We start from the raw sequence: 72089 nt of genomic DNA, 5'->3' as shown, positions 1-72089 counted from the left end.
TCAAGGAGAACTACAAACCACTGGTCAATGAAATAAAAGAGGACACAAACAAATGGAAGAACATACCATGCTCACAGATAGGAAGAATCAATGTTATGAAAATGGCCATACTGCCCAAGGGAATTTATAGATTCAATGCCATCCCCATTAAGCTACCAATGATTTTCTTCACAGAATTGGAAAAAACTCCTTTAAAGTTCATATGGAACCAAAAAAGAGCCCATATAGCCAAGACAATCCTAAGTCAAAAGAACAAAGCTGGAGGCATTACGCTACCTGACTTCAAACCATACTACAAGGCTACAGTAACCAAAATAGCATGGTACTGGTACCAAAACAGAGACCAATGGAATAGAACAATAGAACAGACCCCTCAGAAATAATACCACACATCTACAACCATCTGATCTTTGACAAACCTGACAAAAACAAGAAATGGGGAAAGGATTCCCTATTTAATAAATGGTGCTGGGAAAACTGGCTAGCCATATGTAGAAAACTGAAAATGGATCCCTTCCTTACACCTTATACACAAATTAAATCAAGACGGATTAGAGACTTAAATATTAGACCTAAAACCATAAAAACCCTAGAAGAAAACCTAGGCAATACCATTCAGGACATAGGCATGGGCAAGGACTTCACGTCTAAAACACTAAAAGCAATGGCAACAAAAGTCAAAATTGACAAATGAGATCTAATTAAACTAAAGAGCTTCTGCACAGCAAAAGAAACTACCATCAGAGTGAGCAGGCAACCCATAGAATAGGAGAAAATTTTTGCAATCTACTCATCTGACAAATGGCTAATATCCAGAACCTACAAAGAACTCAAACGAATTTACAAGAAAAAAACAACCCCATCAAAAAGTGGGCAAAGGATATGTACACACACTTCTCAAAAGAAGACATTTATGCAGCCAACAGACACATGAAAAAATGCTCATCATCACTGGCCATCAGAGAAATGCAAATCAAAACCACAATGAGATACCATCTCACACCAGTTAGAATGGCAATCATTAAAAAGTCAGGAAACAACAGGTGGTGGAGAGGATGTGCAGAAATAGGAACACTTTTACACTGTTGGTGGGACTGTAAACTAGTTCAACCATTGTGGAAGACAGTGTGGCAATTCCTCAAGGATCTAGAACTAGAAATATCATTTGACCCAGCCATCCCATTACTGGGTATATACCCAAAGGATTATAAATCATGCTGCTCTAAAGACACATGCACATGTATGTTTATTGCGGCCCTATTCACAATAGAAAAGACCTGGAACCAACCCAAATGTCCATCAATGATAGACTGCATTAAGAAAATGTGGCACATATACACCATGGAATACTATGCAGCCATAAAAAAGGATGAGTTCATGTCCTTTGTAGGAACACGGATGCAGCTGGAAACCATCACTCTCAGCAAACTATCCCAAGAACAGAAAACCAAACACTGCGTGTTCTCACTCATAGGTGGGAATTGAACAATGAGAACATTTGGACACAGGAAGGGGAACATCACACACTGGGGCCTGTCTTGGAGTGGGGGGAGTGGGGAGGGATAGCATTAGGAGGTATACTTAATGTAAATGATGAGTTAATGGGTGCAGCACACCAACATAGCACATGTATACATATGTAACAAACTTGCATGTTGTGCACATGTACCCTAGAACTTAAAGCATAACAAAAAATTAAAAATTAAAAAAAAGAAATACCACATTCCAGGTAACCTTAATATGGCTTTCAGCAGATTGCTGACAGATACCCTACAGGCCAGGAGAAAGTAGGAGTATGATATATTAAAAGTGCTGAAGGAGGTAATTGACAAATGGGATCTAATTAAACTAAAAAGCATCTGTACTGCAAATGAAACTATCATCAGAGTGAACAGGCAACCTACAGAATGAGAGAAAATTTTTGCAATCTATCCATCTGACAAAGGACTAATATCCAGAATCTACAAAGAACTTGAACAAATTTACAAGAAAAAAACAACTCCATCAAAAGTGGGTGAAGGATTTGAACAGACACTTCTCAAAAGAAGACACTTATGCAACCAATGAACATATGAAAAAAAGCTCATCATCACTGGTTATTAGAGAAATGCCAAAAAAAACCCACAATGAGATACCATCTCACACCAGTTAGAATGACGATCATTAAAAAGTTAGGAAACAACAGATGCTGGAGAAAATGTGGAGAAATATGAATGCTTTTACACTGCTGGTGGGAGGGTAAATTAGTTCCACCATTGTGGAAGACAGTGTGGCGATTCCTCGAGGATCTAGAACCAGGAATATCATTTGACCCAGCAATCCCATTACTGGGTATATGCCCAAAGGATTATAAATCATTCTACTATAAAGACACATGCACGCATTTATTTATTGCAGCACTCCTCACAATAGCAAAGACTTGGAACCAACCCAAATGACCATTAATGATAGACTGGATTAAGAAAGTGTGGCACATATGCATAATGGAATATGATGCAGCCATAAAGAAGGGTGAGTTTTCATGTCTTTTGCAGGGACAGGGATGAAGCTGGAAACCATTATTCTCAGCAAACTAACACAGGAACAGAAAACCAAATACTACATGTTCTTACTCATAAGTGGGAGCTGAACAATGAGAACACATGGACACAGGGAGGGGAATATCACACACCAGGGCCTGTCAGGGGACTGGGGGATAGGGGAGGGACAGCATTAGGAGAAATACCTAATGTAGATGATGGGTTGATGGGTGCAGCAAACCACCATGGCACGTGTATACCTATGTAACACACCTGCACATTCTGTACATGTATCCCAGAACTTAAAGTATATTTTTAAAAAGTGCTGAAGGAAAATAACATGCCAACAAGAATTTTTTTACTCAGAAAAGCTGTCCTTCAGAAATGACAGGGAATTAAAATTTCCCAGAAAACCACAACAACAACAAAAATTAAGAGAGTTAATCACAATTAGCCCTGCTTTACAGGATTTTTAAAGGGAGTTCTTTAGTTTTTTAAACTGAAATGAAAATCTGCTAATTAATAACAAAAAACATATAAAGTAAAAGAAAACCTCTATGGTATAAGTAATACATAGCCATACTCAGAATTATCTTATTCTGTAAGAATGTGTGTAAAACAATTTTATCCCTACTAGGAGGTTTAAAAGACAGAAGTATTAAAAACAACTGTTGCTACCACAAATTGTAAAGGAGTGCAAATTACAAAAACAAATGTATATTTTGACATCAAAATCATAAAAGTAGGGAAGGGTGAAAGTGTTAAGAGTTTTTTATTGTTATTAAAGGCAAGTAGTAGTCAATTGAAATTAGCTTGCTTTAAGGATAAGATATTTTAGGTAAGCCTTGTAGTAACCACAAAGCAAAATCTATAGTAGTTACACAAAATAGAAAAGGAAAGGATCCAAAGCACATCGACATAGAAAATCATCATACCACACAGGAAGATAGCAACAGAGGAAGAAAAAAACAATCTACAACACAATGAGAAAACAAATTACAAAATGGCAGTAGTATGTTCTTACTTATCAATAATTACCTTGAATGAAATTAGATTAAATTTTCTAATAAAAAGACCAAATGGCTAAATAGATTTTTTTTTTAAATCCAGCCATATGCTGTCTACAAAAGACCTACTTTACTAGTAAGAACACAGACTGAAAGTAAAGAGATGGAAAATCATATTCCACACAAATAGAAACCAAAAAAGAGTAAGGGGAGTGATACTTATATCAAGTAGAGTTTAAGTAAGAAACCATAAAAAGAGGCAAAAAAGGTTATTACACATAATGAAGGTGTTAGTTGACCATGAACACATAACAATTGTAAATACATAGGCAACCAACATCACAGCACATAAATATATAAAGCAACTATTGAATGATCTGAAGGGAAAGATAGATTTCAATACCATAAGAGTAGGGGGCCTTGATATCCTAGTTTCAAAAATGGACAGATCATCCTGACAGAAAATCAGAAAAGAAGATTGGACTTGAGCTGCACTTTAGATCAAAAAGACCTAATATACATACACAGAACATTCCATGCAACAGCAGCAAAACACACATTTTTCTCAAGTGCACATGGAACATTCTCCAGGATAGGTCATATGCTAGTCCACAAAACAAATCTGAACAAATATAACAAATATAATATGATTTAAATCATACTAAATATCTTTTTTGATCACAATGACATAAAACTAGAAATCAATAACAGGAGAAATCTTGGAAGATACACAAATATGTGGAAATTAAACAACACACTCATAACAAACAATAGGTCACAGAACAAATAAAAAATGAAATCAATATTACCTTGAGACAAACTAAATTGGAAACACAACATACCAAAACATTTGAGATGGAGCAAAAGCATTTCTAAGAGAGAAATATTTGGTGATAAACATCTATACCAAAAAGAGTAGGGCCCAGGCACAGCGGCTCACATCTATAATCCCAGCACTTTGAAAGGCCAAGGCTGGTGGATTGCTTGAGCCCAGGAGTTTGAGACTAGCCTGGGCAACATGGCAAAACCCCACCTCTATCAAAAATACAAAAATTACCTGAATATGATGGCATGTTCCTGTAGTCCCAGCTACTTGGGAGGCTGAGGTGAAAGGATCACTTGAACCTGGGAGCTTGAGGTTGCAATGAGTGAAAATTGTGCTCCAGCCTGGGCAACAGAGTGGGGGAAAGGAAAGGAAAGGAAAGGAGAGGAGAGGAGAGGAGAGGAGAGGAGAGGAGGGGGGAGGGGAGGGGAGGGGAGGGGAGGGGAGGGGAGGGGAGGGGAGGGAAGGGGAGGGAAGGAAGGAAGGAAGGAAAGGAAAAAAAGAAAGAAAGAAAAGGAAGGAAAGAAGAAAGAAAAGGAAGGGAGGGAGAGAGAAAGAGAGAAAGAAAAGAAAAGAAGAGAAAGAAAAGAGAGAGAGAGGGAGGGAGGAAGGAAGGAAGGAAGGAAGGAAGGAAGGAAGGAAGGAAGGAAGGAAGGAAGGAAGGAAAGGAGAGGAGAGGAGAGGAGAGGAGAGGAGAGGAGAGGAGAGGAGAGGAGAGGAGGGGGGAGGGGAGGGAAGGGGAGGGAAGGGGAGGGAAGGAAGGAAGGAAGGAAAGGAAAAAAAGAAAGAAAGAAAAGGAAGGAAAGAAGAAAGAAAAGGAAGGGAGGGAGAGAGAAAGAGAGAAAGAAAAGAAAAGAAGAGAAAGAAAAGAGAGAGAGAGGGAGGGAGGAAGGAAGGAAGGAAGGAAGGAAGGAAGGAAGGAAGGAAGGAGGAAGGAAGGAAGGAAGGGAGAGAGAGAGAGAGAGAAAGAGAAAGAGAAAGAAAAAGAAAGAAAGAAGAAAGGAAGGAAGGAAGGAAAGAAAGGAAGGAAGGAAGGAAGGAAGGAAGGAAGAAAGAAAGAAAGAAAGAAAGAGAAAAGAAAGGAAGGAAGGAAGGAAGGAAGGAAGGAAGGAAGGAGAGAAAGATCACAAAGAAACTATCTTAGATTTAACATTACACCTCAAGGAACTAGGAAAAGGAAGAAGGAACTAACCCCAAAATTAGCGTAAGGACGGAAATAACCAAGATCAGAGAAGAAATAAATAAAATAGAGATCAGGAAAACAATAGAAAAAAAATTAATGAAGCTAAGAGTTAGAGGTGTTTTTTTTTTTTTTTTGGAAAAGATAAACAAAATTGACAAACCTCTAGCTATACTAACTAGGAAGTTAAGATAGGATCCTCAAATATAATTAGAAATGAAAGAGGAGACATTACAACTGATACCACCAAAATATAAATGATCATAAGAAACTACCATGAATAATTATATACTAACAAATATTATACCCTAGAAGAAGCAGATAAATACTTAGATACATACAAGCTACCACAACTGAGTCATGAGAAAATAGAAAGTCTGAACAGACCACCAAACACACACAAAGAAAGACAATAAAAAATGGGCAAAAGATGTGAACACGCATTTCTCAAAAGAAGACTTAAAAACGGTCAATAAGTGCATGAGAAAATGCTCAGCATTACTCCTCATTAGGCAAATGCAAATAAGAATCACCCTACACCTGTTAGAATGGCTTTTATCAAAAAGATAAGAGATACACACTGAAGAGGGTGCAGAGAAACAGAAACTTTTAAACATTATTGGTGAGAAATGTAAATTAGTACAGTTATTGTGGAAAATAGTATCAACGTTTCTCTAAAAACTAAAAATAGAACTACTATATTGTCCATGATCCCATGTGTGGGTATATAGCCAAAGAACTGAAATCAGTATGTCAAGGGGATATTTGCACTACTCCATGTTCATTGCAGCACTATTCAGAAAAGCCCAATTATGGAAACAACCTAAGTGTCTATCAACAGATGACTGGATAAAGAAAACGTGATATAGATAGATAGATAGATAGATAGATATTCACACACACACAATGAGACATTATTCAGCCTTAAAAAGGAAGGAAATCATGTAATTTTCAACAACATAGATGAATCTGTAGGACATTTTGCTAAGTGAAACAAGTCAGGACAGAAAGACAAATACCACACGATCTCCCATATATGTGAAATTTAATACACTTGAACTCACAGAATTGGAGAGTAGAAGGATGGTTACCAAAGGCTGGGGGTGGGAAAAGAGGGAATAGGAAGTTGTTGATTAAAGGGTACAAAGTTTCAGATAGGAGAAATATATTTTGAGATTTATTGCACAGCAGGGTGACTATAGTCAATAGTAATATACATTTCAAAATAACTAGGAGAGTCCATTTCAGATGTCTCACTATAAAAAATGACAGGTAAGTGAGGTGATGGATAAGCTAATCAGTTTGACTTAATCATATCACATTATATAGATATATCAAAACATCACATTATACCTCATAAATGTATATGATTATGATTTATCAATCAAAAAGCATTTTTTAAAACAGTAATAAACAAAGTTGAGCCAAGATTAGAAGAGCAATCTCTTCAGAGGGCTGTGCTGTGACTGTATAGCCCCAAAGGGAAGGGTGCAAGGGCTAACCCTCCAAACCTAGAGAGACAGGAGGACCAAAATTAAGGATGGGAGATCTGCTCTCCCTATGCAAGGTAAGTGAGGTGGGCTAAGTAAAGAACTTCTAAACACGTTTACATGCTAATCTTCACAACCTATAAATATACCTTACATGGTAAAAAAGTCTCTGCAGAGGTGATGAAGCATCTTTAAACACAGAGATTATCCTAGGTTATCCAGATGGACTGGATATAATCACAAAGGTTTTTATAAGAGGGAGGCAGGGGGTCAGAGTGAGAGAAGCAATATGCCAATGGATGTAAAGGTGAGAGAGTCCCAGAGAGATTTGAAGATCCCATACTCCTGGCTGCAAAGATGAATGACAGGGCCACACACTAGGAATGCTGGTAGGCTTTAGAAGCTATAACTGGCAAGAAAATAGATTCTTTCCTAGAGCCTCCAGAAGGAAGGCAGCTCTGCCAACACCTTGATTTTACCCCAGTGTATTAGTCTGTTTTCACACTGCTATTAAAAACTGCCTGAGACTGGGTAAATTATCAAGGATAGAGGTTTAAGTGACTCACAGTCCAGCATGGCTGGGGAGGCTTCAGGAACTTACAATCATGGCAGAAGGCAAAGGGGAAGCAAGGTGCCTTCTTCACAGGCGGGAGGAAGAAGTGCTGAGTGAAGAGGCAAGAACCCCTTGTAAAACCATCAGATCTCATGAGAACTCCCTCACTATCACAAGAACAGCATGGGGGAGATAGCCCCTATGGCTCAATTACCTCCACTCATTCTCTCCCTTGACACGTGGGCATTATGGGGATTACAATTCAAGATGAGATTCTGGTGGGGACAAAAAGCCTAACCCTATCACCCAGTGACAGTCATCTCAGACTTCTGACCTCCAAAACTGTACAACAGTAGATTTGCATTGTGCTAAGTCACAAGATTTGTGGTAATTTGTCATAGTGGCATAGAAAACTAATACAAGAGAAAAGGTTTTAGAAAGCCCGCTAGGACTTCTTACTATATTTCTTCTAAATCCCAGTGAACACTGGGTACTGCTATCTGACTCTCCTCTGAAAAGTCCAAGGGCTTAATACAGATTAGCTAACAGCTTTGACATCAGAGTGAACAACTGGGAACTGGCCTGCGTTCCAGAGCCTGTTGAGAGACAAAGAATATGTGAGTGTGCCTTTCCTGCAAAGGACTGTCAAGGTCTTATTTACGAAGCCCACCTGCGGGACCAACTTCATGAACATGGGACTTGTGCGGCTATACAGGGACCTACATTCAAGAGGAATCTGCTTAATTTAATGTTCTGTTTTCCCTGGCTTGAAATTCTTAATCATTTCTGAGCAAGGGGCCCTGCAATTTTGTTTTGCACTGGGTCTTGAAAATTATGTGGCCAATCATGGTCACCTAAAAGGACAAGAGACCAGCAAAGAGATCCTGACAAAAATGACAAAAGTCTTGCAGTTAGTAGAGAAGCAAGTGAAGAGCCAGATTAGACATGCTACTGTCCAGGTCAGGGCTACAGATCCCAGTTACACCAAGATACTGGTCGGGCAACCTCCAAAACATCTATAAGAGCAAGTAAGAACTTTTTAAGTCCCCTTCCCTCTCCTATGTACTAGGTGCATGTTCACCATCATAGCCAGCTTGGTGGGAGGGAAGAGCAGACATGCTCCATGTGGAAAGAGATAAGGAAACAAAGCCCCTTTCCTCAGTTCCAGCTTTTCTGCCTACAGTAGACCTCAGCTGCCAGAGGGTTGAGTACTCAACTCTATACCAAGTTCAGAGTTTTGATTACTGCATGATATCAGATGTCTTGATTACCGAACTGGAACATTGCTGTGTGACTGGAAGCAACCAGAAAATGTCGTGGGATTTCCAAGTTTCCATTTGGAGGAAGAATTAGTCCCAGTGGAAAAAATAAATAAATGTAAGGAACAATAGGAGACCAAACCATCTATGGATGAGCTCTTGTTCAGCCAGTGATTATCTAATCAGGTCCAAGTTAGGGAGTCAGAGATAAAAACTCTCACTGCCAGTTCAACAGACCTTGTGCATGTAGAAGAACACTCAGTATTGCCTTTAAAAACTAACCAGTGTATAAATAATATAAAAGGGAAAAACTTCCAATATATTATTTTCAATAGGAAAAAAATCCACGGTAAAAACTTGTATACATGTATAGAATTATTAAGTGTCAATTAAAAACAAAGAAAAAAAGAAAAGATAACAAACAAAAATAAATTTCCAAATGTACTCTTTTTGGTTGGAGGAAAGAGAACAACTTGAGCCTCCGTTATAAATGGAAATATATGTAATACATCTCCCCTCAGACATCTAATCTGAGTGCATAGCATAGACAAGCATGGGGATAAGGAGGGGACTCCTTCCTTACATCCATCCTTCACTGCCCCTGAGTTATCTTTCTCAAAGATAATGATTTTATCACTCTTTGCTTAGAAGTCTCAGATGCCTCTTCAGGAGGTTTCAAGGTGAAACCCAAAGTCTGCAGCACATGCACATGGTGCTCCTCAGCCAACATAGCTGTTTCTTCCCCACCATTCCATGCCACATACACTCTTAAAGCTCTGTTTCCCAGACTTCAGTCACTCACAAACCACCTTCACAGTGTTTGCTACATTCACGTTCCCCCAGAATTGCTATCAACTTAACAGTTTTCTATAAACAAAGTAATGTTTCTACTTAAAATTATCCTCACACTAAGCAGTGTCTTTTAGTCAAGTTTTAATGTGCCACTTTCAATTTTACTAAATATTTGACTATTACTCTTGAAATTAACCTTTTAAAATTAAAAAGTTGCTCTCCGTGTCATGTTACACCACCAGTTGTTCATGTAACACACGTTGGTATGCACTGCTCTAGACAGAAACTACAGTGACGTCTTTGTTGTACACTGAGCATACTGTGCCTTTGAAACTATTGTTTTCCTCCTCTTACCAAGCCCTTTTGCATTACTGGTAAAGTTATTTCCTTCCTTTAGGATTAACTTAACCCAAAGTTACCTTCCCATGGACGCTTCCCCAAATCACTTAAAGCTAGATGTTTCTTCTCTGTATTCCAAAGCACTTTCTACCTACTTTCTACCTTTCTTCAGTATGACATTTATTACATTGTAGGGAGGGCCATACTATGTACATGTCTGTCTGCCTTATGAAACTGAGTAGTCATCCATGGGTTATCCCATGATCTAGGTCAGTACATAATAGATGCTCAATAAAAATATTTGTTAAACAAAGAAAGAATGATAGGTATGTAGCCAAAGCTAAGTTAATGATGTCATTTATAGCATGACTATCTCAGCACAATATTACTTCGGTTAAACCAAAGATGCTCCAAAGTCTCAATGTATGGAATATTCTCTACAATTATCAAATAAGACTAATTAAAAAATTAAATGTTTGTGTTTTCCATATATGGCAGAAAGAACACAGAGCTGGAAAACTTGAGAAAAGAGTATGCAGTTACGTTGGAAGTCAGTGTAAATTGTTTATAAGACTTTGGATGTAAGTTATTCCAGTTATTCTTTTTTAGGAATCCTCCATTTAATTATCACTAACTAATTGCAAATTTTAAAGATAAAAGTTAGGGAAGCAAATTTAAAATAGAGCAAAGGATGATGAAAGCAGCTACCAAGCATTGGTTACCTCTGATGAAATGACCTCACTAAAAACAAACAAAAAAAACTGTTACTAATATGAAGCATACATAAATCACTGCTCCATGGTAGCATCACCATGTGATAATCAAGAAAATTCCCTTTTCCTGTTGCACTTTTCCAGGCTTCCAGAAGAATGAGTCAGAAAATGTTCCGGGTATAGTCATACATGTGGGAGATCTTTTAATATTGACTTTTAATCCCAGCAAGAGAGTTATTCCTTCTTGTCCTTACTTTTCTTATATTTTTTATTTTGAATACTGATTTACAAAGGGTCAAAATATAAGCTGTTTTATATTTTGCTTATACTGAAAATTATAATGCTTATACAAATAAAATCTTTGAATGCTTTTATAGGGATGGGGTTTCCCAGCAGAATGGGGCAAGGCATGGCACTGAAAAGTTAACAAAGCAAAAACAGCTGCTCTAAAGCTGCACTCTGTGTTAATCAAACCATCTCCTGAATTGCAGGAAGGCTTATATCAAACACCTTAATTTCCCCCCAAGGCCCTGTTTTTTCGTTGATTTAACAATTCCCAATGATAGCAATCTGTTGTCCTTGTCCCACACAAGGCCTCAAGCTTGGGGTTCTGCTGCTCATACCAGCTTGCCTTCGGTAGCCCCTCAAGGAGAAAAGCTCCCCAGGAAGGAGATAGAGCTTTATTTTTATCCCAGTTAAAGTCCCTGTTCAATCCACTAACAGCTTCGATAACCTTGGTCCAGGGCATTTCCTGCAGAAGCTATAACCAGCTGGGGTTAATGAACTCTCCCTACCATTAATTCCTGGGAGAGGCCATTGGCCTGAATTGTTACTTAATTACTCTTCTGTGTACAGCTTCATAAAGCAATGAAATGCTTTCTTTCAGGAAGAAGGGAGATGGTAATGGGGGTCATCAGAGGCCATTAATTTTACAAATAGTTTATTGGAAACTACAGTATGTTAAGAAGTCACTCTGGCTCACAAATCAACTCAATGTGGTCCTTACTAAGTAGAGATCCAAAACTTCACAAGTTTCCGTGACTCGCATACACAAAAAGTTACAAATGGTACAGAATCTTATCAAAGGAACATACCTTCAGGTATGCAGAAATATATGCTTTAGATTCTGCAACTGATCATACCTTCCCCTCCAGCTCCTGTTCCTAAAGTTGGCAGGAAAGACTCACTAAAGTCAGTTTGAGATATCATAAAATTTTCCAATTTAAAAATCTCTTTCAGGTAATTTCTCAGTCTTTTAAGGAGATTCTCCCTCTCCAGAGTGCTGCTCTTTCCTAAGATGGTGGCAGGTACAAGGAAAAGCTACGTACCCAGGAAGCATCACAGGAAAAGGTTTGGGTTTTCATGCCTCCCCTTCATGCTCCTAGATCTGCTGGACTCTGTGTCCACCTCAGCACAACTGGAGGGTTTCTCTTGTCCACCCAACCTCTTACCACATCTACAGACCACTTCCAGGTCTGAGAATGCTCAGTCGCTTTTTCTGCACCACCCTGGTTATACTTGCAACAACCTCCCCACCATACACAAAATGCATATACACACTGCATTCACTCTTACCTCCTTCACCTGTTTCTGTTTCCTCACGGCAGTGTTCCCAAGCAAAACAGGCTCACTGCCCAACGTGCTGGAAGCCAGTACTATGACGTAAGGTTTTTGAGGTTAAAAAAAAAAAAAAGCTTTTTACTGTAAGTCTACCAACAAGGAGACAGGAATCCAACTAAAATCTATCTACTTGTGCTGGCTTTCAGGCAGTACCTTTATTAGAAAAGGTTTAGGAAATGGATTCTGGAATTAGCAAATGACTGGTAGAAGAAAAGGGGAGGTCTGAAAAGTCCTCGGGCATGCACAATTATCTCTTCATGCCTCCTTATGGGTCCCATGTGCAAATTTAGAGGAAATTAGTATGAAACATGCAGTGGAAACTCAAGCTGTGACATTAGTAAGCTTGTTCTGCACAGACTCCAGTTGGCCTTATTGGTTCCAACCAATTTCAGCCAGGTTTTTTGTTTTAAAATCTCTCAAATAGAGGGAGTTTCAGCATTTCTGCAAGTTGTTTATTTTCTTATCTGCTATTCTGCAAGCTCAAGAATTTCTGTTAGTCACTGGTCTCTTAAACTCTTTGGGGTATGGTTTCAGCAGTCTCCTCTTTTATCATATCAAGTAAAACTAGTTTTATTTATTTTATTGATTGTGTTACCAGTCCCCCCTACACACATGCACACACACACACACACACATACACATCTTAGAATATAAACTTCATGAGGTCAAGGGCTTTTGGCTGCTTTGTTCACTCTTTCTCTCCAGTGCTTAGAACAGAGTCTAGAAGACACACATCGTGCTTATTCAGTGTTTCACTGTTTGTTGAATGAATGAGTAGTTAGTAGTTAGTTGGCTATATGATGAAATTAGACTGCTGGCCAAAGGACCTAGACTTTCCATTTTAGTCACACTGGGGCAGGAAGAGAGCTTTATCTGCCAGAGAAATAAAAGATAGAGGCTGCTCCTTCAAACTACCCAGAAATCAAATCTGTTGAACCTACTGCTACTTAGGGCATACTTGGCCATGAAATCCATACACTTATCTAGGCTCTAGACTCTACACAAATGATGAGAAACCATTGCCACCCACCCCACTATGACATGTTGCCCCACCCATCCTATGTCAAAAGAACAGTCATGACCTCTCAGAATGTTCTGAGATTCTACTGGATAGTTCCAGTGGAGAAAGATCAGAGTACTCAGAAGCTAATTGACTAGGGAAGGATCAGGGAGACAAGATACACCAAAAGGGAGAGGTAGAGTTTGTAGAAGAAATAAAGGGGAAAAAAAGAAACTAAGGGGAAGAGAGAAACAAATGATTTACATGTACTTGGTTTTCTGAACCCTCTTTAATACTAAAGATCTTATTATCTGGAAATTCTGGCATACGCCAAGATAGAGAGCAAAGATTATTTTTCAGGGCAGTTGTAAACCTACATCCATGCCCATGGTGCTTTATGGAAAGCAACTGGCCTAGAGCAAAAAGAGATTTAAATATTGATTACCTCTATTTCTTTATATTGTCTTGTATAAACTTCCACAGGGTTTTATGTTGATAAACCATCTCTGACTATGTCTACTAATAGGATGTATATTCCAGCATTATCTCTGTATCCTGACTGTATCTTTACTAGGGTATAATCAGATCACGGGCAGAAGAATCAAAGGGCTGAGTTTTGTCATGGTTAAAATGTGGGGATTAGAGGGAGAAAACAAGTTAACTTAATTTGGTTTCTACTTTTTAGGAATCTTCCCCAGTTACTCTGTTCTTGATAAATGAACCCATTTTTCCAATTCATTAGATACATCTCTGTTGGCATTTTAGGGAATCTACAATGGAAGGACACAAGAAAGATCAACTGGATTAAGTAGTCATGATTATGCAAAGCCATATCCAGAGACCAAGGTGTAAAACAGGTTTGCTATTCACCCCTTCCCTCATCTTCCAGCCTTCTTCTCCCCTTCTACTCCTGTTATGCACCCACCTCCGCACCCGACCCCAAGCATGCCATACCCTCCTGAAATGATTACTGTAAATCCCCCATCCAAGCAAGCCCTTCCAAGATAGGACTTAACTTTCCAATATTATCCTTCATTCCTATCTAAAACAAAAGCCCTGGTGCCTCACTACACTAGTTGTGGTTAATCAATTCAAACAAAACCAATGAATTAATTTACATTAGAAGAAAAATAAAAATATATCAAGAGCCTCCCACGTACCCTTTCTAAAATACTCTAGAGTTACCATTATTTCATTTAAATTTACTTCAGAAAAGATGTTTGCATTTTTGAAAGCTATGCCTAGAGCCTATGTGTGTGTGTGCTCAATGGAATGACTCTCATGGTAAAAATTTCAAACTTTGTAGCAGACAAGTGAGGGAGAGTTGTTGAGGTGGGAGGAGGAAGGGAAAGACTGAAGTCCTGTCATGCTGGTGGAAACCCCTTGTGGCTCTGCAGAATGCCAGGCCCAACCAGAAGTGATGTGCCAGGTGCTTAGATAAAAGTGTTCAACAGATGTGTATTGTATGAGCAGGTTTTGTGAATAGTTTAAGAAAAGATTTCCAAGAGAAGCATTTCTCTTCAATGCTAGGGGTTATTTAAGGAAGCAAAGCTTCTCATGAAACCAGAGTGGAGGTGCACTATTAGATTGAGCACTTTGGAGGAGAAAGCCTGGGAAAGACCCTTGCTGACTGAGCTGAGAATTATTGAAACAGTTGTAGAGCATGATCAAGAAATGTAATTTTTCAAGAATGAAAATGGTATGCTCCCAGAGAGAGCAAGGTTAATAAACTAGATGTCTTCTAAATATCCTTTTTGGCCCAATGATTATTGATCTTGAGATAACTGGCCCTTGTTCATTTTGGGGGCTGAGTCTATAGGTCGGAGAAAATGGAAATCTTAAGATTGGCTCAGTCAAAAAGAAACATTATCAGTTTGAACACAGACCTTGAAAGGGATATGCAGAGAATGGATGAAGCAAATCAGAAACTTCTTCTCAAAATCCAAGAGACAGAAGATAAGATTCAGAGGTGAGTATTAAGGTTTCATGAGGGAAGGTCCCAATCCAAAGAAGGGGTGGAGGATCAAAACCAAAACTGAATTTTCCTGCTTGTTCTAGAGACCTCTATCTTGTGTGGTAGGAAGTTACTTCTTCATTCTTTGACATTTCTCTTGAATACTGACGCACAGCAAGTTTCAGATAGATTCCTACAAGATGGACTTGAGAGAACATTGGGGTGTTTGGCTTAGGAATCAGGCAGGTCTTCCTTCTTATAATACTGAAGTGATCATGATCCTGTGGATTCAGTAAGGAAGAGTTTTCAGCTTGAGATTCATGTACACTGTCCCTAAAGTTCCCTTATATCGGATATCTGTGTTTTATCAGTTCTGAAACTGTCAAGCATGGGTCTTCATGGCATGTGCTTGTGTTGTACAGGCTGGAAAGTGAGATCATTCAGACAGGGGACCTGGTGGAAGATGAAGAGTGGGAGAAGGAGAACCGTACCACGATGGAAAGGGAAAGAGCCTTGCAGGAGCTGGAGGAAGAAACAGCCAGACTTGTAAGCAAGAAGTTGGGAAGAGCCGTTTAATAGGTTGCATTCCTCATTCCATCCTTCATCAATTATCAGATAAGCTTGTCTCTCCTTTTTATACATGAAGAGTAGCCACCTCAAAAGTCATGACAGAATTTGTCCATGCATGGAAGGGGATGTGTTTGGCTTCTTGGGCAATGTTTAATAATTGGGAAGCCCTGCAGATAGGCATCTATATCCCTGTATTTTACCTGTCGTTTGATTTCAATATACACATGACATTATGCAAATAAGGTCAAGTTACTGCAGGAAAATATAGCTGGGGTGAAATGGACAGCAATCAACTGAATAAGAATAGATGGAATACAGAGGCAGACTTACACTGTGATTTCTCTCTCACAGGAAAGGAAGAATAAGACATTGGTTCACAGTATAACAGAACTTCAACAAAAGGTGAGGTGGGGTTCTTGTGTTCTCCAGTGCCCCCACAACAGCCCCACTCATCAAAGAGGCAAGGCTGGGGGAAAGTGATCATAGAGGAACCCATAAGTCAGAGAGGCCTGTATGGGGAGTGTATACTACTTTCTAATCCACTCTCCTGAGGCCAAGGTTCATGACCTAAATGTTATGGATTTTCCCTGTAAACATGAGGGGAAAGGAATGGATGGAATATTTAGTAATCTCATGGGTTCTTCATTCTCTTGCCAGAAAATGGATTCCAACAGATACTCTGTTGAAGTCATTGACTGGAACCTTTGTGGTGAGAGGTTAATTTTACTTTCAAAAGAGACCTTTTAAACAACAATAATTAACTTAATCCCCAAGGATTTCCTTTTTCTTACCTAGCCATTTCCAATACCTCAATACCTCCTCAGAATACAGTGGGCTTCCAATGACTACCCTAGTCTCTGACCCATGAGTAGAGAGTAACCCTCTACTATAGAGGGCTGTATCCCTGAATAACCCAGCATGAATTAGGGGTTAAGGAAAGTACTCCTGCCTTGAGAGGCCACTCATCAGTGGCCAAGACTAGTGAGAAGAAGATGGAGGTAGAACAAAGATTGTTTTCCACAGGTCACCAAGTATCTACCAAAGGACTATGTCCTGGAAAGTTTTATCGAGGCCATAGTTACTAATATCCACACATCAGAGAAAGTCTTTGCCTTCTACACCTTTTAATTTAGTACTTTTTTTTATTTGAAACTATAGCTTACAAGGAAATCACAAAAGATAACCAATTGTGAACAAAGCAGTCCAGATGGAGCCCTAGAAGAGACAAAGGTAAATGAAAAAGCAATCCTAAATGTGGTTGGGCTATGTAACCAGGAAACAAGCTGTTAAGTTGGAAATCATTATCAATGTTGTGACAAATTCTTGGTAGTTTCCCCCCATATCAAGCTTAAGCTTGAGCCACTGAGTGCTGAATTCTTCTCTGCCCTTAGTAAGGAATGTCACTCTTAAGTCTTATTTATTGTTCTCTCTTCTGTTAGGAAGAGGAGGGCACAAATGCATATGTAACATGTGGGGCAGTTAAAGTCCCCAGTTTAAAGCCACAGCACATAAATTGGTGTATGAAGTTGGATAATTTAATTACTCCCTCTTAGCCTCAGTTTCAAGATTAAATGAAATTGTGCATATAAAATATTCTCTCCTTTAAGTTTTACATAATTATTTAAAAGTCTTGCTGAGGTGCATGTATGAATTCAGAGAGGCAGAACTAGGATTTGTAAGTCTACTGAGTGCTCGGCAATTTATGTACCCTGTCATGGTTTCCAATCTAGAAAAGGATTCAATTAGTCACTCAAGTATTTAATGTGACCACTACCTGCTAAGCACATCATACTCTGCTTGGCATGTCTCTAATTGTGTTTCAGAGCTAAGAACCTGAGACCAACCACAGCCTATTTGATAAGAGAGAGAGAGAAATTTTTTGTATATATTCAGGGGGTACAAGTGCCATTTTGCTAACATGGACATGTTGTGTTGCGGAGACTTTATTTTTCTTCAGAGAACAGATAAAATTTTTTGACACCTTCTCTAGAATGACATCTTTGTCCTTGCCTTATCTAACTTCTCTTTACCCTCTAAAGCCTACACTTGGTTGTGTGTATGAAGCCCCTGAAGATTTGGATACATAGAAAATAGAAATAGAAAATGAAAATATGGAGAATTACTCCCCTATCTTCTCCTGGCCAATTTAGTTTTGATGACCACAAAAATAGGAAGTCCAAAGCCACCAAATAAGCTTGCTTGGCTGTGTTCATTCAGGTAAGTTATCTGGAAAGAGAAATCTGGAAGAAATTGGAGCTCAAATTAGGAAGAGCTATAAAGACCCCTGACTGCACTTGCCATATGATTCCAGTGGTCAGGACACTGATTTTCTTACAAAATCACTTATTTTTCCCAGAAAATAAGCCCAGTCAGAATTGAGTGGTGACACTTTAAGTCTGGCTGTGCTCACTATGTCAGGTAATAGAGAATAGAGTCTAGTGTTAGTCCGAATAATAGCCATTATTTTGCTGGCTAGCCCTAAAGAGTTCTAGAGTACTGTTTAATCCTTTGAACCACTCTTTGCCCACATATTTTATTGAATTATCAGGTGATATCTCTAATTCTGTGAAATGTACAGAATCTCTTTTGCTTCTGTTCCTCTGGCATGCTAGTCATCAGTGCAGCAGCTTTAATGGAGTGTCTAATTCAACCCTTTGTGACTCACACCATTGGCTTGAAACTATATATCCCTTAGCACATTTGGATAACCGGTCCTGGATGTAACTAACTGAAGAGTGAAGCAACTCTCAGAAGAATCTGGATGTGAAATAATGGCACCTAGGTGAAAGTGGGAACAGCAGAGCCAAAAAGGGAAGGAAGAATGGACATGTCTGCTCTTCCACCAAATTATCTCCCAAATGTATCCATTCCTCTCTACCACTTCTGTTACTACTATCCTTTTGCAAGCCACCATAACCCCTTACCTGGACAAAAGGAGTCACCTCTCAACCAGTCTCCCTGCTTCTACTCTCACGCCCAAACGATCTTTTTTTTCAGACACAGAAAAGGCTATTCTCTAAAAACATTAATCAGATTGTGTCTTTAGGCTCCAAGCCTCTCCTGCCTTCTCACTGCAATTAGAACAAAGAACCGAAATCCTTTTAGAAGCCACAAGGCCCTACACAATCTAGCCCCTGTCTACCTTATCCCACCTTACCTCCTACCTACCAATTTTCCTTATGCTCTGGTCACACAACTGTTTCATACAAGCTAAATATGTGATAACCTCATAGTGTTGGCCCTCGCCATACCCTTCACAGAGAACGTATTTATTCCAGATCTCCATTTAGCTAGCATTTATCATTTAGGCTTTAGCTCAGGTATCATCACATCAGAGAGGCCTTTGCCAACCACCTACCTCTCACACCACCACTACCATCACTATCTTTAAACATTAATGTTTTTGTTTCCTTCATAGCACATACCATTATCATGTAGATGTATTTGTTGTCTTCCTACTAGAATGCCAGCTCTGCGAGGGTGGAGAGCTGGTCCATCCTGTCTACTGCTGTATCCTAAGTACTACCCCCTGCCCCCCGACACACACATGCTTCACTGCAGCATAGCAGCTGATGTAGAATGGTCTTTTTCCAAGTATTGAAGGAAATAAAAGGGCGAGCAAGGCATACAGGGAGGGAGAAAGAAGTGAACAAACACCTTAGAGTCTGACCGACTATATTAAAGGAAAAGGAAGAGTGAAGTTTTTCAAAACTGGTATTGTTTTTAAGAGAAATGGCTAAGTAAGAGTAGGAAGCTCAGAACTGAAGTTTAGGGGTGAAGGTAGCATCAGATGAAGACTAAAAGATAAAGAGTATAAAAGAGCAAGTTTACCAAGCAGCTGCAAAGGGTGCTGGGTGGTTTAACTCCTCCATCAGGAGACGTGTGAAGTCGTGGCCCTGAGGCTCCTCATGGCTCGTGAGACCACCTTGGTGACAGCATTCCATTCCTGTACAGCTTTCACCTTGCCGAGTTAGCAGTCTCTTTTGCTTTCTTTAGGTTAAGTTACAACAGCTGGAAGCTTCCTATGCACGCCAAGAGAAGGAGCTGCTCAAGGTAACAGCAGGAACTTCAGTGTGACTTCTCCCCGAAAAGGGAAATGTGATCTTTGGTCAGATAATCTATTTCTCAAACGATTGATTTACATAAAGGTTCCAGATCTAAGACCATGATGGGGCTAGGGAGGGGTAAAAAAAGGAAGATAAACACAATCCCTGAGGTAACCTTCTCTTCAACGTTTTTTTACAGAATACACTCAACAGTTTGTATCTTGCAAATATTAATATCTATCTATTCCTCTCCCAACTGCCCCCAAATTCCACCTTTGACCAATAACTCCCATTTAGCTCATTTACCCTTGAAAAGGGAAATCCATTTATCTGTACAGCAAAAAAGAAAACATATTTAGAATAATTAGAAAACCACATTTAGGAGCTGGGACACAGGAGGAAGCAAGTCTGCTTGTGTTCTTACAGCAATTTACTGAAATATATTTATAACCAAATTTTGATTTCCCAGGTAATGAAGGAGTATGCATTTGTGACCCAGCTCTGTGAAGATCAAGCCCTCTACATAAAGGTAGAGTTTCTTGGTAAAGGGCTAGCAAAGGGTTTATTAAGGTACAGGATGAAATAGAACCAGGATTTTCAAAGAACACTATCCAGAGCAATTTCAACACTTCAAGGTGGCACTACTGGGAGACTTTAAGGTCATCAGCACCCCACCTCGCTACCAATATCACTCTATTTGTCTTTGTCTCCCTGGGAATTCCTGCCCTGCTCTCCCACTCTCTGTCCTGTTAAGTTAATAATTCACACTTCTGCTATTTATAATGTCAGTGATGCCCAGAAACCTATCCGGTGGTAAGGCATAGTGAGAGATCAAGAGTAGTGGTGGGGTGAGGTTAATGAAAGCAGAGGAAGTGGCAGTGGAAATACCAAGCATTCATGGTATCATGTAAAATAACAAGTGCTCATTATGCTTAGAAAAATTAAAAACCTCCTAAGTAGTAACTGGGGCTTCCTTTGTTTCTCTTTGAAGAAGTACCAGGAAACATTGAAGAAAATAGAAGAAGAACTAGAGGCTCGGTTCCTTGAGAGAGAAGTGTGAGCTTTGGCAAAGGAACATCCTGGTTTTGGTAGAAACTCCGTCTCAGCCTGAGTCAGAGCAAACAGTTCTCAGACCAATTTCTATGTGGAATTGAATGAGTTCCTACGTCACATATCTTTGCCCTCTGTTAGTGATCTGGTTGACCCCAGTAGATCACACCAACTTAAAACTTCCAGTCATTCTCCCATCCTTCTAAAAAGACCTCAGAAACACATCTCCCTTCCTAAGTTTATCACATTATCACATTATTATGTGGGTTGATATTAAGAGTAGAAACATGTACTTTAAAAAGAGTTGGTGGTCAGTCACCTTGATAAGTAGGCTATTCCTTATATATCACAGAAAGGCCTTTTAATTAATATCATCCTCACTTCCCCCAAATATATGGACACTCAACCATATTGCATAGGCATGAAACTAATCTCTAGACTCATACTACAGCTACCACATTACATAAATCAGAACTGTACACTGTATTGAACTACGAACATTTAAAAATTAGAAATTATAAAGGGAAAGCACTTCTCAAAATACACTGAGTTTGTCAAGAGTCTAATGGTGAGAAATTACCAAAAACCTCATCTTCATTTCTTGACCCCCTTTGTAAGTTAAATCTTAACGCAGTCAAGAAGTATTTCTATTTATGAAATATTTTTAAATCCTTAGATCAAGAACAAGAGATCAAAACTGCATATAGCTTCTATATAGGCCAAATACAAACTGTGGCCTAGGGGCCAGGGTCCTAGGACTTGTCGGTCCTTGCTCCTAAAGGACACCTTCAAGTCACTCAAGATCCCTGCTGAACATTGGTTTATGGCTTGACTGTTAAGCCAAGATTCTTCTAGAACAGGTTGCCCAGCAGAATTTTCTGTGCTAGTTAGTAGGTAAAACTAACTACATATGGCAATTGAGTACATAAAAGATGGACTCAACTGAGGAAATGAATTTTAACTTTAATTAATTTAAATAGCTATAGGAAGCCAGTAGTTACAATATTGGATGGTACAGATTTAGAATATAAAGCTTTTTTAAAAGAACCATGGTGTAGTATGAATATTTTAGTGCACTTTGTTCAATTTCTGTCCTGGCTCTTATCTTCATAGATCAAAACTTGTGAGCATGAACTCTGTGGAAAAAGAGCATACCAGACAAAATAATGAGGTAAACACTCCACTCTCTCTTCAGCTCCTCACAGTTGTCATTGCCTTTCAAAGACGTCTCCAGCAAACTCTAAGGCACCAAATGTATACCCAGTCTCGCCATGTGCATTTTCCAAGAGCAGTACCAGCTATAATTACAGAGCATTCCAACCCTAAACAAACACACTAGACTCTAAGGAACAATCTACTTTCTTCTCATTCAGCCATACAAATAACAGGCTCTTAAAAAACTAGCCGAAGACCTAAGAGAACTCAGAATGGAGGCAAGAAGCAACTTTAATTGAGGGTATGCTCTATAGAAAGAGGCCAGTATAGGGCACGTACACCACCTCTTCCATCTCCTGCAATCACATTACTCTTTCCTCATGATCTCGACATGGTCCCTAATCTCTCACAACACAGAGCACCCACCATCTGTCATCATCTAGTCAGAGTTGGCCTGAGAGTTAAAACATAGAAAGCTATTGCTTCTTTACGACAGAGTTTCAGTGTCTGTTCATATTTAACATTGTGAACCCACCAGCACACATGTAAAGGTCTGAAGGAAACAGAACAATTTCATACAGAGAACCAATCCTCTTGGCCTGCTTGATGTCTTGTGGCAGCAAGGATAAAAGGTTAAACTTGGGTTGGGTTTTAATTTTGTAATTTATATTGACTTTAGAGTCCAGGTTAACAATCATCAGAAATTACATATAGTCAAGATAAATTCTGAGAAAAGAGAACTAATCACTTCCTTAAAAGCAAATATCAAATATTGGTCATTGTGCTTGGGTCACCCAAATGTTTGGATATATGTTAGGCCATGTCCGTGTTTCTTAGAGTACTGAACAAGTCATTCTGGCCCTGAAGCTTGCATATTCTGCTTAGTAAACAAAATCCTTGAAATTAACTCGACCTACTTCTGTAGAACCAAGGTTTTGACATCTCCAATGTGTCCTACCATCTCTCCCCACAGCTCATGAAAATATTCCTTCTAACTATGTGTGAGAGGAAAAAAATAAAGTTGTCTACATCAAGCTCATCAGGGTCCCATGATGGTTCAGTGACCTAATGTTGTCTGAGCAACTTTAGAGAGAGGATGCCGGAGAACTGACTGTTTGGCATGACATGTAATCTTACTCAAACTATAGAACAAAATTTGTAATCCTGAAAGTTTCTTTGTAATTCCAATTCTGTGAGCCTGATTTCCACAGCTCTAATTTTTTTTAGTAGAAAGATGAATTCTCACTATGTTGTTCAGGCTGGTCTTCAACTCCTGGGCTCAATGGTTCCTCCCACCTTTGCCTCCCAAGTAGCTAGGACTACAGGCACCCACCACCATGCCTGGCTTGCTCTAAAATGTGATCATAATTCCTCTTTTTATCTCACAAGGAAGGTTAAAGGACAATGAAATAACAGAAAATATCTTGAAACAAGAATGCCACAGAAATACAGGACATAGCCTCATCTTTAGATTTTTTTCTTCAACTTTTAAAGTTCAGGGGTACATGTGCAGGATGTGCAGGTTTGTTACACAGGTAAATGTGTTCCATGATGGTTTGCTGCACAGATCATCCCATCACCCAGGTATTAAGTCCAGCAGCTATTAGCTATTCTTCCTGATACTCTCCCTCCCACTACCTCACCCCCACTGACAAGCTCCAGTGTGTGTTGTTCCCCTGCATGTGTCCATGTGTTCTCATCATTCGTCTCCCACTTATAAGTGAGAACATGCAGTGTTTGGGTTTCTGTTCTTGGGTTAGTTGGCTGAGGAAAATGGCTTCCAATACCACCCATGTCCCTGCAATATGTATATGTATCACATATTCTTTATTCAGTCTCTCATTGATGGCACTTAGGTTGATTCCATGTCTTTGCTATTGTGAACAGTGCTGCAATGATATTTGTGTGCATGTGTCTCTATGATAGAATGATTTATATTCCTTTGGGTATATACCCAGTATTGACATTGCTGTATCAAATGGTATTTCTGCCTCTAGGTTTCTGAGGAATTGCCACACTTCTTCCACAATGGTTGAACAAATTTATACACCCATCAACAGTGTAAAAGCATGCCTTTTTCTCCGTGACCTCACCAGTATCTGTTGTTGTTTGACTTTTAAGTAACAGCAATTCTGATTGGTATGAGATGGTATTTCATTGTTGCTTTGATTTGCATTTCTCTAATGATCAGTAATGTTGAACTTTTTTTCATATGTTTGTTGGCTATATGTATGTTTTCTTTTGAGAAGTGTCTGCTCATGTTCTTTGCCTACTTTTTAATGAGGTTGGTTTTTTCTTGTAAATTTGTTTAAGTTCCTTGTAGACTCTGGGTGTTAGATCTTTGTCAGACATATAGTTTTCAAAAATTATCTCCTATTCTGTAGGTTGTCTGCTCACTCTTATGATAGTTTATTTTCCTGTGCAGAAGCTCTTTAGTTTAACTAGATCCCATTTGTCAATTTTTGCTTTTGTTGCAATTGCTTTTGGCATTTTCATCATGAAATCTTTGCCCATGCCTATGTCCACGGTATTGCCTAGATTTTCTTCTAGGGTTTTAACAGTTTTGGGTTTTACATTTAAGTCTATAATCCATCTTGAGTTAATTTTTGTATATTATGTAAGGAAGCAGTCCAGTTTCAATTTTCTGCATATGGTAGCCAGTTTTCCCAGCACCATTTATTGAATAGGGAGTCCTTTCTCCATTGTTTGTTTTTGTCAGGTTTGTTAAAGATCAGATGGCTGTAGGCAAGCAGTCTTATTTCTGAGTTTTCTATTCTATTTCATTGGTCTATGTATCTGTTTTTGTACTAGTACCATGCTGTTTTGGTTACTGTAGCCTTGTAGTATAGTTTGAAGTCAGGTTGTGTGATGCCTCTAGCTTTGTTCTTTTTGCTGAGGATTGTCTTGGTTATTAGGGCTCTGTTTTGGTTCCACCTGAATTTTAAAATCATTTTTTTCTAATTCTGTGAAAAATGTCAACGGTAGGTTAATGTGAATAGCATTGAATCTAGAAATTACTTTGGACAGTATGGCCATTTTCATGATATTGATTCTTTCTATCCAGGAACATGGAATGTTTTTCCATTTGTTTGAGTCCTCTCTGATTTCTTTCAGAGTATTTTGTAGTTCTCCTTGAAGGAGTCTTTCATTTCCCTTGTTAGCTATATTCCTAGGTATTTTATTTTGTGTAGTAATTGTGAATGGGAGTTCTTTCATCATTTGGCTATCTGCTTGACTGTTGTTGGTGTATAGGAATGCTGTGACTTCTGCACACTGAGTCTGTAGCCGGAGACTTTGCTGAAGTTGCCGAAGAGGCTTTTGGGCTGAGATGATGGGGTTTTCTAGGTACAGGATCATGCCACCTGCAAACAAAGATAGTCTGACTTCCTCTTTTCCTATCTGAATACCCTTTATTTCTTTCTCTTTACTGACTGCCCTGGCCAGAACTTCCAATGCTATGTTGAATAGGAGTGGTGAGAGAGGGCATCCTTGTCTTATGCCATTTTTCAAGGGGAATGCTTCCAGCTTCTGTATTTAGTATGATATTGGCTGTGGATTTGTCATATATGGCTCTTATTATTTTGACGTATGTTCTTTTAATACCTAGGTTACTGAGAGTTTTTAACATTAAGGGATGTTGAATTTTATCAGAGGCCTGTTCTGCATCTTGAGATAATCATGTGGTTTTTGTTTTTAGTTCTGTTTATGTGATTGATTATATTTATCTATTTGTGTATGTTGAACCAAACTTGCATCCCAGGGATGAAGCCAAACTTGATCACTCATCTTTAGATTTTTATAGCTTTTAAGACTTATCTCTTAAGATATGTTTATGTAGTTTTCTTAGCCTATAAGCTTCTCTAAGGGTCACTGGTTAAGCAGAAGATAGAATGGTACAGTTGAGAGAGCCAAGAATGTGGGGTCAGAGAATGTAGCTTCCAGGTCCGATCCTGCCACTAACTATGTGACCTTGGGCAGCATACTTTGACTTTCTGTGCCTTAGTTTAGTCATATAAATATGTAAAAAGGTAGGACAAATAACAATAATAATAAATATATTTAAAATTTTTGGCATGAAAATTATATGTGCTTACGCATATAAAAAGAATTTGTTAAAGTTATCTAAATAACATATAACTAATGGTTCACTAAATATTATTGGACAATGATAATAGCCTCCAGAAATTGCTCATTTATCAATATCTTTTCTTCTTCCAGGGTACTCCTACCCAAAAGACAGCAACATTTTTCAGTAGAAAGTAAGTAAAATATCTTCAAGTAAACTTCCTATAAATTTGGGAGCCCTATTTAGCCATCCTGACAGAGAGAAAAGTCTAGACAAGGAGAACCTTGTACATGCGTGCGCGCGTGCGCGCGCGCGCGCACACACACACACACACACACACACACACATACGTCAGCAAACTAATGTCTTTGACTGTATTTCTCAATTCTAATGTTATGACTTACTTGTTTAAAGGTAATTAATAATCTCAACTTTCCATTATTAAAAATCAACAGCCTTGTGGTATTAAGAAATAGAAATTTGATTACGTAAAAGAGATGTGGCAAATCTCTTATTTACTGCCTTTTCCCTTTAACAATTTGGATTTGCTTCATGTATCTGGTTTCCCAGTAGCATTGGTAGAGTAGAATGAAGTCTGTCACATGCTAGTATACCACTGACAAATAAGAGATAGAAGAGAGACAAGCATTATGAGAAAGAGCATCTAACACATAACGGTTGCTTGAAAATACTCGTTAAATTGAAAAGAATTTAAGATTCAAACACCTGAGCAGATATTCATCCTAAGGGAAACACTGTGATAGCAAAGTAAAATTGGTATTCATGAAGCTCCTACATTTGCAAGAAAAGGTCAAATTATATTCAATATAGTCTGTTTAAGAAGGCATAAAGAAATATATATTCAAAATGGTATGAGATATGATTTAGAGAGAGTTCCATCAAAATGTTTAACGTAAAATTTTTGATGCTTAAAGGTCAGTTCCAATTGTCTAGAAAATTTGCTTAAGTAGAATACCCCTTCATACCAGATAAATGAAATATTACATCCTTCAATATTCCTAGATACAATATTCCTGAAAACAACTAGAAGAATTTTCTCTAGAACTCCTACTTTGTTCTCTTATACTCCAACACAAGGGCCCACCACTGAATTGACTGTGCGGACTTCTAGAATAAGGACTGTCTGCCTAAACAGACTTGGCATCCTGAAGGAAATCTTAGAAAAGAGATCCTGAAAGTCTAGCTAATCATGTCAAACTATAAATGTCTTTTTTCTTATTCTGCTTCAACATCTTGTGGGGCACTGGTACACTGGACACTAACTCAAGAGACAAGAAAGCTAGGCTATTCCTAGGATTTTCCCTGAGAATGCAATCCCAGAACCTTCTCATGTGTATTGGCTCAAATTTCATGGAGAGTGGTGGGAAGATTTGTCAAGGGCTTCTGATTCTAATTTTGAACAAGGTGTTGTGCTATAATGAGTGCTGGCTCCTGTTACCAAGATCAACCATAGCAGCAAACTTGAGAAAAGTGGAAGGGAAGGGGCTGTTTTTGACCTTTAAAGGTGAATAGTGAATTTGTCCAGGGGCAGAGGCACCCCCAAAACAGCTGGGTAAGGATAATACAGGAAAGAAATGGTGAAGGTTTGCTCATGCAAATCATAACAAAGCCATAAGGCCTAAATGACTCATCAGTTGAAAGAAAAAAACAAATCAAGACCACCATAGGGAGGTTTATAAAAAATTATTACAAAATGTTACAGATAACATGAATAAAAGAAGACAACATAATCGTGGATAGAAACTCATATCAAAACAGTAAGAATTGCCTCCAAATGACTGATAAATTCAACCAAATTTCAATCAAACTCTCCAAAGGGTTTTTCATGGAATTGAATAAGACAATCCTAAAATATACTCTGTATGGAGAATAAAGGGTCAAGAATAACCTGGACAGTTTTAAAGAGCAGGGAGTGGGGAACACGCCCTTCCAGATATCAGGACTTACTATGACGTTATAGTAATCATTATGGTGTGGTATTGGGAAAGGAATAGGAAAACTGCCTAGTGGAATGGAACAAAGAGTTCAGAAATTGTGCACATAGCAAACTTTGGTATGTGACAGTGACTGCATGTCAAAGGAAAAGGAAGAATGAACTGTTTAATAAGAACAGCAGGAAAAAAAATGGTTATCTATATGAGATTGGATCACTAAATGCAGTATGTACAAAAGGCAAGCCCAGATGTGTTAAAGATGTAAATGCTTAAAAAAAAAAATCTTCAAAACCCTGTATTATTTTCTATGCTACATAATAAATTACCCCCAAAACTTAGTGACTTCAAAGAACAAACAATTATTAGCAGTTTCTGTGGGCCAGGTGGTACTAGCCAAGTTGTTCTAGCTAATATCTGTCAAGAAGTTGCAGTTAGGATGTTGACCAAAATTGCAGTCATTAGAAGGTTTGGCTGGAGCTAGAAGTTATATTTCCAAGGTAACTAACTTGCGTATCTGGCAAGCTTTTTCTGGTTGTTGACACCAAGTCTCAGTTCCTCACTGCACAGACCCTCCCATAAGGCCGCTTGAGTGTCCTCACAACATGACTGCTGGCTTCCTCCACAGTATGTGGAGAAAACTGCAATACCTTTATGATGTAATCTAGGAAGCTATACTACATACTGTGACTTCCACCATATTCCATTCTTTAGAAGTAAGTTATTAAGTCCAGTCCACACTCCAATCGAGGGGAATTCTCTTGAAAGGAGGAGTAACAAAGAATCTGTAGACATATTTATAAACAAACATAGACTTTTAATAGAAAATATGGGTATCTTTCAGGTCTTGGGATAGGGAATTTTTGTAAAAAGGACACAGAAAGCATTGATTCTAATTAAAGAAAAGATTGACAAACTATACCCTATTAAAATTGAGAATTTTTTTCTTTAACATCTTAGAGCAAGTGAAAGTTATAAAGTTGGGAGGCTATATAACACTACACACAATGGAAAAGGATTCATATCAACAACATAAAACAAACTCTTACAAATCAATAAGAAAAGCTCAAACTACCTTATAGATAAATGGGCAAGAAGAAACACGTAAAACCAATAAACCTACCAACAGATGTTCAGCATCACTGTTCCTCAGGGAAATGCATATTGAGGCCACAGTGAGAGATTATTTTACACCCATTTGATCAGCAAAAGTGTTTACATCTGATAATCAAGTGTTGGCGAGGACATGGGTCCACAAAACCTATACCTTGTTAGAGGGTTATAAACCAATGAAACTGTTTTGAAAAACAACTTGCCAAAACAAAACCAAAAATAAACAAAACAAAAAATAAGAGAACAAAATTATTTTAGTGATAAATGCTACCAAGAAAATAAAACATGGTAAAGGACAGAGAATAACCAATAGGCCAGAACATGGGAGAGGGGAGCTGCCATTATAAAGGGTTGTCAGGAAAGGGGGTGATAATCCATGAGAGACATTAGAATATCAATTAGGAGACAGATATGCATTCAGGTATGATTTATTTTTTGTTCCAAGTTTTCTAACCTTCTGGTTAACAGTTTCATGGCATTCTCTTTTTAGGATTTTTTGCTGTCTCTTTTTCATCACCCTATTTTTCATCAGACTGCTGAGCTACCTGTTTTTTCATGTAAGATTCATAAATCCAGATCTCCTCATCAATGTACTGCCCAAGATGCTGAGCAGGAGCACCTTGTGGAAGCTCAGATGCTTCTTCTTTCCATCTCTCACACTTGAGACAGAGGACATGTTACCCCACTGATTCCTCAAGAAATATCCTTGAGCAACAGAAGGGAAGTGGGATCCGAGCGTGTAGAAGGGAGGCATGAAACTTGTGGAGGAAAGAGATTTGCTTCAGGTTTTTCCTCATCGTTTGCCTACTTGCCTACCTTTCGTCACCACGTCATCTTTCCAGGATTAACCTTGCCCAGTAAAAAGCTCTGTAATAGATTTATGTGGCTCTGTGGATCGGCTGAATTAGTACCTGATAGTAAACAAATCTGACCTTGGGGAATTACATAGATGCTAAGAAAAGTTAATTGATAAATTATTCTAGTGAATCTCAAAAATCTGACACACTGGATTCCTGAAATACAGAAGATTACTTACTACTTATATTAGAACTCATAGGTTGTAAGTGACCTTAGCTTGACGTAATTTATAGCAAATCCATAAATATTTATATTTACATATTTAAACATAAAATAAAAAGCCTATGAATAAATAAGCCAGGCAAGAAATCAGAAGACTCCATCAATTATCCGTCTTTCAAGGACAACAATTTAACAACTATCTACATAAAGAAAGCACCTTTATAAGAACCAAAAATCAGGTGAGCACTCACAGTCTGTAGTTTTAACTTCATATTGCTGAAAGAGGCACTGAAGAGATAGGAAAAACAGTCTGGAATCGCCAACGCCACCCCTTCCCCATCCTGCAGCAGCAGGGGTGTGGTGTGGAGAGCATTTCTGTGTGCTGGGGAGAGAAAGATTGCAGCAGCTGTGAGACATTGAACTCAGTACTTCCCTATTAGAACAGAAAACAAAACCAGACCAAACTCATGTGACACCTGCCACAGAGGGATAATTTAAACCAGCCCTAGCTCGTGAAGCATTGCTGATCCCAGCTGTCGGAATTTAAGTTTCTGAAAGCCTCACCACTGCCAAGCTAAAGTACTTTGGAGGCTTAAATAAAGTTGCAATTCCTAGGTGAGTCCTAGTGCTGCACTAAGCCCAGACACGGTGGACTTGGTGGGGAGCGGGGGTGGTCACAGAGTGGCTAAGGGAGTGCTGGAATTACCCCTCCCCTAATCCCAGGCAGCACAGCTCATGACTCCAAAAGAGACTGTTTCCGTCTGCTCAAGGAGGACTCAAGTTGGGAGGACTTTGTCTTGCATCTTGAATAGCAGTTCAGCCACTGCAAGATAGGGTACCAGTCAGAGTCATGAAGCCGCCTTTCCAGGCCCTAGCTCCCAGATGATAGTTCTAGACACACACTGGGCCAGAAAGGACCCTGCTACTTTGAAGAGGACTCAGTCCTGGAAGGACTCATCATCTGCTCACTGAAAAGCCTTTGGGCCCTGAATAACCAGCAGCAATACTTAGGTACTATATGGGGGCTTTAGGTGAGACCCTGAGAATTTCTGGCTTCAGGTGAGACTCAGCATAGTCCCAGCTATTGTGGCTATGGGTCAAGATTCCTTCTACCTGAGAAAAGCAGAGGAAAAAAGCAAAGGGGACGTTGTCTTCCAGCTTGGACACAGCAGGGTAGAGTACAGAGTGAGCCCTTGGGTCACCAGTTTCAGGACTTGGCTCTTGGAATACATTTCTGCAACTGCACTAGGCCAGAGGGCATCTCACTGCCCTGAAGGGTGAGTCCCAGGCCAGGCAGCATTCACTACAAGCTGACTGAAGAGCCTTTGGGCTTTCTTTAAAGAAACATTAGTGGTAGTCTGGCAGTACTCCCCAGAGGCCTATGGTGGCAGTGGCCATGGTGTGAGACATCTCTGCTTTTGGAAAGGGGAGGGAAGAGTGGGAAGAACTGAGACTTTTGGTTTGAAACCCAGCTCATCTGCAGTACAACAGAATATCAGGTAGACTTCTAAAGTTCTTGACTCTAGAGCCTGGCCCCTAACAGCACCTCTGGACATGCACAGGGCCAGGGGGAACTCACCACCATGAAGGGAAGGACACAGGCCTGGTTGCTTTGCCACCTGCTGATTGTAGAGCCCCAGGGCCTTGAGTGAACATAGGACATAGCCAGGGAGTGATTACAGCAGACTTTGGGTAAGACCTAGTGCTGTGCTGGCTTCAGGTCTAACCCAGCACAATTCTAGTGGTTTTAGCCACAGAGGTACTTGTGTTACACTACCCAGAGCTCCAGGTGACTCAGAAAAGAGAGAGACGCCATTCATGTGGGGGAAAGTAGGGAAAGACAATAAGAACCTCTGCCTGATAATCCAGAGAATTCTTCCAGATTTTGCTCAAAACCATCAAGGCAGTACCTCTACAAGTTGGCAAGAACCACAGTATTACTGGGCTTAGGGTGGCCCCTACGGCAGGTAATGGCTTAGATCACAACATCAAAGTCCTTTTGAATATCTGGAAGGCCTTCCCAAGAAGAATGGACACCAACAAGCCCAGACTGAGAAGACTACAATAAATGCCTAACTCTTCAATGCCCCAATACCAAACACCTACAAGCATCAACAACATTCAGGAAAACATGACCTCACCAAACTAAGTAAGGCACCAGGGACCAATCCTGGAGAAACAGAGATATGTGACCTTTCAGGCAGAAAAGTAAAATACCTGTTTTGAGGAAACTCAAATTCAAGATAACACAGAGAAGAAACTCAGAATTCTATCAGATAAATTTAACGCAGAGATTAAAATAATTTAAAAGAATCAAGATCAAGCAGAAATTCTGGAGTTAAAATGCATTTAGCATACTGAAGAATACATCAGAGTCTTTTAATAGCAGAATTGATCAAGCAGAAGAAAGAATTGGTCAGGTTAAAGACAGGCTAATTGAAAATACACAGAAGACACAAAAGGAAAAAATAAAATGAAAAACAACAAAGCACACCTACAGGATCTAGAAAGTAACCTCAAAAGAAAAAATCTAAGAGTTACTGGCCTCAAAGGGGAGGTAAAGAGATAGGCATAGAAAGTTTATTCAAAGGAATAATAACAAAGAACTTCCCAAACTTAGAGAAAGATATCAATATCCAAATATAAAACACCAACAGATTTAACCTGAAGAAGACTATGTCAAGGCATTTAATAATCAAAACTCCCAAAGGTCAAGGATAAAGAAAGGATCACAAATGCAACAAGAGAAAAGAAACAAATGACATACAATGGAGCTCTAATATGTCTGGCAGCAGACATTTCAATGAAAATCTTACAGACCAGGAAAGAGTGGCATGATATATTCGAAGTGCAAGAGGAAATAAACATTTATCCTGCTATAGCATTCTGGTGAAAATGTCCTTCGAACATGAAGGAGAAATAGACTTTCCCAGACAAACAAAATCTGAGGGACTTCATCAACACCAGACCTATCCTACAAGAAATGCTAATGGGAGTACATTAATCAGAAAGAAAAGGATGTTAATGAGCAATAGGAAATTATCTGAAGGTACAAAACTACTGCTAATAGTAAGTACACAGAAAAACACAATATTATAACATAGTAACTGTGGTAGATAAACTACTCTTAAGTAGGAAAACTAAACAATGATCCAATCAAAAATAACTACAACTTTTCAGAACATAGACAGTATAACAAGATATGAATAGAAACAACAAGAAGTTAAAAAGTGGGGGTACAAAGTTAAGAAATATTCATGTTTGTTTATGCAAGTAATGTTAAGTTGTTATTAGCTTAAAATAATGGGTTATAAGATAGTATTTGCTAACCTCATGGTAATCTCAAAAAACATACAATGAATACACAAAAAAATGCAAAAAAAAAAAACTAAATTATATCACCAGACAGAATCACCTTTACTAGAAGGAAGACAGGAAGAAAAGGAAGAAGAAAGAGAAGACCACAAAACAACAAGAAAACAAATAACAAAATGGCAGAAGTATGTCTTTACTTATCAATAATAACATTGAATGTAAGTGGACTAAACTCTCCAATCAAAGGACATAGACTGACTGAATGAATTTATGAACAGGACCCAAAGATCTGTTGTCTAAAAGAAACACACTTTAGGCAAGAATAACTATTCTTACATAAGACAAAATAGATTTAACGAGTAAAAATATAAGAGATAAGCTTACTACATAATGATAAAGGGGTTAATTCAGCAAGAGGATACAACAATTTTAAATATATATGCACCCAACACTGGAGCACCCAGATATATATAGCAAATATTTTTAAAACTAAAGAGAGAGATAGACCTTAATACGATAATACCTGGAGGCTTTAACACCGTACCTTCAGCTTTGGACAGATCTCCTAGACAGAAAATCAACAAACAAACATTGGATGTAATCTGCACTGTCGTCCAAATAAACCTAATGGATACTTACAGAACATTTCATCCAGCGGCTTCAGAATACACATTATTTTCCTTAGCACATGAATCACTCTCAAGAATAGACCATATTTTAGGTCACAAAACAGCATTCTCAAAAATTGAAATAATATCAACCATCTTCTCTGACCACAATGGAATAAAGCTAGAAATCAATAATGAGGAATTTGGGAAAGTATAGAAATACATGGAAATTAAACCATATGCTCCTGAATGACTAGTAGGTCAATGAAGACATTAAGAAGGAAATTTAAAAATTTCTTGAAACAAATGATAATTGAAACACAATGTAACAAAACCTACAGGATACGGCAAAAGTAGTACTAAATGATAAACTTATAGCTATAAGTGCCTATATCAAGAAAGAAGAAAAACTTTAAATAAACAACAAAATGATGCATCTTGAAGAACTAGAAAAGCAAGAGCAAAACAAATGCAAAATTTGTAGAAGAGAAACATAAAGATCAGAGCAGAAATAAATGAAATCAAAATGAAGAAAACAATACAAAAGATCAATGAAACAAAAATTTTCTTTATTGAAAATTTAAACAACATTGAAAAACCCGCAGCCAGACTAAGAAAAAAAGAGAGACGATCCAAATAAATGAAATCAGAGGTGAAAAAAGTAGACTTGCAACTGGTCCTGCAGAAATTCAAAGGATTTATTAGGGGTCACTATGAGCAACTATAGGCCAATAAATTGGAAAATCTAGAAGAAATTGACAAATTCCTAGACAAAAACAACAAGATTGAACCATGAAGAAATCCAAACCTGAAAAGACCAATAGCAAGTAATGAGATCAAAGCTGTAATAAATAGTCTCCCAGTAAAGAAAAACCCAGGACCTGATGGTTTCACTCCTGAATTCTACCAAACATTTAAAGATGAACTACAGGGGTTGCAATCCTAGTCTCTGATAAAACGAACTTTAAACCAACAAATATCAAAAGAGACAAAGAAGGGCATTACATAATGGTAAAGGGATCCATGCAACAAGAAAAGCTAAATATCCTAAATATATGTGCACCCAATACAGGAGCACCCAGATTCATAAAGCAAGTTCTCAGAGACCTACAAAGAGAGTTAGACTCCCACACTATAATAGTGGAAGACAGCCAGGCGAGGTGACTCATGCCTGTAATCCCAGCACTCTGGGAGGCAGAGGCGGGCAGATCGTCAGGAGATCGAGACCATCCTGGTTAACACGGTGAAACTCCGTCTCTACTAAAAATACAAAAAATTAGCCGGGCGTGGTGATGGGCGCCTGTAGTCCCAGCTACTTGAGAGGCTGAGGCAGGAGAATGGCGTGAACATGGGAGGCGGAGCTTGCAGTGAGCCGAGATCACCCCACTGCACTCCAGCCCGGGTGACAGAGCCAGACTCCATCTCAAAAAAAAAAAAAAAAAAAGGAAGACTTTAACACTTAGACTCCCACACTATAATAGTGGAAGACTAACACCCCACTGTCAATATTAAATGGATCAACAAGGCAGAAAATTAGTAAGAATATCCAGGACTTGAACTCAGCTCTGGACCAAGCAGATCTAATAGACATCTGCGGAACTCTCCACCCCAAATCAACAGAATATACATTCTTCTCAGCACCACATTGCATTTATTCCAAAATTGACCACATATTTGAAAGTAAAACACTCCTCAGCAAATGTAAAAGAACGGAAATCATAACAAAGAGTCTCTGAGACAACAGTGCAATCAAATTAGAACTCAGGATTAAGAAAGTCACTCAAAACCACACAACTACATGGAAACTAAACAACCTGCTCTTGAATGACTACTGGGTAAATAACGAAATAAAGGCAGAAATAAATAAGTTATTTGAAACCAATGAGAACAAAGACACAATGTACCAGAATCTCGAGGACACATTGTAGAGGGAAATTTATAGGACTAAATGCCCACAAGAGAATCAGGAAAGATCTAAAATCAACACCCTAACACTACAATTAAAAGAACTAGAGAAGCAAGAGTAAACAAATTCAAAAGCAAGCAGAAGGCAAGAAATAACCCAGAACAGAACTGAAGGAGAGAGACACGAAAAACTCTTCAAAAAAATCAGTGAATCCAGGAGCTGGTTTTTTGAAAAGATCAACAAAATAGATAGACCACTAGCCAGACTAATAAAGAAGAAAACAGAGAAGAATCAAATAGATGCAATAAAAAATGATAAAGGGGATATCACCACTGATCCCACAGAAATACAAACTACGTCAAAGAATAACCTCTATGCAAATAAACTAGAAAATCTAGAAGAAATGGATAAGTTCTTGGATACATACACCCTCCCAAGACTAAACCAGGATGAAGTCAAATCCTGAATAGACCAATAACAAGTTCTGAAATTGAGACAGCAATTAATAGCCTATCAACCGAAAAAAGTCCAGGACCAGTTGAATTCCCAGCCGATTTCTACCAGAGGTACAAAGAGGAGCTGGCACCATTCCTTCTGAAAGTATTCCAAACAACAGAAAAAGAGGGAATCCTCCCTAACTCATTTTATGAGGCCAGCATTATCCTGATACCAAAACCTGGCAGAGACACAACAAAAAAAGAAAATTCCAGGCCACTATTCCTAATGAACATTGATTTGAAAATACTCAATAAAACACTGGCAAACCGAATCCAGCAGCACATCCACCACGATCAAGTTGGCTTCATCCCTGGGATGTGAGGCTGGTTCAACATATACAAATCAATAAACGTAATCCTTCATATAAACAGAACCAACGACAAAAACCACATGATTATCTTAATAGATGCAGAAAAGGCCTTCAACAGAATTCAACAGCTCTTCATGCTAAAAACTCTCAATAAACTAGGTATTGATGGAACATTTCTCAAAATAATGAGTGCTATTTATGACAAACCCACAGCCAGTATCATACTGAATTGGAAAAATCTGGAGGCATTCCCTATGAATACCAGCAAAAGACAAGGATGCTCTCTCTCACTCCTATTCAACATAGTATTGGAAGTTCTGGCCAGGGCAATCAGGCAAGAGAAAGAAATAAAAGGTATTCAATTCGGAAAAGAGGAAGTGAAATTGTCCCTGTTTGCAGATGACATGATTGTATATTTAGAAAACCCCATGGTCTCAGCCTCAAATCTCCTTAAGCTGATAAGCAACTTCAGCAAAGTCTCAGGATACAAAATCAATGTGCAAAAATCACAAGCATTCCTATACACCAATAATAGACAAACAGAGAGCCAAATCATGAGTAAACTCCCATTCACAATTGCTACAAAGAGAATAATATACCTAGGAATACAATTTACAAGCGAAGTGAAGGACCTCTTCAAGGAGAACTACAAACCACTCCTCAAGGAAATAAGAGAGGATACAAACAAATGGAAAAACATTCCATGCTCACAGATAGGAATAATCAATATCGTGAAAATGGCCATACTGCCCAAAGTAATTTGTAGATTCAGTGCTATCCCCATCAAGCTACCATTGAGTGTCTTCAAAGAATTGGAAAAAACTACTTTAAATTTCATATGGAACTAAAAAAGAGCCCATATAGCAAAGACAATCCTGCTAAGCAAAAAGAACAAAGCTGGAGGCATCACACTACCTGACTTCAAACTATACTACAAGGCTACAGTAACCAAAACAACATGGTACTGGTACCAAAACATACATATAGACTAATGGAACAGAACAGAGGCCTCAGAAGTAATGCCACACATATACAACCATCTGATCTTTGATAAACCTGACAAAAACAAGCAATGGGGAAAGGATTCCCTATTTAATAAATGGTGTTGAGAAAACTGGCTAGCCATATGTAGAAAGCTGAAACTGGATCCCTTCCTTACACCTTATACAAAAATTAACTCAAGACAGATTAAAGACCTAAAACTATAAAAACCCTAGAAGAAAACCTAGGCAATACCATTCAGGACATAGGCATGAGCAAATACTTCATGACTAAGACACAAAAAGCAATGGCAACAAAAGCCAAAATAGACAAATGGGATATACTTAAACTAAAGAGCTTCTGCACAGCAAAAGAAACTATCATCAGAGTGAACAGGCAACCTACAGAATGGGAGAAAATTTTTGCAATCTATCAATCTGGCAAAGGGCTAATATCCAGAATTTACAAAGAACTTAAACAAATTTACAAGAAAAAAAAAACCCACCAAAAAGTGGGCAAAGGATATGGACAGATACTTTCCAAAAGAAGACATTTATGCAGCCAACAAACATGAAAAAAAGCTCATCATCACTGATCATTAGACAAATGCAAATCAAAACCACAATGAGATGCCATCTCACACCAGTTAGAATGGCAATCATTAAAATGTCAGGAAACAACAGATGCTGGGGAGAAAGTGGAGAAATAGGAATGCTTTTACACTGTTGGTGGGAGTGTAAATTAGTTCAACCATTGTGGAAGATAGTGTGGCATTTCCTCAAGGATCTAGAACTAGAAATACCATTTGACCCATCCATCCCATTACCGGGTATATCCCCAACGGATTACAAATCATTCCACTAAAAAGACACACGCACACGTACATTTATTGTGGCACTGTTCACAATAGCAAAGACTTGGAACCAACCCAAATGCTCATCAATGATAGACTAGATAAAGAAAATGTGACATGTATACACCATGGACTACCATGCAGCCATAAAAAAGGATGAGTTCATGTAGTTTGCAGTGCAACAGATGAAGCTTGAAACTATCATTCTCAGCAAACTAACACAAGAACTGAAAACCAAACACCACATGTTCTCACTCATAAGTGGGAGTTGAATAAGAGAACACATGAACATGGAGGGGAACATCACACACGGGGCCTGTCAGGGGGTGGGAGGTTAGGGGAGGGATAGCATTAGGAGAAATACCTAATGTAGATGATGTGTTGATGGGTGCAGCAAACCACCATGGCACATGTTTATCTATGTAGCAAAACTGCACATTCTGCACATGTACCTCAGAACTTAAAGTATAATTAAAAAATAAATAAAGATGAACAATATCAATTCTATTCAAACTATTCCAAAATGCAGAAGAGGATTGAATACTTCCAAATGCATTCTATAAGGTCAATATTACCCTGACACCAAAACCAGACAAAAACACATCAAAAAAGAAAACTACAGGCCAAAATATCCTATGAATATTGGTGCAAAATCCTCCACAAAATACCAGCAAACCAAATTCAACAATACACTAAAAAGATCATATATGATGACCTGGGATGCAGGGATAGTTCAACATACACAAATCAATCAATGTGATTCATTGTATGTACAGAATGAAGGACAAAATCCATATGATCATTTCAATTGACGCTGAAAAAGCAATTGATAAAATTCAACAACGTTTCATGATAAAAGCCCTCAAAGAACTGGAGATAGAAAGAACATATCTCAACATAATAAAAGCCATATATGACAGACTCACAGCTAGTATCATACTGAACGAGGAAAAACTGAAGGCCTTTCCTCTATTTTCTGGAACATGTCCACTTTCATGACTGTTATTCAATATAGTACTGGAAATCCTAGCTAGAGCAATCAGAAAAGATAGAGAAATAAAGAACATCCAAATTGAAAAGAAAGAAGTCAAATTCTGCTTGTTTTCAGATGATATTATATTTGGAAAAAAATAAAGAATACACCAAAAAAGGCTATTTAGAACTGACAAACAAATTCAGTAAAGTTGCAGGATACAAAATCAATATACAAAAATCAGTGACTTTTTTTTGTAAGTTATTGGGGTACAGTTGGTATTTGGTTACATGAGTAAGTTCTTTAGTGGTGATTTGTGAGATTCTGGTGCACCCATCACCCCAGCAGTATACACTGTACTATATTTGCAGTCTTTTAAAAAATATTTTTGTCCCTATATTTTTGTCCCTCACCCCCTACCACTCTTCCCCACAAGTCCCCAAAGTTCATTGTATCATTCGTATGCCTTTGCGTCCTCATAGTTTAGCTCCCACATACCAGTAATAACATATGATATTTGGGTTTCCATTCCCGAGTTACTTCCCTTAGAATAATGGCTTCCAATATCATCCAGGTCGCTGCAAATGCCATTATTTCATTTCTTTTTATGACTGAGTAGTATTCCATCATATAAATATACCACAATTTGTTTATTCATTAGTTGGTTGATGCGCATGTGGGCTGGTTCCACGATTTTGCAATTGCAAATTGTGCTGCTATAAACATGAGTGTGCAAATATCTTTTTTGTATGATAACTTCTCCTCCTGGTAGATATCCAGTAGTGGGATTGCTGGATCAAATGGTAGTTCTTTCAGTTGTTTAAAGAATCTCTACACTGTTTTCCATAGTATTTGTACTGGTTTACATTCCCACCAGCAGTGTAGAAGTGTTCCCTCTTCACCACATCCACGTCAATATCTACTGTTTATTTATTTATTTATTTTATTACGGCCATTCTTGCAAGAGGAAGGTGGTATCACATTGTGGTTTTGATTTGCATTTCTTTGATCATTAGTGATATTGAGCATTTTTTCATATGTTTGTTGGTCATTTGTATATCCTCTTTTGAGAATTGTCTATTCATGTCCTTAGCCTACTTTTTGATGGGATTGTTTGGTTTTTCTTGCTGACTTGTTTGAGTTTGTTGTAGATTCTGAATATAGATTCCAAATAGTCCCTTGTCAGATGTATAGATTGTGAAGATTTTCTGCCACTCTGTGGACTGTCTGTTTCCTCTACTGACTATTCCTTATACCAGACAAAAGTTCTTTAGTTTAATTAAGTCCCAGCTATTTATCTTTGTTTTTATTGCATTTGTTTTTGGGTTCTTGGTCATGAAATCCTTGCCTAAGCCAATGTCTAAAAGGATTTTTCCAACGTCATCTTCTAGAATTTTTACAGTTTCAGGTCTTAGATTTAAGTCCTTAATCCGTCTTGAGTTGATTTTTGTATAAGGCAAGAGATGAGGATCCACTTTCATTCTCCTACATGTGGCTATCCAGTTATCCCAGCACTATTTGTTGAAAAGGGTGTCCTTTCCCCACATTATGTTTTTGTTTGCTTTATTGAAGATCAGTTGGCTATAAGTATTTGGGTTTATTTCTGAGTTCTCTATTCTGTTCCATTGGTCTATTTGCCTATTTTTATACCAGTACCATGCTGTTTTGGTGACTATGGCCTTACAGATTAGTTTGAAATCAGGTAGTGTCATGCCTCCAGATTTGTTCTTTTTGCTTAGTCTTGCTTTAGCTATGTGGGCTCTTTTTTTGTTTTACATCAATTTTAGAATTGTTTTTTCTAATTCTGCAAAGAATGATGGTTGTATTTTGATGGGGATTGCGTTGAATTTGTAGATTGCTCTTGGCAGTATGTCATTTTCACAATACTGATTCTACCCATCAGTGAGCATAGGATGTGTTTCCATTTGTTTGTGTCAACTATGATTTCTTTCAGCAATATTTTTTAGTTTTCCTTGTAGAGGTCTTTCATCTTCTTGTTTAGGTAAATTCCTAAGTATTTTATTTTATGTTTGCAGCTGCTGTAAAAGGGGTTGAATTCTTGATTTGATTCTCCCCTTGGTCACTGTTGGTATATAGAAGAGCTACTGATTTGTGTACATTAATCTTGTATCCGGAAACTTTGCTGAATTCTTCTATCAGTTCTAGGAGCCTTCTGGAGGAGTCTTTAGGGTTTTCAAGGTAAACGATCATATCATCAGCAAATAGTGGCAGTTTGACTTCCTCTTTACTGATTTGGATGCCCTTTTTTTTCCTCTTGTCTGATTGCTCTGGCTAAGACTTACACTACTATGTTGAACAGGAGTAGTGAGAGTGGGCATCCTTGTCTTGTTCCGATTCTCAGGGGGAATGCTTTCAACTTTTCCTTATTCGGTATCATGTTGGCTGGTGATTTGTCATAGATGGCTTTTATTACATTGAAGTATCTCCCTTGTATGCCAATTTTGCTGAGAGTTTTAACCACAAAGGGATGCTGGATTTTGTCAAATGCTTTTTCTTCGCCTATTGAGATGATCACATGATTTTAGTTTTAATTCTGTTTATGTGGTATATGACATTTGTTGACTTGTGTATGTTAAACCATCCCTGCATCCCTGGTATGAAACCCACTTGATCATGATGGATTATCTTTTTGATATGTTGTTGAATTCAGTTAGCTAGTATTTTGTTAAGGATTTTAGTATCTACGTTCATCAAGGATATCAATCTGTAGTTTTCTTTTTTGGTTGTGTCCTTTCTTGGTTTTGGTATCAGGGTGATACTGGCTTCACAGAATGAATTGGGGGGTGTGGGGGTTCCCTCTTTCTCTATCTTGTGGAATAGTGTCAAAATGATTGGTACCAATTCTTCTTTGAATGTCTTGTAGAATTCTTCTGTGAATCCATTCAGTCCTGGACTTTTTTTGTTGGTGGTAATTTTTAAATTGCCATTTCTATCTCGCTGCTTGTTATTGGTCTGTTCAGGATATCTAATTCTTCCCAATTTAAGCTAGGAGGGTTGTATCTTTCCAGGAATTTATCCATCTTTTCTAGGTTTTATCGTTTATGTGTGTAAAGGTGTTCATAATAACCTTTAATAATCTTTTGTATTTCTGTGGTGTCAGTTGTGATATCTCCTGTTTCATTTCTTAATGAGGTTATTTGGATTTTCTCTCTTCTTTTCTTTGTTTATCTTGCTAATGATCTATCAATTTTATCACTCTTTTCAAAGAACCAGCTTTTTGTTTCATTTATCTTTTGCATTTCTTTTGTTGTTGTTGTTTGTTTCAATTATATTTAGTTTTGTTCTAATCTTTGTTATTTTCTTTCTTCTGCTGGGTTTGGTGTGGTACGTTCTTGTTTCTGTAGTTCCTTGAGGTGTGACCTTAGAATGTCAGCTTGTGCTCTTTCAGTCTTTTTGATGTAGGTGTTAAGGGCTATGAACTTTCCTCTTAGCACTGCCTTTGCTGTATCCCAGATGTTTTGATAGGTTGTGTCATTATTGTCCTTCAGTTAGAAGAATTTTTAAATTTCCATCTTCATTTCATTTTTGACCCATTGCTCATTCAGGAGGAGGTTATATAATTTCCATGTATTTCCATCGTTTTGAAGGTTCCTTTTGGTGTTGATTTCCAGTTTTATTCCACTGCGGTCTGAGAGAGTGCTAGATATAATTTAAATTTTCTTAAATTTATTGAGGCTCATTTTATGGTGTATCATATGGTATATATTGGAGAAAGTTCCATGTGCTGTTGAATAGAATGTATATTCTGCAGTTGTTGGATAAAATGTTCTATATGTATTTGTTAAGTCCATTTGTTTCAAGATACAATTTAAATCCATTGTTTCTTTATTGACTTTCTGTCTTGATTACCTATCTACTGCTGTCAGTGGAGTATGGAAGTTCCCCACTATTATCAAGTTGCTGTCTATCTCATTTCTTAGGTCTATTAGTAATTGTCTTATAAATTATGGAGCTCAAATGTTAGGTGCATATATGTTTAGGATTGTGATATTTTCCTATTGGACAAGGCCTTTTACCATTGTATAATGTCCCTCTTTGTCTTTTTAAACTGCTGTTGCTTTCAAGTTTGTTTTGTCTGATATAGGAATAGCTTCCTCCTCCTGGAATATTTCTCCCTTCACTTCTTGTATCGTTTTTTGGATTCCCTGCATTGGGCTTTGCCTTTCTCTGGTGCCTCCCTGATTAACTTAATAACTAACCTCCTGAATTCTTTTTCAGGTAAATCAGGGTTTTTTTTCTTGGTTTGAATCCACTGCTGGTGAAGTAGTGTGATTTTGGGGAGGTGTTAAAGAGCCTTGTTTTGTTGTATTACCAGAGTTGGTTTTCTGGTTCCTTCTCATTTGGGTAGGCCCTGTTAGAGGGAAAGTCTAGGGCCGAAGGCTGTTGTTCAGATTATTTTGTCCCATGGGGTGTTCCCTTGATGTAGTACTCTCCCCTTTTCCTAAGAATGTGGACTCCTGTGACCTGAACTGCAGTGATTGTTGCCTCTCTTCTGGGTCTAGCCACCCAGCAAGTCTACCAGGTGCCAGGCTGGTACTGGGGGTTGTCTGCACAGAGTCCTGTCATGTGAACTGTCTATGGGTCTCTCAGCCACTAATACCAACACAGTATTTGGGATGTCTTCTGGGTCCTGCAGGAGCAGTCCAATTCCTTCAGAGGGTCTGGGAGTCCTCTCAGAATTGCTGGTTTGTTCTTGAAGTTGATCTGGAGCTACAATTCAAAATGCGAGCCTCTTCATGCTTCTCTCTCTGTCTCAATTGGAGCTGCAATCTAGTCCTGCCTCGCATCCACTATGATGACCTGTCCCCACTTTGTGAAAATCAGTAGGATTTCTATATGCCAACAGTGAACAATCTGAAAAAAAATAAAAAATAATTCCACTTATCATAGCCACAAATAAAATTAAATGTCTAGGAATTAACCAAGGAAGTGAAAGATCTTTATAATGAAAAATGTAAAACACTGATGAAGGAAATTGAAGAGGACACCAAAAAATGGAAAGTTATTCCAAGTTCATGGATTGGAAGAATTAATATTGTTAAAATATCCATACCACCCAAAGCAATCTACAGATTTAGTACAATTTTTATCAAAATACCAATGACATTCTTCACATAAATTAGAAAAAAAAAACTACTCTAAAATTTATAGGGAGCCACTAATGACCCAGAATAGCCAAAACTATTCTAAGCAAAAAGAATAAAACAGGAGGAATCACATTACTTGACTTCAAATTATACTACAGAGCTATAGTGACCAAAGCAGCATGGTACTGGCATAAAAACAGACACATACACCAATGGAACATAATAGAAAACCCAGAAACAAATCTACACACCTTGGCACCTACGGAGGTGCCAAGAACAAACATGGGAGAAAAGACAGTCTCTTCAATAAATGATACTGAGAAAACTGGATATCCATATGCAGAAAAACGAAACTAAATCTCTGTCTCTCATCATATACAAAAGTCAAATCAAAATAGATTAAAGTCTTAAATCTAAGTCCTCAACCTATGAAACTAGCAACTAGCACAAGAAAACATCAGAGAAACCGTCTGTACAAATGTACATTGATCTGAGCAAAAATTTCTTGAGTAATATCTTACAAGCACAGGCAACCAAGACAAAAATGGACAAATGAGTTCTCATCAAGTTAAAAAGCTTCTGCATAGCAAATGAAACAATCAACAAAGTTAAGAGACACATCACAGAATGGGGGAAAATATTTGCAAACTACTCTTCTGACAAGGGATTAATAACCAGGATATATAAGGAGCTCAAACAACTCTATGGGAAATAAATCTAATAATCTGATTTTAAAATGGGCAAAAGATTTGAATAGACATTTCTAAAAGAATACATACAAATGGCAAACAGGCATGTGAAAGGTACCTGACATCACTGATCATCAGAGAAATGCAAATCAAAACTACAATGAGATATCATCTCACCCCAGTTAAAATGGCTTATATCCAAAAACAGAATAACAAATGCTGGCAAAGATAGAGAGAAAAGGGAATGCTCATACATTGTTAGTGGGAATGTAAGTTAGTACAAACACCATGGAGAACAGTTTGGAGGTTCCTCAAAAACTAAAAATAGAGCTACCATATGATCCAGCAATCCCACTGCTGGGTATATACTCAAAGGAAATCAGTACATTGAAGAGCCATCTACACTTTCATGTTCATTGGAGCACTGTTCACAATAGCCAAAATTTGGAATCAACCTAAGTGCCCATCAACAGATGAATGAATAAAGAAAATATGGTACATCTATACAATAGAGTGCTATTCAGCCATAAAAAGAAAATGAGATTCTGTCATTTGCATTGGAACTGGAGGCCATCATGCTAAGTGAAATAAGCCATGCACAGAAAGACACACATCACATGTTCTCATTTATTTGTAAAATCTAAAAATCAAAATAATTGAACTCATGAAGATAGAGAGTAGAACAACGGTTACCAGAGGTTGTGAAGGGTGATGGCAGGGAGGTGAGAATGCTTAGTGGATTTTTTTTTTTAAGTAAGACCTAGTATTTTATAGCAAAATAGGGTGACTATCATCAATAATAACAATTTAATTGTACATTATTAAATAACTAAAAGAGTATAATTGGTTTGTAAACACAATGGATAAATGCTTGAGGAGATGGGTACATCATTTTACATGATGTGATTATTACTCATTGCATACCTGTATCAAAACATCTCATATATCCCATAAATATACACACCTACTATGTACCCACAAATTTTTTTTAAGCTCACGAATAGATTTGGGGCTTTAGACAGGGCTAGAGCAAGAAACCTCAAAACAATGTCTTTGAGACACCATTTCTTTTTCTTCTCTCTTCAGGTGGGTCTTCTCCTTTTAGTGACAAGATGGCTGCTAACAACCTAAATCTCATACTACCAGATTAGCAGTCTTTGCAGAATAAAAGTATTTTCCAATAGGTTCAGCAGTAAAGTCCAGAAAAGGTCATAAACTGGCCTATCTGAGGTCAATTGCCTACCCTGTCCCACAGTCAATGTGGCCAGAGGGATGGAGTACTCTGATTGGTCAAGCTTATGTCATATGTTCAGCCCCTTATTAAGGATTAAGAGTGGTAAAAGAAGAGGAACAAAGTAAGGGAATCACCTAAACTGTGTGGAATGTATTTCTCCCAGTAAAACGGGCTCAGTTCCTATGGAAGAGAAAAGGGATGCTGGACATGCAAAAGCAGGGGTCTACTTCATTGTTAAACTCTGTGTCTTCCTATAAGCAAAAACTATAACTTCTAAAGATTGTAGGTTAAGGTGGTGAAAGCTACTACAAAGAGCTCAGTTTAAGAACCATGTAAATAATCAGGTCACTAGGGCTAAAGTAAGCAACAATTCTAAAACAACTAGAACATGACTGGTATAAATTGCTTCACCAACTCAAAGTAGCATATATATCACACCTCTTATTTTTCCAATTAATTGCTGAAATACTCACATGCCTTACTAATAGGATATACTCTACATTATTTTCCAGTATAAGAGAAAATTATTTTAAATGATAAGGTTTTAGGTCTAAAAATGTCATTAACTTTAAGAAAGCTGATATCAAGCAGGTCATATTTTCTAGGCACTGTGCAATGACTACAGAAATTATGAAAATGTGTAACCAACCAGTAATATCCAGCCACATGCAAATTTTATAAAAGATCCTTTTAATTAACTTCTGGATTAAATGGAAAATCCAAACTGAGATTACTTTTATAGGGCCAGTTACATGCTAAGGGGGAAGCATAGTGAGTAGAATGGTTCCCAGAGGCTGCCACTTTCTTAATTTAAGGTAAAAAATTCTACCCTATTAGCTTAGTATTAGATGAAAGCAGAAATTCTGGTCACATACAGCTACTATTCAGGGCAGTGAAGTATATCTTTTCAGAAAGTTGCATAAAATTGAATAATATACCATGTATTAAATTAAAAAAAAAAAAACAGGATATATTTGAACTCCTTCTTGAAGTTATTTCTCCCACCTAAATTGTCAGGAGTCTTTACAGCTCTTAAGTCCAAGGGCAGGGAGGGGTCATTCTAGCATTCACACCAGCCAGGAGTCAACCTGGGATACCTTGGTCCACTGCCATTGCTTTGTGAGAACACATAATGTCACTATTGAAAACTGATCCTACATAAAGTGATCAAGTAATTTATTGTACAAATTGAGACACTTTTGATAATAGAAAGGAATGCTGTTAATAATTATGCCAGGACAAAGAGACATTAGCCAGGACTGTTTTAGAAAACCAGGATGTATGGTTACTTTCTATGTAATTCAAGATCTTGTTCACCCTATGTGGTTTGCTGAGGCAGGTGGATTTCATTCTTCAGTGTTAAGTGCAGATAACAGTGTTCCATGCTTAGAGTCTCAGTGCCACACTCAAGGTGCACCTCTTCTTCCATTCAAATACTCAGCCCTACTCAGCCCTCTGCTTCAAGGTCAAGTTCCTAGAGGATCAAGATGAACTCTGGTTTCTGCCTTCCTCACCCTTGCCTCTCCAGGATGCCCTTCAGGAAGTCAGGCTACTCTCTGGAGATCCACCCCCTCAGAAGTCAGAAGTCTTACCTTCCAAAGACCCACCACCCAAACACATTGAGCTCAATGATACACTCCAAGGAAAGCTCCAAGGTGCACACCTTTCCTTCCAGACACTTTCCACACTCCTTTGAAGCTTCTGCATCTGGAGAAGAGAAAAAATTTACTAAAAGCCAGTGTTAGAGACACCATTCATTTCTATGGTCAAACCTGAGTTTTCTAAGCTGTTATCAACTGGCCTGTTTAGGCAACATCTCTATACTTCTACATTTCTTTTTTTTTTTAATGGAGTCTCGCCCTGTTGCCCAGGCTGGAGTGCAATGACATGCTCTCAGCTCACTGCAACTTCAACCTCCCAGGTTCAAATGATTCTCCTGCCTCAGCCTCCCAAGTAACTGGCGTTACAGATGCCCACCACCACGCCCAGCTAATTTTTGTATTTCTAGTAGAGATGGGGTTTCACCACATTGCCCAGGCTGGTCTCGAACTCCTGACCTCATGATCTGCCCACCTCGGCCTCCCAAAGTGCTGGGATTACAGGCAAGAGCCACTGCACCCGGCCTACTTCTACATTTCAAAATAATTATCAGAATGAGTTCATATTGCTCATGATTTGAGGAGAAAAGGGAAAGGAAGAAAAAGAATATTTGCTAAATCCCTAGTACTGTGTAGTGTTGGGAATATATGGATGAAGAAGACGTAATATCTGGTTTTGAGAAGGTGGGAAGGAGAGACAGATATAATACATGTGTATATGATAACCCCTATAACAGAAACATAGAAGAAGGAGTAAGTCTCCATGTCTACATCCAATAAGAGGTGACATTAAATCTGAATTATGCTAGACTTAGAAGAAACATGAAATGCCACATATTAAATAAGCTGACCATGTGTTAGCAAAGCCATTCTTTACTGGAGTACTAAAAACATTTTCCATCTTAGGTGAATATCTTAAATGGAAGTACCAAATAGAAGTACCCCTAAAAATGAGCAACTTAATCTTTCAAGTTGTCTGGAGTTGGTAAATTCTTTATAACACCAGCCTTCAGAGAAAACCAAATCCTCCTCTACTGGCAATTATTAGAGTAGTGCACAAATACCCACATTCTGATAATACAAGTAACGCTGAGATATTTACTCAAGACCCCACCACCCTAAATGGAAATACCCAACATGATGTCACTGCCTTGAGGGTTTCCAATAAAGTCTGAATTTTGTGTACAGCTTTTTATAAAACTTTTCTTTTAGGTTCAGGGGTACATGTGCTAGTTTGTTATATAGGTAAATTGCATGTCACAGGGGTTTGCTGTACAGATTATCTCATCACCTAGGTAATAATCTTACTATCCAATAGGTGGTTTTTAGGTCCTCTCCCTCCTCTACCTTCCACCCTCAAGTACACATGTGTTCATGTGTAGTCAATGTTTGCTCCCATTTATAAGCAAGGACATACAGTATTTGGTTTTCTGTTCCTGAATTAGTTTGCTTATGATAATGGCCTCAAACTCCATTCATGTTGCTGCAAAGGACATAATCTTGCTCTTTTTTATGGTTGCATAGTATTCCATAGTGTATATATACACCACATTTTATGTATCCAGTCTACTATTGATGGGCATTTAGGAGGTTGATTCCATGTCTTTGCTATTGTGAATAGTGCTGTGATGAGTATATGCATGTATGTGTCTTTATAGTAAAATGGCTCATATTCCTTTGGGTATACACCCAATCATGGGACTGCTGGGTTGAATGGTAATTCTGTTTTAAGTTATTTGAGAAATTGCCACACTGCTTTCCACTATGACTAAACTAATTTACAGTCTGTGTTATTCTGTTTTCACACTGCTGATAAAGATATACCCGAGACTGGGCAATTTACAAAAGAAAGAGGTTTATTGGACTTACAGTTCCACATGGCTAGGGAGGCCTCACAATCATAATGGAAGGTGAAAGGCATGTCTCATATGGTGGCAGACAAGAGAGCTTGTGTAGGAAAACTCCCATTTTTAAAACCATCAGCTCATAAGACTTATTCACTATCACAAGAACAGCACAGGAAACACCTGCCCCCACAATTCAATTCTCTTCCACCAGGTCCCTCCCACAACACATGGGCATTCAAGATGAGATTTGGGTGGGGACACAGCCAAACCATATAATTCTGCCTCTGGCCCCTCCCAAATCTTATTTCCTCACATTTTAAAACCAATCATGCCTTTCCTACAGTCTCTCAAAGTCTTAACTCATTTCTGCATTAACTCAAAAGTCCACAGTCCAAAGTCTCATTGGAGACAAGGCAAGTCCCTTCTGCCTATGAGACTGTAAAATCAAAAGCAATTTGGTTACTTCCTAGAGACAACGGGGGTACAGGTATTGGGTAAATATGGACATTTCAAATGGAGAAATTAACCAAAACAAAGGGGCTACAGGCCCCCTGCAAGTCCAAAATCCAGTGGGGCAGTCAAATTTTAAAGCTCCAAAATGATCTCCTTTGACTCCATGTCTCACATCCAGGTCATGCTGATGCAAGAGGTGGGTTCCCATGGTCTTGGGCAGCTCTGCCCCTGTGGTTTTGCAGGATATAGCACCCCTCCTGGGTGCTGTCATGGCCTGGCATTGAGTGCCTGTGACTTTTCCAGGCACCTTGTGCAAGCTGTTGGTGGATCTACCATTCTGGGGTCTGGATGATAGTTGCCTGCTTCTCACAGCTCCACTAGGCAGTGCCCCAGGAGGGGCTCTGACCCCACATTTCCCTTTCATACTGCCCTAGCAGAGGTTCTCCTGCAGCAAACTTCTGCCTGGGCATCCAGGCATTTCCATATATCCTCTGAAATCTAGGCAGACGTTCTCAAACCTCAATTCTTGACTTCTCTGCACCTGTAGGCCCAACACGATGTGGAAGCTGACAAGGCTTGGGGCTTCCACCCTCTGAAGCAACAGCCTGAGCTGCACCTTGGCCCCTTTTAGTCACAGCTAGAGTGGATGGAACACAAGGCACCAAGTCGCTAGACTACACACAGCAAAGAGACTCTGGGCCCAGCCCACAAAACCACTTTTCCTTCTAAGCCTCCAGGTTGTGATGGGAGGGGCTGCCACGAAGACCTGTGACGTGCCCTGGAGACATTTTCCCCATTGTCTTGGGGATTAACATTCAGCTCCTCATTACTTATGTAAATTTCTGCAGCTGCCTTGAATTTCTCCTCAGAAAATGGGATTTGCTTTTCTATTACATTGTCAGGCTACAAAATTTCCCAACTTTTATGCTGTTTCCTTTTTAAAACAATGTTTATAACAGCACCCAAGTCATATCTTTAAAGCTTTGCTGCCTAGAAATTTCTTCCACCAGATACCCTAAATCCTCTCTCTCAAGTTCAAAGTTCCACAAATCTCTAGGGCAGGGGCAAAATGCTGCCAGTCTCTTTGCTAAAACGTAACAAGAGTTACTTTTGCTCCACTTCCCAACAAGTTCCTCATCTCCATCTGAGACCACCTCAGCCTGGATTTCATTGTTCATATCATTATCAGCATTTTGATCAAAGCCATTTAACAAGTCTCTAGGGAATTCCAAACTTCCCCACATTTTCCTGTCTTTTTCGGAGCTCTCCAAACTGTTCCAACCTCTGCCTGTTATCAAGTTCCAAAGTTGCTTCTACATTTTTGAGTATCTTTTCAGCAGCGCCCCACTCTACTGGTACCAATTTACTGTATTAGTCTGTTTTCACACTGTTGATGAAGACATACCTGAGACTGGACAATTACAAAAGAAAGACGTTTTTGGACTTTCAGTCCAATAAACTGGGGAGGCCTCACAATTATGGCAGAAGCCAAAAGGCGCATCTCACATCGCAGCAGACAAGAGAAGAAAGCTTGTTCAGGGAAACTCCCATTTTTAAAACCATCTCATGAGACTTACTCACTATCATGAGGACAGCATGGAAAAGACCTGCCCCCATGATTCAATTACCTCCCACCAGGTCCCTTCCACAACACGTGGGAATTCAAGATAAGATTTGGGTGAGGACACAGCCAAACCATATCACCGTCCCACCAACAATGTATATGCATTTTCTTTTCTCTACAAGTTAGTCAGCATTTGTTACTTTTTGAGCTTTTAATAATAGCCATTCTGAGTGCTGTGAGATGTTATCTCATTGTGGTTTTGATTTGCATTTCTGTGATGATTAGTGATGTTGAGCATTTTTTCATATGCTTCTTGAGCACATGTACATCTTCTTTTGAAAAGTGTCTGTTCATGTTCTTTGTGCACGTTTTAATAGGGTTGTTTGGTTTTTTCTTGTAAATTTGTTTAAGTTCCTTATAGATTCTGGATATTGAACATTTATTGGATATATTGCATATATCTTCTCCCATTCTGTAGGCTGTTTACTCTGTTGATAATTTCTTTTGCTGTGCAGAAGCTCTTCAGTGTAATCAGATTCCATTTGACAATTTTTGGGTTTTATTGCAATTGTCTTTGGCAGCTTCATCATGAAATCTTTGCCAGAACGTATGTCTACAGTAACATTTTTTAGGTTGTCTTCTGGGTTTTTATAGTTGTAGGTTTTACATATAAGTCTGTAACCTAGCTTGCATTGATTTTTGTATATGGTGTAAGGAAGGAGTTCAGTTTTAATCTTCTTCATAGAGCTAACCAGTTATTCCAATTCCATTTATTGAATAGGGTGTCCTTTCCCCATTGCCTGCTTTGTTGACTTTGTCAAAGATCACACTGTTGTAGATGTGTGGTTTTATTTCTAGGCTCTCTATTCTGTTCCATCAATCTATGTAGGTTTTTTCCTTTTTTTTTTTTTTTTTTTTTTTTTTGTACCGTGCTGTTTTGGTTACCGTAACCTTGTAGAATAGTTTGAAGTCAGGTAATGTGGTGTCCCCAGCTTTGTTCTTTGTGCTTAGTATTGCTTTGGCTATTGGCACTTGTTTTGCTTCCACATGAATTTTAAAATAGTATTTTATAATTATGTGAAGAATGCCATTGATAGTTTATAGGAATAGCATTGAATCTATAAATTGCTTCAGGCAGTATGGCCATTTTAACAATATTGATTCTTCCTATCCATAAGCATTGAATCTTTGTGTCATCTCTGATTTATTTGAGCAGGGTTTTGTAATTCTCATTGTAGAAATTTTTCACCTCCTTGGTTAGCCATATTCCCAGGTATTTTGTTTCTTTCCTGGCACTTGTGAATGTGATTCATTCCTCATTTGGCTCTCGACTTGGCTATTGTTGGTGTATAGAAATGCCAGTGATTTCTGTGCATTGATTTGTATCCTGAAACTTTGCTGAAGTTGTTTATCAACTGAAGGAGCTTCTTGGCTGAGACTATGGGGTTTTCCAGATAGAGAATTATGTTGTCTACAAACGGAGATAGTTTGACTTCCTCTTTTCCTATTTGGATGTCTTTAGTTTCTTTCTCTTGCCTGATTGCTCTGGCTAGGATATCCAGTACAACGTTGAATGTGAGTGGTGAAAGTGGGCATCCTTGTCTTATTCCAGTTCTCAAACGTTTCAAGTTTTTGCCCATTCAGTATGATGTTGGTGTGGGTTTGTTACACATGGCTCTGATTATTTTGAGGTATGTTCCTTCATTGCCTAGTGTATCAAGGGTTTTTAACATGAAAAGATTTTGCATTTTATCAAAGGCCTTTTCTGTGTCTATTGAGATGATCATGTGGTTTTGGTTTTAGTTCTGTTTATGTGATGAATCATATTTATTGATTCATGTATGTTGAACAAACCTTGCATCCCAGAGATAAATCCTACTTGTGAGTGGATTGTGGTGGATTAATTTTTTGATGTCTTGCTGGATTTTGTTTGCTGGCATTTCGTTGAGGAATTTTGCATCTATATTTATCAAGAATATTGTCCTGAGGCTTTCCTTTTGTTCTGTCTGTGCCAGGTTTTGGTATCAGGAAGATGCTGGACTCATAGAATGAGTTAGGGAGGAGTCCTTCCTCCTCAATTTTTTGAAATAGTTTCAATAGGGATGGTACCAGCTTTCCTTTATACATGTGATAGAATTTAGTTGTGACTTCATCTGATCCTGGGCTTTTTATGATTGGTAGACTTTTGATTACTGATTCAATTTCAGAACTCATTATTGGTTTGTTCAGGGATTCCATTTCTTCCTGGTTCAATCTTAGGAGGTGTAGGTTTCCAAGAATTTATCCATTTATTCTAGGTTTTCTAGTCTTTTTGTGCTTAAAGTTATTAGTAGTAGTCTTTGAGCGTTTTTTTTATTTCTGTGGATTGGTGGTAATGTCCTCTTTGTTATTTCTGATTGTGTTTATTTGGATCTTCTCTCTTTTTTTCTTTACTTGTCTAGCTAGTGATCTACTCATCTTATTTATTCTTTCAAAAAACCAACTCCTGATGTGTTGATCTTTTGTATGGTTTTTCACATCTCAATTTCCTTGAGTTTACCTCTGATTTTGGTTATTTCTTGTCTTCTGCTAGCTCTGGGGTTGGTTTGCTCTTGTTTCTCTAGTTCCGCTAGGTGATATGTTAGTTGCTAATTTAAGATCTTTCTATTTGATGTGGGCATTTAATGCTATAAACTTTTCTCCTAACACAGCTATAGCTGTGTCCCAGATATTCTGGTATGTTTTATCTTTGTTCTCATTAGTTTCAAAGTATTTCTTGATGTCTACCTTAGTTTCATTGTTTATGCAAAAGTTACTTAGGAGCAGGTTGTTTAATTTCCATGTAACTGTGTGCTTTTGAGCAGTTTTCTTAGTATTGATTTCTATTTTTATTGTACTGTGATCCAAGAATGTGTTTGGTATAATTTGGGTTTTTTTAATTTGCTGAGGATTATTTTATAGCCAATTGTGTGGTCAATTTTGGTGTATGTGCCCACGCAAAGGAGGAAAATGTATATTCTGTTGTTTTTGGATAGAGAGTTCTGTAGGTGTATATTAGGTCCATTTTGTCAAATGTTGAGTTCAGGTCCCAAATATCTTTATTAGTTTTCTGCCTCAATTATCTAATACTGTCAGTGGGGTGTTGAAGTCTCCCACTATTACTGTTTGGTTATCTAAGTCTCTTTGTATGTTTTTAAGAAATTACCTTATAAATCTGGGTGTTCCTATGTTGCATGCATATATATTTAGGACAGTCAGATCTTCTTGTTGAATTAAAATCTTTGCCATTATATAATGTCCTTCTGTGTCTTTTTTGATTACCATTGGTTTAAAGTCTGTTTTGTCTAAAATTAGAACAGCAACCCCTGCTTTTTCCTGTTTTCCATTTACTTGGTAGATTTTTCTCCATCCCTTTACTTTAAGTCTATGGGTGTCATTACATGTCAGATGATTCTCTTGAAGACAGCATAGAGTTGGGTCTTGCTTTCTTTATTCCACCTGCCATTCTTTGCCTTTTAATTGGAACATTTAGCAAATTTACATTCAAGGTTAATATTGATCAGTTGAGGTTTGATTTTGTCATCATGTTGTTAGCTGGTTATTATTCAGACTTGATAGCTTGATTGCTTTATAGTGTTAAAGGTCTATGTACTTAAGTGTGTTTTTGTGGTGGCCAATATTAGTCTTTCCTTTCCATATTTAGCACTCCCTTAAGGACCTCTTGTAAGACAGTCTACTGGTAAGAATTCCCTCAGCATTTGCTTGTCTGAAAAAGATCTTGGTCAGGCGTGGGGGCTTACGCCTGTAATCCCAGCACTTTGGGAGACCGAGGTGGGTGGATCACCTGAGGTCAGGAGTTTGAGACTAGCTTGGCCAACATGGTGAAATCCTGTGTCTATCAATAATACAAAAATTAGCCAGGCATGGTGGCACACGCCTGTAATCCCAGCTACTCAGGAGGCTGAGGCAGGAGAATCGCTTGAACCTGGGAGGTGGAAGTTGCGGTGACCTGAGATCGCAATCACTGCACTCCAGCCTGGGTGACAGAGCAAGACTCCATCTTGGTTTTAAAAAAAAATCTTATTTTTCCTTCACGTTAGTCTGGTGCAGTTCCCTTTTTAGTGATCTGCTCCTTCTTTCTAGATGCCTTTAACATTTTGTTTTTCATTTCAGACTTGGAAATCTGATTACTGTGTGTCTTGGGGATAGTCATCTTGTACCGTATCTCACAGCGGTTCTCTGCATTTCTTGAATTTGAATGTTGGCCTCTCTAACAAGGTTAGGGAAATTTTTGTGGATGATGTCCATAACTGTGTTTCCCAAGTTGCTTGCTTTCTCTCCTTCTCTTTCAGGCTAGCCAATGAGTCATAGATTTGGTCTCTTTTCATAATCCCACGTATCTCAGAAGTTTTGTCCATTCTTTTTTGTTTCTTCTTTACTTTTGTCCAATTGAGTTACTTCAGAGAACTGGTTTTGGAGCTCTGAGATTCTTTCCTCAGCTTGGTTGATTCTGCTGTTAATACTTGTAATTGTACTATGAAATTCTTGAAGTGAGTTTTTCAGCTCTGTCAGATCAGTTTGGTTCTTTCTTTCTTTTTTTTTTTTTTTTTGACAGAGTCTTACTCTGTCACCCAGGCAATGGCACAATCTCGGCTCATTACAACCTCCGCCTCCGAGGTTCAAATGATTCTTCTGCCTCAGCCTCTCGAGTAGCTAGGATTACAGTGCCTACCACCTTGCACATTTTTAATAGAAACAGGGTTTCACCATGTTGACCAGGCTGGTCTCAGACCCCTGTCTTAAAGTGACCTGCCCACCTTGGCCTCCCAAAGTGCTGGGCTTACAGGCATGAGCCACTTCATCCAGCCTGGTTCTTTCTTAAAATTGCCATTTTGCCTTTTATCTCCTCTATCATTTCATTGTATTCCTTAGATTCCTTGGATTGGGTTTCAACTTTCTCCTGAATATTGATGATCTTTGTTCCTATCCATATTCTGAATTCTATTTCTGTCATTTCAGCCATTTCAACCTGGTGAAGAACCATTGTCGGGGAATGAGTGCAGTTGTTTGGAGGTAAGAAGATACTCTGGGATTTCGAGCTGCCAGAGTTCTTGTGCTGGTTCTTATTTGTGTGGGATAATGTTCCTTTAACTGTGGTGTAATCTGAGTATAGTCTGTTGTCTTCATTTCTGGATATTTTCAGCAGGCCGAGGCTTCGTGCAGGGTCTCTCGTAGCTGAATTCTTGTCCTTGGTTTCATGGGGTGTATATTAGCAAAGCATTTTTGGTGTTGAAGTTTTGGGCTGGTAGACAGCACTTAAGTGTAATGGCCAGTAGATAGGTTCTTGCTCATCCACGTGGCTCCTCTGCATTTCCTTGTGTTTGCAGCCATGCTCCATCTCAGTGCTTTGAGAGTGTGGGCTCCTCTCCCCCTCAAGTGTTGACTACAGATCTCAGTTTGGCACTCCTGGGTTGCACACCACAGCCCTGGGGCAAGCTCAGCCTTTATGTTGCCTGCCTGGCTTGGGGGCAGGGATCTCAGCAGTGGCAATGGCAAAGGATCTTTCACTTGTCTCTTACGGCTCTACCTTCAGAGAAATGCAGGGCCCTTACCAATCTGGGCAATTGGCCTGGAGTGGGGCAGTTGTGTGGGCTCAACCTGGAGGCCCCGTCTGGCAACAAATAGTTGGGGCAGGGAGCTCATGGGGTAGACAGACTGGCCTCGTCTCCTTATGGCGGCTGCAGCATGCTAGAAGTATAAGGCACTCAGGGTCTTTGTTCCTTCTCAGTCTGAAGTCAGCGAGGGCAGTACCCCTACAGTGGCAGTAAGCAGTAGCAGAGGTGCTCTCAGTTGCCTCTGGGAGTTCTACCCCAGAGAACAGCCACTGCCAACGAGAATGTTAAGCCAGGGGTTGGGACAACTATACTGTGGGCCTGAGCCAGGGGCCCTCCTTGATAAAGAGCAGGGTGTCAGGGCTCACAGGGAAGAGAGAATGAGCTCCTTTCCTTATGGTAAGTGTGGCATGCTGGGGCACAAATAAAGCCCTCAGACTCTTTGTTCCTTCCCCAGTCCAAGAGGAACACGGGCAAAACTGCTGCAATGGCAATGGCAGAGAGATAGTCAGTTGCCACTTTGAGCTGGATCCTAGGGAAACACAGAGCCACTACCAGTGGGAGCACTCAGTCGGGGATGGGGCAGCTGCTCTGTGGTCCCCAGCCGAGGACCCTGCCTGGTGAAGACTAGGGGGTGGGGGCTCACAGGAAAGAGAAACTGAGCTCCTCTCCATAGGATGGCTGTGACATGCTGGAGGTGCCAGCAATGTGACCAGGCCCTTTGTTCCTCCACCCCTTGCCTAGTAAGGGTGGTACCACTGCAGCAGCAATGCAAGAGGGTCTGAGGGTTGTCGCTGGGATTTCCTTTCCAGGGAAATGCAGAGCCACCACCGGCTGACGTGTTCAGGCGGAGGCAAGGTGGTTGTGCTGGGTGACCTGTTTGAGAGGCTGTATTAGTCTATTCTTGTACTGCTATAAAGAAATACCTGAGATTGGGTAATTTAGAAAGAAAAGAGGTTTAATTGGGTCACGATTCTGCCGGCCGTACGGGAAGCATGGCAGCGTCTGCTTCTGGGGACGCTTCAGGGAGCTTTGACTCACGGTGGAAAGCAAAGCAGGAGCAGGCATCTTAACGGCAGGAGCAAGACCAAGGTGGGTGGGGGGACAGTGCCACACACTTTTTAAAAACCAGAACTAGTGAGAACTCACTATCATGACAGAGTACCAACGGGGAAATCCACCCCCATGATGCAATCTCCTCCCACCAGGCCCCACCTCCAATACTGGGGATTATAATTTAACGTAAGATTTGGGCAGGGACACAGATCCTAACTATGTCAAAGGCCCGCCCAGTGAGGAGGAACAGGACCTGCCCGGAACACAGTCCAGTTGCTTTTCCATAAGGCAGCGGTGCTGTGTTGGAGGTCCTTCTTAGTCCTTAGTCTTGAGTCTTTTTGCTCCCTCCCAAGTCTGAGGGCAGCGGGAGCAGGAGCTGTAGAGAACAAAAATAGCAGGTCTGCCCACTATCGCTGGGAGTTCTGTCCCAGGGCAGCGCAGGGCTGCCAATGCTACATGAAAGTGGACTTCATTCTTGGCAGAATGTGGTAGGCTCCCATTTACCAGCACCCTGCCACACGATGGATCAAGAAATCCACACCCTCTAAACCCATGCATCTGAAAATTGGCATCATAAAAAAGTACTTTCACACATTGTGGGTTTAGAACCTGCCCGAGCACCCAAGCAGGGGTGGGGTGGGTGGGGACCCAGGTTATGAGGCCCTGCCCAATAAGAGTAGCAGGGACAGAGAATCATGAAGAAAACAGAGTGGCCACTTTTCTTTAAGGGGGCTATGCTCGGTGGAGGGCTGCATTAGTCCTTCATCTTTTCACTGTCTCCCAAGCCTGAGGACAGCAAGGACAGGCGCTCCAGAGCAGCAAAAATGGCAGGCCTGTCTGCCACCACTGGGAGCTCCATCGCAGAGCCGTGCAGAGCTGCTACCAGCACCCCAGGAGGGGTGAGGTGGCTGGGGTCCCATGTTGGAGGCCCTGCCCACTGAGGGTAAGTGGGGGCAGTGACCCACATGGAAAACAGTCTGGCCCCTTTTTCATAAGACAGCTGCACTGTGCTGGGGGCTGTGTTAGTCTTTAATCGCTTTGCTGCCTCCTGAGCCTGAGGGCAGCGGGAGCTGGGAGCTGCAGAGCAGGAAAACTAAGCGGCCTGCCTGCCACCACTGGGAGCTCCATCCCAGGGAAATGCAGAAGCCAGAGAGCTCACGCGGTACTGGGGGCTGCACTAGGGTCCTAGGCCAGTGGGCCTAGTCTGGTGGGGTACAGTGGAGGTAAGGCCTGCAGTCCGTCCACTCCTCAACCCTGTCATTTCAGCCTCTACCCCACAGACGTGTGAAGGAGTCTTGCTTCCCCCATTGCCAGAGCTGCAATAGCTGGTGCCAGGGTGCCCAGGGGTCTAAGGTCCTCAGGAAGCCATGTGCGCCTGAGTGGTGGCTCTGCCCAGCCTCTAAGCAGCTCTTCATGTCAGTCTGGAGGCCGGTTCCCGGCAGTGGGGAGCCTCTCCCGGCTCCGTGCCGATCCTGGGTGCGTAGCTGTCCGGTCTCTCTCTTCTCCCTTCTCCACAAGTTGTGTTGCTTCCCCGATGAATCCCAACTTGTCCACCTGGATGATCCAGTTGAAGCGCTAATGTTTATTCGCCACTCTTCCTCCTCTCTGTGAGAGTGGCGCACACCAGCTGCTTCTAGTCGGCCATCTTGGCAAAAAAAAAAAAAAAAAAATTCTAGTTTCTTTCTACACTGAATGGCAGTGGAACTCTAAGATTCAGTGGGACCTGGCAGTTTGTTCCCACTGGGTGGCCAATGCTACATCAAACTGGACTTCATTCTTGGCCAAATGTGGTAGGCTCGCATTTACCAGCACCCCGCCACATGATAGTGCAACAAATCCACACCCTCTAAACCCATGAATCTGAAAGTTGGCATCATAAAAAAGTACTTTCACACATTGTGGTTTTAGAATCTATTTATTTTAAGAAAACTTTTTTTAAAATTTTTCTTTCATGAATATTTCATTATTCATCACTCTATTTTCTCTGCTGTAGCTAAGCAGAATAGTGCTGAGAAAACAGTTCAAAAGTTATTGTAGAGGATTCAAACCTCCACTGGCAGCTTAAAATCTACAAAATGTTCCCTTTTGTTGTTTAAAGTAAAGGCAAATGTTGACTGCATTCTTTGGAATCACACCCAGAATATAGTGGCTGAGGGTGAGAATACAATGTACAAATGTCTGCTCAGAAGGTAAAGAAAGCCAGCAGGAAAAAAAAAAAAAAAAACTGGTCCCAGAAGGCGGAGCAAGCCAGCAAAATAGTTTTGCCATGTAACAGTATTACTGTAGAAGGAGATTCACTGGTATTTTAAATGGTTTTATTTTAAAAGATAAGAAAGTAAGAAAGGAAGAGAGAAAGATGCCTTGCCAGTATAAACTTTTGACAATGAACAGCTGCCACTTTATGTGCTTTTATTTTACTGCACCTATTAACTGTGCTTCCTTAAAATGATTTAAAGTTTTTGATTTTATAATACTCAGAAACTCAGGTCTTAAAGGCAACACCCAATGGTTAAAATCATTGCTTTAAAAATACCTTTCTAGCTGGGCACAGTCACAAGCGCATGTAGTCTCAGCTACTCAGGAGACTGGGGTGGGAGGATCACTTGAGCCCAGGAGTTCAAGGCTAGCCAGGGAAGCATGGCAGCACTCTGTCTCTGAAAATATAAAAAACAAAATACATTTCTGATAAGAAGCAAAACTAATAGCTGCTTTTCTATGTTTACAGTGCAGACCTGGGAAGGTAACATTTTTATGTAGCATGAGGTCACAGCCTGACTAGAAACTATTGTAGGGGAGATAAACAGCTGTTGGCTGGCTAGCTTGCTTCTCCTGATGAATATTTACAGCAGAGACTGGCTATAGATGCCAGCAGCTGGCCTTCCCAACAGTGTCCTAATCATTACAGACACCTGAGCAGCCTGTATTGGCCTTTGGAGCAGTGTATTCCCTTACGATTTGACCACGGTAGCCTGTTTCCCTCATGAACAGTAGAGGCCACTATTCCATGACACACGCAGGATCTCTCAGCAGCTAGTCATTCATGTAAGTAAATTATATTCCTGCTAGATGCGGAACAGATGGACCAAGGTCCAAGATAACAGCAAACATGTCCCATTTTTCACAGGTTCATAAGCTCTTGCCAGATTTGAGCATCAAGAGACTAGGTGTGGAAAACACAGATGTGGATGATAAAGTATTTGAGTATCAATCCCAAGGGCTCAGTCACTGCCTACAATTTTAATCCACCTTAAATCTTCAGAGTATGCATCCTGAGTGAATTTCTTTATGAAGTATCTGTCCTTATACCTATGCCCACATTGAAGCAGGACTTCACACTTTGACAAGTGCCAGAGATAGCTCTCACTCCACAATGTCACATATATTAGGTTACAATAATCTTATGTCCTTACAATTCTATATCTTATATATTACAATTATATACATATATATGACACCCATGATATAATAGATATTTTATGTATTATATATTATCTCTATATAATAGATAGTATATATTATATATATATTTTTTCATATATTATATATTATATTATATATACTATTATATAATATAAAATAATTATATATCTGATATATAATATAGATATATAGTAGATGATATATTATATATCAGATATAATATATTAACACATATGTTATGATATATAATATATATTTATAATTATATAAATGTCTATAATATATAAATATGATATATAAATAATAAATAAATATATAATATATAAATATATTGGGTTATATTATATAACAGACACATATAATAGATATTATATTTCACATATATGTGAGTGTATATATATATGACTCATGGAGACAAACGCAAAGGATGCCTGTCAGTCATCATACTGCAGAAACTGAATCATTCCCTTGGACATGTTTATTTTTTCTATTCATAGTCCTTTCTCTTCCCATCTCTTTAATCAATCTACCTTTCCCTTCTTCATCACAGCCTAGAAAAAAACTGCTGCCTAGAACCATTCAGCTCTCTCTCTTAACTTATGTTTTCTACTGAGTAAAACTAAAGTTTGGGAGCTATCTGTACAGTAAGCTGAGTTCATTCTACCATGTACGTGCAAGTGTGTCGGCAGACCCAGAAAGAGCATGTCATGTGCTTGCCATGACATTCACCTCTCCCCCTTATATAGACATGATAATGATCCATTTATGGGCACTTACCATGTGCTAGGCACTTCACTTTAGTGCTTCATGTGCATCATTGTTTTATACAATCTTCTAAGGTAGATATCATTATGCTCAGTTTCAGTTCACAAATAAGACAGCTTCAGGATTATAAATTACTCTACTACAAAGACACATGCACACGTATGTTTATTGCGGCACTATTCACAATAGCAAAGACTTGGAATCAACCCAAATGTCCATCTGTGACAGACTGGATTAAGAAAATGTGGCACATATACACCATGGAATACTATGCAGCCATCAAAAAGGATGAGTTTGCGTCCTTTGTAGGGACATGGATGCAGCTGGAAACCATCATTCTTAGCAAACTATCACAAGAACAGAAAACCAAACACCGCATGTTCTCACTCATAGGTGGGAACTGAACAATGAGATCACTTGGACTCGGGAAGGGGAACATCACACACTGGGGCCTATCATGGGGAGGGGGGAGGAGGGAGGGATTGCACTGGGGAGTTATACATGATATAAACGTTATGCACATGTACCCTAGAACTTAAAGTATAATAAAAAAGAAAAAAAAAAAAAAAAAGACAGCTTCTAAGAGTAAACAGCACAACCTAGGTTCTGAGTTGAAAAAAATAGGATATATGCCTGTGTCTGGCCCCAAAGCTTGGCCTGTCTGTAAAACCTCTATTGCTTCTAACAATAGGCATTGAGCAGATGGCTAGCGAGGGAGATGCTTGGGGCACAGCCCAGGGTAGGCGAAAGTTCACCTACCTGTGAGGGGAGAAATCCCAACCTTGACTACATTTATAGAAGAACTAGGTACCAGAGGGACTCTCAAATCACAGACTCATGGAATTGGCAATAAATTTAGAGAATGTTTCTCAGGTACCATGAGGTACTTTCCCAAGATAACACAATTAATTAGTGACAGAACTAGAATAAGAACCCAGTCTTGTGAGTCCTTTTTTTCTTTTTTTTTTTTTTTTTTTTTTTTTTTGAGACAGAGTTTCGCTCTTGTTGCCAGGCTGGAGTGCAATGGCATGATCTTGGCTCACTGCAACTTCCGCTTCCCAGGTACAAGCGATTCTCCTGCCTCAGCCTCCCAAGTAGCTGGGATTACAGGCATGCGCCACCACACCCAGCTAACTTTTGTATTTTTAGTAGAGACAGGGTTTCACCATGTTGGTCAGGCTGGTCTCGAACTCCTGACCTCAGGTGATCTGCCCACCTTGGTCTCCCAAAGTCCTGGGATTGTCAAGTACACTTATGTCTTCTGAGGTCATGAGAGGATACATGTTGCTCATCTAAGTCTTCTAAGTCTTATGTATTCTAAATGTTGCCTCTGGGGAAATAAAACTTCATATTCCTCTCCCTGCTTCTGGAGAAAGTAAGGGGGGCAGGGTAGAGAAGAAAGGATAACACTTGAAATACATGAAGCTTTTTTTAGCAGAGCACATTAATAAATCTTAAGCTGTGTAAAGTGTGAATGAGGGAGGAGGTGGTAAGTGCTAGAGCTAAAATGCTCTTCATAATAATATCAGGATTTTTTTTTAAATCACAACTGGGAGACAGAGAAGCAGCAGGAGAGAAAGCTGAACAATGTCATGAGACTCTGAAATCTAAGTTGGTGGAAATGGAGAAGGGACTTTCAGAGGACCAGAAAAGCTGGTATTTAAGTTAGAATATTTTCTAAACAGCGCTGCAACATGAGCACATGATTACTTCAATATCCAGTAAAATCTGTCACACATAGTTGTAGATATTTGCTTGTGCAAGTTGCTTCTTGTTGTCTCGTTGTTATGGTTTGAATGCATGTGTACTTTCAAATTTCATATATTGAAACCTAACACCAAGACAATGGAATTAGAAGGCAGGGCCTTTGGGAGGTGATTAATATCCTTAAAAAAGAGGCTACAGAGAACATTTGTCTTTTTTTTTTTTTCTTTTTCTTTTTTTTGCCTTTCTGCTCTTCCACCTTGTGAGGACACAGCAACAAGGTACCCTCTTGGAAGCAGAAAGCAGCTCTCACCAGACATCAAATCTGCCAGCACATTGATCTTGGACTCCCTACCCTTCAGAACTGTGAGACATTTCTGTTGTTCATAACTTACCCTGTCTATGGTATTTTGTTATAGCAGGAGAAATCGACTAAGATACTCTTACAAGTGAATTTTGGAAGAAAGAAAGAGTTATGTCTGAACTTTAGGTCAACGCTGGATCAGAGATAAACAAATAGCCATTAGTTACAGAATGAAGTATTCAACAAATACTAGGAGAAATTATTTGTAGAAATTTTCGGGGGAAAAAAAACCCAACAGAACAGAACACAGAAGGGGGATGAAGAAAGGCAATCTTAGAATCAAAGAGTGGGTGGCTTCTGCTGACATCTAGATTATAGAAGATTCTTCAACAGTGTTGTTTTCTTTCCTCTTCATGCTCTCAGAGGAGTCAGTAACTTTCCCACCACACAAGAGGCAAACCATTTGGAAGGTTATAGAATTCCACCAGATTTTAATTGTGAGGTTGTAGGGTAGGTAGGTGTTAATTTTTCTTCTCAAATTAGAATGATTTTCCCTGGGTTTTATTATTGGATTCCATGCTCTGTTGTAAGAATATTTTAATGCAAATGAACTAAAATTGTATAATTTTTTGCTGTCATCTTTCATCCAAAGCACATAAAATTCCTAAGTTTCACTCAAAGTTCTAGCAGTACATTGTAAATTTCTTAAAGTACTGTGGATAACTATAGATAATGTTGTACTTCACTATGCTAAGAAAATATTTTTTAAACAAAATTTCTGTTTATTCTATTTTTAGAAAATAATCAGTTAAATTGACTTTCTCACCTCTAGACACTTCTCGGAGAACCATGAAAACAAATTCAACGCAGAATAGTGACCTTCCTTGAGTCACTTTAATTCATCATCTGCATCTGCATCTCCATTCTGATGCAAGTAGATGGAAGTTTTGCCTTGGTCATTCCTAGCTGTTAATTGAAAACGCTCTATTATCTTTTCTAAAATCAAGTTATGTTCTTGAGATTGTATATTTTTTAAAAATTCTGAAACTCAATTTCTTACTAATTCATATTAGCTTTTTTTCATACTAGCTTTTTTTAAGTGAACTTGTACCATATTCTCCATAGAGTTAATATCTTGGTTGGAACCTTTCCACTCAAGAAATAAATGGTCCAGTGAAGAAAGTAATATGCCATTATCATCCTTATGCTTGAAAATCTGTAGAATTTTGGAACTAGAAAAAACAACTGAGACAACTGAGTTCTAGAGAAGTTAAGTGACTCACCTTGGGTTACACAGATAACTAGTAATAGAAGGCAGAACACACAGTATCAGAAAAACTTGGGTTTATGAGATTTTGAAGGGCAGTTCAGTCTCTCAAATACATTTTTAAAGAGAGGCTTGCACATAGTGAACATTCAACAAATAGAAATTAAATGAATGTAGAAATGTACATACTTGTAGAAATGTACATACTAGGCTTGCTCAAATCTGTTTTTGAATCCCTTCAATACATTTTTTATTTCATCCAATCTTTGACAAACCTGACAAAAAACAAGCAATGGGGAAAGGACTCCCTATTCAATAAATGGTGCTGGGATAACTTTGGGCTAGCCATATGCAGAAGATTGAAACTGAACCCCTTGCTTACACCATGTACAAAAACCAACTTAAGATGGATTAAAGACTTAAATGTAAAACCCAAATATTTAAAAAAAAAAAAAAACCTGGAAAACAACCTAGGCAATAGTATTTTTGCCATAGGAACTGGCAAAGATTTCATTATGAAGACTCCAAAAGCAATTGCAGCAAAACCAAAACTTCACAAATGGGATTTAAGTAAAGAGTTTCTGCACATCAAAAGAAACTATCGATAAATAGACAGCCTACAGAATGCGAGAAATTATTTACAAACTATGCATCTGACAAAGGTCTAATATCCAGCATCTATAAAGAACTTAAACAAATTTACAAGAATAAAAAAACCTCATTAAAAAGTGGGCAAAGGACATGAACAGATACTTTTTTAAAGAAGACATACCTGGGGCCAACAAGTATATTTTTAAAAAGTTCATTATCACTGATCATTAGAGAAATGCAAATCAAAACCACAGTATGGTACCATCTCACACCAGTCAGAATGGTTATTATTAAAAGTCAAAAAATAACAGATGCTGCAGAGGTTGTAAAGGAAAAGGAACTTATACACTCGTGGTGGGAGTGTAAATTAGTTCAGCCATTGTGGAAAGCAGAGTGGTGATTCCCCAAAGAACTAAAAACAGAACTACCATTTGACCCAGAAATCTCATTACTGGGTATATACCCAAAGAAATATAAATCATTCTATCATAAGGACACATGCACGTATACGTTCACTGCAGTACTATTCACAATAGCAAAGACATGGAATCAATCTAAATGCCTATCAATGGTAGATTAGATTTTTAAGATGTGGTATATAAACACTGTGGAATATTATGCAGCCATAAAAAAGAACTAGGTCATGTTCTTCGGAGGAACATGGATGGAGTTTAGAGGCCATTATCCTTGGCAAACTAACATAAGAGCAGAAACCCAAATACTGCATGTTCTCACTTATAAGTGGGAGCTAAATTATGAGAACAGATAGACACAAAAGAGGGGAATATCAGACACTGGGGACTACCTGAGAGTGGAGGATGGGAAAAGGGAGAGGAGCAGAAAAAAATAACTATTTTGTACTAGGTTTATTACCTGGGTGATAAAATAATCTGTACAACGAATGACACGAATTTACCTATATAACAAATTGTACATGTGCCCCTGAACCTAAAATAGAAGTTTTTTAAAAATTAAAGTATTTTCATTTCAGTTATGATACTTTTTAGCTCCAACATTTTTTAGTTTTTTTTTTTACATTTTCTATTTATCAATATTTTCATTCTGTTCATACATTGTTGTGTTTACTTTTCCTAGATCTTCTTTTAAGTCCTTGAGCATCTTTGTCAGAGTTGCTTTAAAGTATTTGTCTAGCAAGTTCACCATCTGGATTTTCTCGGGGTTTCTTTTTTTTTTTTAAATGGGAGCCACATTTTCCCATTTTTTAATATGCTTGGTGATGTTTCTTGTTGAAAAATGAACATCTGGATTATAATGAAGTAATTCTGACAAGAAGTTTCTCCTCCTTTCCCAGGGTTTGCTAATTTCGGTTTATTTTATTTTATTTTATTTTTGATTGTTATAGACTGTCTGCAAGGGATGAGCCTGAGGTGTTAGCATTTTCTCAGGTCTTTTGAGCCTGCACCTGTCCCTAGGCATGACAGTAACTCTCTGAATTTCTCTGTATATGTGGTTACTTTTGAATGTCTAAGATTTTAAATATCTGGCTCCCCAAACCAGATTACAATGAAGGGATAGCACATTGAGGGTAGACTATCAAAAGAGTGCTGACCCTTTAAATCCTCTGAAAGTTGATTCATCTTTGGGGGAGAGCCTTGCAATGGAGTGGGCAGGGTGTAACAATGGCTGCCTACATATGTGTCTGCATCTCCAAGATCGAAAATAGCAATCATGGATCAGATCATAGATCCCCAATTTATGAAGGACAGGGCTTTGAGGCTTACCTGGCTCCCACAATGGGTATGGAGGTGTTGCCTGCCCTTGGGGTGGAGCATGGGAGATGGGTAGCTGCTTCCCTGCTAAAAGCTGAACTTACCCACAGTTTGTCATCCAAACCTTCCCCTGGAAGTTGTAAGCCTTCAAATAGATTCTAAAGTTCCAAAAGTTAGATCAGATAGGTTTTGCCAGTGCAGTTGTTGTCTGGGTAGGAAGACAGATTCCTGGTGCTTCCTGCCTTACCATCGTCCCAGAATCCTCAACATAATCCAGTTTTATAAAACTAGGGAACCAACCCTAACCCAAAAAAAGAATTTAAACCTCTCCTCCATCGAGTCTTCCTCTGCAGAGCAGAGGATCCACTGTTGGTGTCCCTGTGGCCCAGTTGGAAGGTGAGGGAAGTAATACAGTGACAGAGAAGGAGAAGTCTACAGTGAAAGAGTAGTGACCCCAGAGAAAAGAGCCCAAGAGGCTCACAGGCCACCATTTGCAGGCTTCCAAATTAAAACAGTATTCAGTTAAAAAGGACAATGCAAGACCCGGCTAAGGGAGTAAGGAGCTAGAGAAGGAGAAGCATGACAAGATTTTCCAGTGGCTAGCAGGAAACAAGGCTCAAATATTCCCTGAGTTGGAGTCTCACTGTTCTTATGACTTTTTACCTGGTGCCCCTACCCTCAGATATGGATGTAAGGAAAGAGTTTTAAAAGATTATGCTAAAAGGATACTAAATATACGACTTGATAGTCATTGCAATTAGTTGCGTTCTTGATTCAACCTCTCATTCCAGCTGCTTGATAATCTCTAGGATCCTACATCTGCACTTACCGTGTCAGCCGGTCCACACAGCTTGCTGTCACACTTCAGTTCCATAAATGGCTGCCTACAGAGGAAAGCTTCACATGTGCCTAAAAACTCCCTCCAGATCGTCATCAGCCCGTATTCAATCACAAGAAGGTCTTTCAATCTGAAACTCCAGATATATTAATATCTACAGCTGTACAAGCCAGCCCAGTTCTGGGAAGGAAGGAAGGAAGGGAATGGGTGAAGACAAGAGTGAGTGGTGGGTGGGGAGGGCTGTTCTGTACATGTTCCTATCACTTTAGTAGCTCATCAAAGACAGCAAACGTCAGCACTTCTTGATTTGGTTTTGACTACCCCAAATTTCTACAATTACAGATTCTTGTTTTAAGTCCTGGTAAAACCTTTTCCCTTGGGGCTAGGGAACTGTGCAAAGGAAAGAATAATACTGGAAGAGTGTTAAATGGTGCTACATCTTTATAAGCAACAGCTCTCCCTACCTCCACCTATTTGTGCCCTCCGTACGCCCACATACCAGCCAATCTGGAAATGAGAAAAAACACTACAAAAGAGGAGAAGCAGACTCAGTCCCTCTTTAGGGACCTTGGTGCCAGCTACAAAGAAAAGGCCACTACAGAGGTAAAAAAAAAAAAAAAATCTTTCTCCTAACTTTGCCATCCACTCCCCCATCATGCTCTTAAGACTTAAAACCACAAGTCAACAGAGCTTCTCCACATTGTTCTTTTTCCCTTTTCATTCGGATTCCAAAATAATCAGAGAAACTCCACCTCACTTCCTCACTCCACAGGAGATGAACCATGCAGTTTGGTAAAATTCTTTTGCATCCTGCAATCAGATTTCTATTTCTCCTCTCTTCCTCTGATTTAGCTTTCATTTCCTGGACAACAATGGTTAGAAAGTTGCCTCAGTAACAAGCCTTGGCATTTCTCACAAAGTCCAAATTGGTAACTTCCACCGAAGAGCCCAGTGGCTCATCCCAAATGTGCTCTCTAATTTATGCTCTGTCTGATCCAAAACTGCTCTGTGAATTTCCCACTGTCATGTTCCTGCAGTTCAGTCAGTCATTTTGTAGAAGCACATGATCCTCAGGATCCCAGCAGTATATGGCACTGCTGCAAAAATTATTTTTATCTCTGGCTGCTCTGTGATGACTCAGAAAATATATAAGACATAGATGAGAAGATAACAAAATTGTGTTTCCAGAGGTATATTATAGTGGCCTGTTATGTAATCCCCTCCAAAAAAGAAAAAAAGACCTGTATTCACTTTATCCACACGATGGTGCTAGCCTCAAAAAAATTGCCCTCCTCAGTCTTGCAAGAACAATGAAAACAGTTCCACTTTCCTCTCATTAATGGCAAAGCTGTATACTGTAGCCAAGGCATCAGTTTTCTAGGGGGACGTTAATTCTGTAAGTAAGCACCTAAAATAGATGGGTTCATCCTAATCCCCTTCCTCAGCCCACTTCCCAGGGAGATAAAAAGGAACAAAATCACTCTTCTTTTCAACTCACTGATTCAATCATTTTAGCAACCCTGGGGCGTAAGAGTGATTCATGCTGGGCTTTTGGATGTGTGCAATCTTGGCACAGACCCTTACTATGCCTCAGAGGGAGCTGAGTGACTTGAGAGTATGTGGGGGAGCGCTAGTCAACCAGCAGTCTAAGGCTCCTCATTGGGTTCTAATAGGTGCTGCGGGGAATGAAAGAAGATGGGAGCACCAGACATTTCACTGGGGTCACTGAATGAAAAAAGTGGATTCAACGTGGGCGCCTTCCAGGCTAATGGGCAAAGAAAACTAGGAAGTCTGTTTTGGGCGTCTCAACTCAAAATTATGCTCTCCACCTGTCTAATGACCAAGTTTCACCAGCTGCCTCTCCTTTTTATGGAATTGAAATCTTTCACTTAAATGTTTTAAAAGCTCAGGGTAATCTTGTTAAGCATGCTAAGTAGTGTTTAGGTAACATTAAGATGCCAAATGGAACCAATTACCAGGTGTATAAACAAACAATTTTTAAAAGTCTGAAACCTGTCAAAACCAAAAAGGACTCTCAACTTTAGAAAGGGAGAACCAACTGAAGCTCTTTAATGGCTCCAAGTAAGCCCTTACCTGAAGCTGATACTAATAACAATGATAGCCAGGAGCAGTGATATGGGTCCAAAATATCTTCAGACCTGGCCCTGGACACGGCAGCTTGATGACGCCTGTGGTTTGGGAACTAGCACAAGGCACCACTTACCGTTACACGCAAACATCCCCCTCTGGCCTGCCATGTACTTTTGACGCTTTTACATGTTTAAACCCTCCAACTTTAGACCAGCTGCTAAGAATATTATTTCTATAACTTCTATCGTAAAGTATACATTCTAACTGAGAAGGAAGAAACGACTGAAGGAAAAAATTCTCATTAGGATGAATGAGTTCATTAGATTCGCTCATTTATCAGAATAACAAGGAGGTAGAACGTGAGGAGATGGCATGTAGGAGAACTAAATGTCAACAAAGAACAAACAGTTTGACAGTCATAAGTTCTGGGAGAAAAATGACCTGGGAGATGGCAACAATGAGTTTGAAAGGATTTTTCTATTTATCACAGATCAGACATAAAAATGATGTTCACGTGTTCAAAAAAATTTACAGACGCACTCACTTCAGCTCACACTGGGTTTTTTGTTTTGAT

At 39.1% G+C, this 72089-nt stretch overlaps 1 protein-coding gene and 1 long non-coding RNA gene across 4 annotated transcripts; one reads left to right on the top strand and one right to left on the bottom strand.

The window, feature by feature from the left end:
• The first annotated feature begins 13398 nt into the window (after positions 1–13398).
• On the top strand, positions 13399–69841 carry TMCO5A (transmembrane and coiled-coil domains 5A). Of its 3 annotated transcripts, XM_033190626.1 has the most exons (14): positions 13399–13491; positions 14061–14152; positions 15115–15264; positions 15672–15795; positions 16171–16221; positions 16978–17049; positions 19816–19872; positions 20335–20394; positions 20857–20921; positions 22029–22086; positions 26289–26329; positions 29692–29758; positions 68220–68289; positions 69378–69841. In XM_033190626.1, exons 3-13 carry the CDS (start codon positions 15125–15127, stop codon positions 68235–68237), a joined length of 753 nt encoding a protein of 250 aa, XP_033046517.1. In that variant the 5' UTR covers positions 13399–13491; positions 14061–14152; positions 15115–15124; the 3' UTR covers positions 68238–68289; positions 69378–69841. The 3 variants fall into 3 exon arrangements, with proteins under 3 accessions (XP_033046517.1, XP_033046518.1, XP_033046516.1); XM_033190627.1 differs by lacking the exons at positions 29692–29758; positions 68220–68289; positions 69378–69841 and adding an exon at positions 46549–47647; XM_033190625.1 differs by lacking the exons at positions 68220–68289; positions 69378–69841 and having other exon boundaries at positions 29692–30078.
• Positions 55509–70440, bottom strand: LOC117070897. Its single transcript, XR_004432097.1, has 4 exons — positions 70427–70440; positions 57706–57709; positions 56995–57004; positions 55509–55624 (listed from the first exon to the last, which is right to left on the bottom strand). It is a non-coding gene; the product is annotated as an uncharacterized LOC117070897 (long non-coding RNA).
• Positions 70441–72089: the final 1649 nt, after the last annotated feature.

Source organism: Trachypithecus francoisi, unplaced genomic scaffold (assembly GCF_009764315.1).
Source record: "Trachypithecus francoisi isolate TF-2019V2 unplaced genomic scaffold, Tfra_2.0 Lachesis_group3, whole genome shotgun sequence".
NCBI classification, from domain to species: Eukaryota; Metazoa; Chordata; class Mammalia; order Primates; family Cercopithecidae; genus Trachypithecus; species Trachypithecus francoisi.
Note: the sequence above shows the minus strand (reverse complement) of the source record. Positions and strands in the feature narration are given on the sequence as shown.

Bases quoted from the DNA above. Each gene is read 5' to 3' on its own strand.
- TMCO5A (XM_033190625.1), top strand. From the start codon at position 15,125: ATGGAAATCTTAAGATTGGCTCAGTCAAAAAGAAACATTATCAGTTTG. The intron at 15,265-15,671 runs GTGAGTATTAAG...TGTGTTGTACAG, and splicing joins ACAGAAGATAAGATTCAGAG to GCTGGAAAGTGAGATCATTC. The intron at 15,796-16,170 runs GTAAGCAAGAAG...TCTCTCTCACAG, and splicing joins AGGAAGAAACAGCCAGACTT to GAAAGGAAGAATAAGACATT.